This window comes from Lagenorhynchus albirostris, chromosome 6 (assembly GCF_949774975.1).
Source record: "Lagenorhynchus albirostris chromosome 6, mLagAlb1.1, whole genome shotgun sequence".
In the NCBI taxonomy this organism is placed as follows: Eukaryota; Metazoa; Chordata; class Mammalia; order Artiodactyla; family Delphinidae; genus Lagenorhynchus; species Lagenorhynchus albirostris.
The window spans coordinates 114214933-114286291 of record NC_083100.1 but is presented as its reverse complement, the minus strand read 5'-3'; the positions used below and the strand labels follow the sequence as shown (position 1 = coordinate 114286291).

The window sequence follows — 71359 nt, the reverse complement described above, 5'->3', positions numbered from 1 at the left end:
GATTCAGACATAGAGAATGGACTTGACACGGGGAGGGGGAAGGGTAAGCTGGGACGAAGTGAGAGAGTGACATGGACATATATACACTATGAAATTTAAAATAGATAACTAGTGGGAAGCAGCCACATAGCACAGGGAGATCAGCTCGGTGCTTTGTGACCACCTAGAGGGGTGGGATGGGAGGGTGGGAGGGAGGGAGATGCAAGAGGGAGGGGATATGGGGATATATGTATATGTATAGCTGATTCACTTTGTTATAAAGCAGAAAATAACACAACATTGTAAAGCAATTCTACACCAATAAAGATGTTAAAAGAAAAAAGAAAGAAAAACTAGCTGGAAAAGTCTAACAATTGGCCTCAGAAAAAGAAAACAAGATGGGAAATTCAACAATTGTTGGTTTGATAAAAAGAGAAGGCTCTGGTTTGGACCAAATAACTACCCAGTCCCACCTGAGACTCTAAAATTTCCACTCCTCACCACTGTACATGCATTAAACCATTTGTCTACTGACAAAATGATATTCTCATGAATCGATATTGGTGGGGAAACATTAACAAGGCTGCAGAAAGTACCTACTTCACTTGCCCACTTGTTTGAGGTACAACCCAGGGAAGCTTGTTCGTCCTGCTTCTGGACATTTTAAATTGGCTAGTGGACAATTTGAGGTCTAGCAAATGGATTTCATACAACTTCTTCTGTCTAATGGATATAAATATGCTATCATCATGGTCTGTATGTTTTCACATTGGACTGAAGCCTTTCCTTGCAGACAGGCTACTGCTTCTTCTGTGGATAAAGTCCTTTTGGAAAAGATTATCCTCCTCTCAAACTTCACAGTGATTGAGGAACTCATTTACTGGCCAGGTGCTTTGACAAGTCTGTGCTGTTTGGCTTGTTTTACTGCACTTTCACTGTGCTTACCACCCTCAATCCTCTGGTTTAGTTGAATGCACTAATAGCATTATTAAGACTCAATTAGTAAAATTTGTAGTGGCCCTCCAAATACCTTGACCAAAAACACTGCAATTGGTCCTTTTAAATCTCAGCTCCACCCCTTTTGGAACTCATAATCTCTCTCCCTTTGAGATAATCACAGGATGTTCAATTCACTTGGCTCCTTCTCTTTTGTCCCACAACTGATAAAAAAAGAGAATCCAATTTTGCAAAGGTCTAATTGCTTCTACTAAAAATAACCATGTTTTGGTAGACCAATCTTTTCACAGTGTGCTCTCAAAAGACAAAGACCTTAAGCATCATATCTTGCAATCTGGAGATTTTGTGTATTGGAAAAAGACACCTCCAGAAGAACTCTCTTCAACCTTGCTGGAAAGGCTCCCATCAGATACTGCTAATCAACCCTTGTACCACCAAACTCCAAGGCACAGACTCTTGGATTCACTTGACACACACAAGGAAACCACCAAACCCTTACTGGACCTGCATATCATCTGGTGGCCTGAAAGTAAGGAGTCCCTGGAATTGAAGCAGATAGCATCTGGTGAGACAGCTTTCCCAAGATATCTGGACCAGGACTGTTGCAAGTTTGTCAACAGCCTTTAATAGTGATATAATGCTTCTGATGATAACCAATGTCTGTGATCTTAAATATATATGGACTTTAGATTAGAAGTGCCTGAGAGTTCTCCTTCCTACCCCTCCATGTTACTTGAGTATGACCTCAATAGGTTTTTAATCTGTGTGCTGTGAGACACAACACCCAGTAAAAAAAATTTTTTTTGGTCCATTGAGGGACAAAAATGTCCTGAACCTGGAAAATCTGACTCCTGATCAGCAACATTTTCAGAGGTAGATCTCGATCAAAGTGGAAAATGTAAACAATTAACAAACAGAAACCTCTATTTAATAGAGTTGGGAGACAAGAGGGTGTGCTTTCACACCCTCTGATAATAACAAAGCACAACAGGAAGAAGAAAGACTCCTTTCCTGGCAAGGACTCAGCCAATGAAAACCATGGACTGTTTGTTTGCCCTAGTCTTCCCAACTTCCTTTTCCCTTCTATAAAATTGTTCTCCTTCCCTTGCCATGTGGAAACTTGCACATGGCTCACCACAGTTGCAGACCCCAAATTGCAATTCCCTGCTGATCCTGAATAAACCCATCTTTCCTGGAGAAATATCTGGTCGTCTACTTGTTTTAGGTCAACAGACCCATTTTGCAATGTGTAAATCACAGTTGACTTAGGTAAAATAATTTCCTTCAAAGGCACAGAGCTTATAAGTAGTACAGCAGGGATATTGACATAAAAAACTGAACATTAGTTGCCTCAAGTCACGGAGACCTTTCATATTTATTAGGGAAGTAATGGTAGCTGTTGTAACAAAAAGTCCCAAATCTCGATGGCTTAATACCTAAAACAGTATTAATTGCTCAACTCTGAGCAACAAGTCTGTGGTTGTTGGGTGGTTGCTGAATAATCTGCTCCATGCAGTCCTTCAAGGGCTGTTTTCCTTCTATTTCATGCTGCTACCATCTTCAAAATGTGGCCACCAATGTCACCCCAGAAGGAAAGAGAATAAAGTGGAGATTTATATGGGCCAGGCTAGAGGTGGTGCACACCACTTCTACCTTCATTCCCTTCATCTTAGTTCAGTCATATGGCTCAGACTAATTCCCAGGGGGCTCAAAAATATAGTTAAACTGTGTTCTCAGGGGAAAAATAAGATTTTTGGGAATACATATATGGTGAAGTTTTTCATTATTTATACTCAATAAGACACTGTGTTGCAAGTATAGCAGGCACTTTAATATGTATTTTCAGACTCAATATATGAATGGAAGAATGCATGAATGAATGATGGCTCAACCCCACAGTAACAACAAGCTAGTTATAAAAAAAAACCCAGAAAATCAAAGCTGGATTCATTGGAGACATTAAAGTTAATGTTGATTTATGTAAATCAGAGTGAAAGTGTGAGTTAATGAGAGTAGAGGGCTGGGAACAGTCATTGGCATATAGTAACTTATATGTGTTAGCTGTTTTAATGACTCACCGATGGGTTTCCCCTGGTGGTCTTCAGTGAGACACCTCCAATCTCCACTGGCTCTGGTCTGTTCTTTCTGTTCCTCCTTAACCAAATTCTGGAGTTTTTAGTAATAACTGGTATTTTCTCAGTGGAGAGGAGGTGCTCCCTTAAACATTTGGGAAGCTCTGAATCAGTGATGATATTCTTAGTCAGTCAGAAAGAGATCCTGGCTTTTTAATTGATGTTTAGCAAATTTGCAAGTAGAGATCCATTGACATGTTTATTTATGTCACTCTTCGAGGCCATGAAAATTAATAAATTTTGCTAACAATGGGACAACTTACTAAGTGCTAAAAATTTTTTTTTTCTACAAAATTCTCTATGGTTTATGGGGGAAGCCATTTTATCTTCGGAAGCACTTGTTCTTACTAGGCTGTGTCCTCATTGTGGGATGTCTTACTTACCAGTCCCTCTATTTAGCAAATTATCCCTCTCTCTTGGTGTTGATGTTTTCCAGCCAGGACAAGGGGATATGAGTTTAGGGGTCTTGGGAAAAAGGGCTGAAATGCAATTAGCTTTCCTGTGAAGATTGTATGATGAATGTGAAGCAGGGTCTGAGATGCAGAAATAGAGAAAGAACCTGAGAGAATGAGGTTTCATGGAGGGAGTAACATTTGAAATAGGAATGATGGTCATTCCTGTCAGAGGGACTCTGCTAAGTGGGCACAGTGTATCCAGCAATGAGGTCTGGGTTGGAAGAAACAGGAGATACCTCTTGGTCAGACAGATCATCTGATGGCCTTGTCAAGGTGTTTGGACTTGGCTCTGTGGACAATGGTAGCCACTGAAGATGTTTGAGCAGTAGAGTGAATGACCAGAGCTATACCCCGAGAAGCATAATCTAGCAGTTGAGGAACCTAGATTTGAGCAAAACAGTGATGCGAGTGTGGCAGTGGTCCAGTGAGACAATGGAAAGTTGCACTAGTTGGCACAGTAGGTGGAATGAGGCCAAGAAGCTAAATGCCAGACCCAGGGCCAGCTCTTTCTCTGCAGCACACCACACAACCCCAACCCCAAAGATTCTTAGTGTAGGGAAGCAGTTCTCAGTCTTGAGTGTGTACCTGAACCAGTTGGAGGGCTGTTAAACTCAGATTTCTGGGTCCTACCCCAGAGTTTCTGATTCAGAAGATCTGGGGTCGGGGCTGAGAGCTTATATTTATATCAGGTTCCCAGGGAATGCTGGGTTGTTGGTCTGGGGCACATTTTGAGAACCACTGGGAAACAGATCAGCTTTACTGAGAACCTGAATAAGCTCACAGAGATGCAGTACCAAGATCAGTTCTTTGCACACATGCACATTTGTCTACTCAGGTGTGGTCACATGGCAAAGTGGCCTGAATGGAAGCCTGTAGCTCCTAAAATCGTGTCCCATTCCTCTGGGTCTCCCAGGCTTTTCAATTCGGTCTCCACAAAAAGGTAACTGACCTGCCTTTGAATTGGCTCAGAACCAGTAGGTAGCAGAGCCTCTGAGAAGGGGACATGGCCAGGGGCTGAAGAAATAGTGACTGCACGGGGAGAGAGGTTGTTAATGGGGAAAAATGGTGGTATTAAGGACTGCTTTTGCTGATTTGTTACAAGCTCCTAAGATTCAGGCCCTGTGGAGTGATGGGTGGGGTGAGGTGGAGGTGGAGGGGAGTAGGGAGGAATGAGGAAAAAGAATGGATTCAGCAAGAAGAGGAAACCAAGAAGAAGGGGAGCATGAGGATGAAGAAAGGAAAAGGAGAAAGTCAGAGAGAGATGAAAGGGAAAGAGAAAGCTGAGGTCTTGACTGGCTGTAGCCTTGTTCACACAAAGTTTGAATTTTCAAATTCTAGAGTCACTTCTCTCCATAACCACAACACTATTAAAACAAGGGTGGCTACTATTTCTTGCTAAGCGCTGGGGACTTTATATCTTTTCTTCATCAAAATCTTATACAACCCTGCAAGGTAGGTTTTATTGCCTGCATTTTAATGATGGGGAAACTGAAGCTCAGAGAGGTTAAACTCTGGATTAACTGCTCCCCGCCCTGTGCACTTTCCCTCCTGTCTCACCCTCAATTGCAGGACACTAGGTCCAGAGGGAGGGTGAGGATTGCCAAGCAGCACCATGGACAGCAGCTCTGAGCCGTGAGGTAGTGTGAGAGGTAGTTGCCTGGAAGTGGTGGGCAAGACAAGCTAATGCAGAGCTACTTGTTCACACCACACCTGGTTTGGTCAGGATTAGAGTCCTTCAGTTCAGAGCCTGGAGTTGACACCCTTGATCACTCAGCCATGCCCTCCTTGCCACTCAGCTGTTTTTGTTGTTGTAGGTTTTTTTTTGTTTTATGGTTTAGTATCATTTCTGTCTCAGCAGAGGACCCCACTTCTCGTTTCACAAGCTGTAGGCTCCCATGATATCCTTCATCTCTACCTACAAAAGAATGTTTCTTGGGTTTTTCCTTTTTTAATTTAAATTGAAGCATAGTTGATTTACAATGTTGTGTTAGTTTCAGGTGTACAGGAAAGTGATTCAGTTATACGTATATCTATATATTCTTTTCCATTATGGCTTATTACAGGATATTAAATCTAGTTCCCTGTGCTATACAATAGGACCTTGTTGTTTATCTATATTTTTTGAGGTTCTTTCTAATCTGCCTTTCTATTAACTGTTGCTATTTCCTGAGGCCCCGTCCTCTGCTGAGATGGACATGAAGATGCACTGCCCAGATCTTCCTTCAGGAAAGGATTTGTTGCCCAAACTTCTGAGTGCTTTTGGCATGAAGCCTTCAGCTGTCTTCAGGGATTCCCTCAGCGGCAGGGTCACCTTGGCTGGGGTAGCAAGAAGCCAGTGGCTGATCGAAGTAGAGGTGTCAGGGTTCACCTGTGAGTGCTCCACAGTGTTGGCTGCATGACTGCCTGACATCTCCCCTGCCCACTCCTGCTTTCATTTCTTTCCTTCCACGGGTGTGGATTCCAAAGGCAACCCCCTGGTGAACATCCTGCCCAGACTCCATCTCAGAGTTGGCTTCCTGGGGAACCCAAACTGCCATGTCCATCAATTACTTGGACCTCCCTCACTCCTTTATCTCAATCCTGTTTATTTTAGAGAATCTGAACACAAGTGCAATCTTGTTTTCTTGCCATTTATCTTACCTTCTCTGATGACACTTATATTTTATTTTTTCTGCTATTAGGAAAAGGTGCTGGCAAGTCTCTTGGGTGGTTTCTGAGAGATGGTAACACAAAGCCAGTCCTTTTGCTTCTAGGGTGTTATCTGACAGATTTTTTTACATGTGTGAGATGACATCGGAGCATGGTGATTGCCAGAACACAGTTGGAAATAGCAAAGCAAGGGATACAGGCTGAACGGTCACCAAAAGGGACATGTCTACACAAACCATATTAATACATGATCACAGCACACCTCTAAAAAGAATGAGAATGCTCTCTCCTTCTGATTTGAAGTGATCTCCAATATATATTGTTAAACAAAAAAGCCAAGGTACAGACCAGAGTGTGCAGTCTACTGCCATTTATGTGAGAATATGTTTAAGTATATGCTGTGTAGCTAGAAAATGTGTCTAGGCCTGTGAACGAGAAACTGACAACTGGCTACCTGTGGGGCAGGGAGCTGGGAAACCTGGAGGACAGTGGTGGGAAGCAAGAGTTTTTCATGGTTTCCTCTTTATATTATGTGGATTTTGAATTACGTGGATTTTGTACTATGTGGTTTAACAGCTTGTTCAAGAAATAAGTTTAACACATCCGTAATAAGCCATAGAGGCAATTATACTTTTTTTTGGAGAATGGCAGGGAATGAATGCTTTTAGTTGCTTGGGGCTGCTAGGAGGGATGCTGGCATGCATTTTGTGGATGGCGGATATCTGAGTGAGCTCTGACACAGTGGAGCTTTGGAGGAGAATGGCTGGGAGAGTAGGTGAGGGGTCTAGACCCAGATTTGCTGGGGCTGAACTTGGCATGGAAGCAAGGGATTGTCAGGTGCACGCCCCTCCCTCAGAGGATCGTGCTGACCTAGACACACAGCTTTGTTGTCATGCAGCTGCTATGCTAGCTCAACATCCCAGAACTGAGTCTGCCCAGTGCACCTCAGGGGGACCCGTCCTCTCTGCAGCAGACCCTGCCCGCAGGGCTCCTCCTGCCTTGCCCAGGAAGTGGACTGTCTCCCTTTTGGTCTGAGTGAGCCATTTGGGCTTCTGGATGATTGAGGAAGTGTGGGCGAAGGTGGCCAAGGGTGTGAAACTGGACCTCTTGCTGATTTGGCTGTTAGTGGTTTGGAACAACATGTACACACTTCATGCCAGTGGCTGCCAGAGCTGTATTTGCAACCACAGCCCTCTCTTCTGAGCTTTATAGTGTACATCCAATTGTGTTTATGACGCCTCTGTGTGGACGCCTCACAAAAGCCACGTCATCAACGTGCCCTGAACTAAACTTATCCTCTCCCCACTTCACCCTCCCCCATCCCCTCAGCTCACAGTCTGTCTTGGTAACGGCCAGAAACCGAACTGTCATTCCTGACACCTTTTTCCATCACCTCTCCTATATTTTTCTAAACTGCAAGTCACACCTCTGCCTTGAGCTATTCTGGAGCTGTATTGCCTGTGGGACAAATTCCAAGCCCCTTAGCATGTTTTGCAAGTCCCTGCGGCCTGGCCTCACCTGTCTCTCTCACCCCATCTCCAACACCTGCCCCTCCATGCTTCCCTTCACTTCTGCTTTTTTTCTTTAAACTTTTATTTTTTCTATCTTTTTAAAAATTAATTTTTATTGGAGTCTAGCTGTTTTACAATGTTGTGTTACTTTCTGCTGTACAGCAAGTGAATCAGCTATATGTATACGTATATCCCCTCTTTTTAAAATTTCCTTCCCATTTAGGTCACCACAGAGCATTGAGTAGAGTTTGCTGTGCTGTACAGTAGGTTCTAGTCAGTTATCTACATTATACATAGTAGTGTATCTATGCCAATCCCAATCTGCCAGTTCATCCCACCCCTCCTTCTTCCCCAGTATCCTTATGCCTGTTTTCTATGTCTGTTTGAGTTCCCATCCACTCCCAACCTGGGCGGCTCCGGCTTGCCTTTAAACACTCAGCTCAGGGGCCACACCTCTGTGGGTCCTTCCCGACTTCCATTCTGGGGTTTGTGCCCCCTTTCATGTGCCCCTACAGGGCCCCCTGCCACATGCCTCTGCATAGCACTGGTCACTCCGTGGGTCACTGTCAGCTCGCCACCCCTGGGAAGCTCTGGAGTGCAGGATACACGGTTGGGTCATCTCTGAGTCTTCAGAGCCCAACACTGTGCTGGACACCAGATGGGACTCAGGCAATGTCAAATGAATGAAGCAAGTGACTCCTAACCTCCCATGCTGTTGGGGAGGAGCCCAAGACCACGCAGCTGGCTGGTGATGAGCCTGAGTTAGACCCTCCCTCGTGAGAGCCCAGGGCTCTGCACCCTGCAGGGTGGGCCTTGCTGTTGACTCACAGCTCACGAGGAAGAGGAAATACCCAGTAAAAGTACTTTATCAGGTTTCTGTGGTCTATTTTTTTCCATTTCAAGTGGCTTTCTCTGAATTTCCCAAGCTTCAACTGCTATGAAATTGAGGAAGAAAGTAATATGAATTTACTGGGGTCCTTACCTTGAGACAGTTTCTTCTCTCGACTTCACATTAAAAATAACAAACCTCTAGTGTGGGGACCTAGAAGCCCATTTCCTGGCATGATAAATCCCATCATATTTCTGGAACTGATTTCACCACTAATTAAGGACGTATTATAGCTGCCCTGCTCCCACCCACCTCTCTCGTACTGACGGGACTGGCCCTGGGAGAAAGCAAGTGAGAAACTGTCTAAAAATAAAGCAGATCTGCAAGCCCGTCCTCAAGAAAGTTGTAGGTTTCCCTTTGGACTTGAGTGGGACAGAAGGAATGCAGAGGCAGAAGCTTCTGAGGGATGCAGAGGGGAGTAGAGCTCCCGCGACTGTCCTTCTCCAAAGCCATCTGGCTTCTCCACTTGACTCTAGGCTCCTATCTTCAAGGGTCACAGACCCAAGCCCAAAAGCGAAGAGACAATCTGAAGAGATACCACATCTCTGCCATTTCCTCCACCTCATCAGCTAAGGCCACATCTCCTCATGGGTGGGGAGGGTCCCAACCAGCCTATGGTAATTGATGTCAGGATAGAGGTTCTGTCTTAGTTTGGGATGCCATCATAAAATACTATAGCCTGAGTAGTTTAAACAACAGAAATTTATTTCTCACAGTTCTGGAGGCTGGAAGCCTGAGATCAGGTTGCCAATATGGTCAGGTTCTGATGAAGACTTTCTTCCTGGCTTGTGGATGGTTGCTTTCTTACTGTGTCCTCACGTGGCAAAGACAGAAAGGGAGAGAGTGAGTAAGGCCTCTGGTGTCTCTTATAAGGGCAATAAACTCTCATAAGGTCCCACCCTGATGTGAAATAAAATTCACATTTTATGGCAAGACAAGAAAAATCTAAACATAAACTGTTTTGGTCTGTTGGCCTCCTCTCGCCCCCACTACTGTGCATTGTGTATCTGCATTTTGCATCGACCAAATGTCCTCCATCGACAAAAATACCTGCTCAACCGTAAAGAGCAGCATTCTCCTAGCATCAACAGGACAACTCCTTAAAAGATAACATTCCTTCTTCATCTTGTAAGGGGCCACGATGACACTTAGATTTGGATTGTGTAAACTGTCAATAATGAGTCATTTAATGTACAGCCCTCTGTCTCAAAAAACTAATATAACTGACTTCTAAAGGGTGGAACAGTATCCAGGGTGTATACAGTATAAAAAGCCTAAGGGGTTTCCCTGGTGGCGTAGTTGTTGAGAGTCTGCCTGCCGATGCAGGGGACACGGGTTCGTGCCCCGGTCCGGGAAGATCCCACGTGCCGCGGAGCGGCTGGGCCCGTGAGCCATGGCCGCTGAGCCTGCGTGTTCAGAGCCTATGCTCCGCAAGGGGAGAGGCCACAACAGTGAGAGGCCCGCGTACCGCAAAAACAAAACAAAACAAAACAAAACAAACAAACAAACAAAAGCGTAAGGTTTGTGCTCTTCCTTGTATGGAAATCACACCTTGATTAAAACAAAAACATGTGAGAAAAAAGTCTTAAGTTACCTTCCAAATACAAATAATTCATTACCGGAATGTCTTGTAGACTTTGGAAGATCTCTGGATGTCCAAAAGCCAAATGTGTATCTTAGGTTTCGCTGATGCTGAACGGTCTTATGCCTGACAAAAGACAATTAATTATTTGCTCATAATCACAATGTTTAGTGATGAGGAAGCAATACCTTAAGCATTTCACACCCTAACATATTATTTTGGCTACATTACTGGTTCTGATATGTTTTAGGAAATGGGGTTTGGGTTGACATGTAACACATAATGTCCAGTTTAAGTCTCATGTTTACTTCACAGGTTTCTTGTGTGTCCTGGAATTCAACAATGTATGTGAAGAATCCAGCCCTGGGCTGGCACAGGGCAGGTGCTCAGTAAATAACAGGGTTAATTTGTAACAGAAACCCACCGTCAGATGAGGGACCCTGAGGCTGGCTGGGAATTGGGAGAGTTAGAGGTGAGAGCAGGCAGAGCAGGACGTGCCTGGGGGTGGTCATCGGGGCCACGCTGGGCCGCAGTTGGGGCCTAGATGTCAGTTCTGGGGGAAGCACCCGTGTGGGACCAGTTGTGGGCCTGGTGGTGCCCAGCATGATCCAAATACAGGCTAGAGGGACCTGAGCCGGCAGTGAGTGTGAGCTCTGAGCCTGCTTGGGGCAGCCTTCCCAGCTGGATGGCTTGGTCAGTCATTTATTCATTTCTTCTAGTTTTAGTATATGTATTGGATGCCTGGGGTAGCTAGGCATCATTCTTGCAATTATGAGTGGGGGGGATACAAAGAGGATAAGACTATTTGCCTCCAGGTTTGAGTGCTACTTACAGAAACAACAACTACGGAGCACTTCTGTACCCCAGGCCCTGGGCTGAGGGCTTGAAGTGGATCTCATTGTAGCTTTATGACATCATAGAGGCTGTTATAGCTTCATTTGCAGAGGAGGAAACCAAAGCTCAGGGTGCCAACCACCTCCCCAAATCAGAAAGTTTGACTGTAGAGTCTGCATTTTTATGGTCACTGTAGAAAAAAACATGCACAGGCAGAAAGAAAATTACGTGAAATTCTAATCTATAATGATGGTGCCTGTTAGCATTATGAAATTTTAGAGAATTTTCTCATATAAATACACACAAATTCCAGGCATATGTCATGCAAGGGGTCAACTTTGCCTATCCCAGAGAGGGGAGGGGCCAGATTTCCAGTCAATTGTCTTTCTGCAGACTCCTCCTCCAAGGTGTTTCTCCCCAGGGATCATTCCTCTTTGCCCTCCCTTTTCTGGGACAAATCCACATTTTCTGTTATAGGTGGAATTGTGTCCCCAAATTCCTATGTTGAAGTCCTAACCCCCAGTGCCTCAGAGTATGACTTTGTTTGGAGATAAAGCCTTTAAGGTGTTTATTAGGTTAAAATGGGTCCTCATCCAATCTGATTGGTGTCCTCATAAGAAGAGGAAACTGGGACACACAGAGACACCAGGGACCTGCACCCATAGTGGAAAGACCAAGTGAGGACACAGTGAGAAGGTGGCTGTCTGCAAGCCAAGGAGAGAAACCAAACCTCCGGGACACCTTGATCTTGGACCTCCAGCTTCCAGAACTGTGAGTAATGACTTCCTGTTGTTTAAGCCTCCCCATCTGTGGTGTTTTGTGAGGGCAGCCACAGCTGACTAAGACCCTCTGCCTGGGCATATTTGGCACTCCTCACAGGGCTGATGGGTGGACCTGGAGGATTTAAGAAACCTGGCTGATTTTCCATCAGCAGGAAATTTCAGAGATTGTACATCCCACAGAGTGGATCCAGGCATGCGGAGTTACCCAGTTTTCTCCATCATCCACCTCCAGAGAACTCAGTTGGAACAAAGCAAGTATAAGAAGGAAGGTCAGATTGGGAAGCCGGAGCTGGTGGTGTGGTTCTGTTTCTCTGGAGAAGCCGGACGGATGCAGAGGCCTTTGTGCTGCATTTGGGACAAGAGAAGAGTCTGAGCAACACTGGACGGCCAGGAGGGGTCAAATGCAGCGCCAGTGTCTCTCCAGCTCCAGCCGTCTCTGACGCCAGGACAGTGGGAGCACAGACAGAAGGGCTCATGGGAGCAGAGGAAATTCTGATTCAGACACTTTCCTCAGTCTGGGAGACTGAGGACAGGAGAAGGTAAGACTGCCCTGGAGCCCCAACCTGCTATCCACCTGTTCCATCTCTACCACCACCAACACCATGCACAGCATTTCAGATTTGAAACAATTTCAAAGGACCTTTTCAGGGACGATGCAGATGCCATCCAGCTACAAAGAGGGTGGGAGAAGGACATCCTCTCCTTTTTCATTTCACAAAGACAATGTGGGGGAGGGGAATATACATTCTTTGGGCTGGTTGCATAATTAAAATGACATAAGGCAGATTAACAAGAGAAACTCAAATTTAATTCATACGCATGGGAAATTCACATGAGCATGAGAAATTCCAAGGAGAGTAAGGCTAGATAGGGTATATACTTTACATGGGCTTATATAATTTTGGGAATGGGCAAGTCCGAAATCCATTGGACAGGATGGCAGGCTGAAAACTCATGCAGGATCTGCTCTTGCAGTTTTGATTCTGAGGCGCACTTTCTTCTTTGAGAAGTTTTGTCTCAGGAAGGTGACATTTATCAGGCAGCTGTTGGTGTCACTTGACCCAGTTTCACACGGTTCCAGGGCTCTTTGGAAGCACATCACAAGGTCCTTGGAGAACGAACCTCCATCAGAATCATGAAGAGGGCCTGTTAAAAGCAGGTGGCTGGGTCCCACCCTTAGGGTTTCTTACTCAAGTCTGGGTGCAGTAGTGTGGCTAGTCATGTGGCTAGTTGAGGACCACAGCTTAGGATGCTTCTGGCTGCCAGAAAACAGAAGCCTAAGCCAAATGGGCTTCGAAGTAAAGAGGATTTGTGATCCTTACAAGAAGGGAGCCTGGAGGTAGGGCAGGTTCAGGGTTGAGTGAGCCTCCAGGTCATCTGGGACCCAATTCCTTTCAATCTCTCCTTGCCAGCTCTTTGTGGCCTTGGCTTCATGGTAGCAATATGGCTGCATCTGCTTCAGACATCGCACCCTAACTCCAAAAAGTCACTGAGGAGAGAGCACTGCCATCCCAGTATTCCAGGCCTGAGTCCTCATTCCCTCCACTCACATCACTTGAACCTGATTAGACCCCATGTCCACCTCTGAACTAATGACTGAAGCCCAACAGGGCACAACACAGGAACTACGTGTGGGAGAGGCGGGTACCCAGTGAACTCTGGGTGCTGTTGGGAAGGGCAAAGGGGGAGCAGATGCTGGTAGGGGGACCAACCTCTCCCAATTTGCCTGGCACCTTCCTGGTTTTAGCACTGAAAGTCCTGCATCCTGGGAACCCCCTCAGTCTTGGGCAAACCTGGACCGATTCCATGAAATTGGCCATTGTGAAACTCCATCAGAACAGATCAGCAGTATGTATGTATTCCTCTACAGCAGGGCGGTAGGGAGTGACAGAGGGGGGTGGGGAGAGCAGACAGATGTGCTTTGGAATCCCAACTGGTTACATTGGGTAACCTTCTTGTGAAGGTTAGTCTCTGTGAACTTGGTAACTTGTCTACAAAAGTAGATGAAATCTTCAGTAGTTTTATTGTGGGGATTCAGTGAGGTTGGGGATGAGGGCCTGGAGCACATAGTCAGGAACCCAGTAAATCCTTTACCTTCTCAGGGCCTCAGCCCAATGCCAGACCAGAGCTCCCTAAACCTAGGTCCATCAGTCCTGGTGAAGTGTATTCAGGATGGTACAGGAAGGAGAGTATTTATTTGTCTAAATGTTCATCAGTGTGTTAGTGAGGGTGGCTGGGACCGGATGGAAAATGTATGTGCTGCTTCATTAAGAGCTTTTCACATTAATGATTTTCTTTCTTCCTTGCACTAAAGCTCAGAGTGAAGTCTGTTCCACTTGTTAGAGGGCTCCTCACTGTAATAGGCATTAAGGATACCCACTGTGATCTGCGCCCCAGAGAGTAAAGGAGAAGGGCCAATAAATCCAGTGTGTGTGTGTGTGTGTGTGTGTGTGTGTGTGGTGGTCCTATCAAGACAGCTGCTCGTGTGTCAGATGAGCTATTCTGAGCTCTGAAAAATCTGCTTTCCTCCTGGATCGATGAGGCCAGGACCCCTTCTCTCCATCGAGCCGACATGGTGGGTGGAGGACACCTGGATGCCTAGGGTGAGAGGCCAGGCCTTCCAGGGCAGGACTGCCCCAGCCCAAGGATCTCACCAACATATTTAGAAGACAGAGCTGGTAAAAAAGGAGAATGATAATGGGGCCATGGGTTCACATAAATATCCTAACAGGATCATTTTCCTGAAATGAAGAAGGACTGCGAGTTGTTCTCTTCAATTACAGGAATAATAAACACTCTCTACTATTGATCAGTTTTCTTTCTTTCTTTTTTTTTTTTTGTGGTACATGGGGCTCTCACTGTGTGGCCTCTCCCATTGCAGAGCACAGGCTCCGGACGCGCAGGCTCAGTGGCCATGGCTCACGGGCCCAGCCGCTCCGCGGCACGTGGGATCTTCCTGGACCGGGGCACGAACCCGTGTCCCCTGCATCGGCAGGTGGACTCTCAACCACTGCGCCACCAGGGAAGCCCTTGATCAGTTTTCTTAACTACAGTCAGTGTTGTTAACTATAAAATGCCTCACACGGACTCGGTGTACTGTCCCCATTACTGTACCATAAAAGCTGCAATCAGACGGTTATTGCCAGTGTTAGCTTTTAGTGACTGAAGGGATATTAGATTTATTTAAAAAAAAATCACACACACACACACACACACACACACACTGGATTTATTGGACCTCAACAAATGTTCTTTTAAGAAAAATCATAATTTTAAATACTCTTCAAAAAGTTGCCTCATTAACTCTTATACCAGATCCTGTATTTAAAGAAAATTCCAGTTAAGTGGGCTCATTGTCTTCTCTTTTCATGAAAGCTGATCTGTAAAATGGAGATTGCCTTGGAAAACACATATTCCATATTGCCTTGGAAAACACATACCAATTGCCTTGGAAAACACATATTCTTCATTCTTTTTTTCAGATCTGTCTGTCCCTCTGTGCCTGTGGTTTCTTGATGAGGTCATCATAGTAAAGAGTTTGCTCAGATAAACTTAGTTTTAGAAGTGAGACCTTTTATGCTGCCATTGATCACGTTGCGGTGTAATTTGTTCTCAAGTTGTGTCCCCTCTGAACTGTGAGCTCTTCCATGTATGAATGTCATAGTGTCTGTGTCCCTAGAGCCTCAGATGATGTTCAGAATGATAGGCACTCGATGGTTGCTGAGTAGAATTGAATCGCAGTGGTCAATCTACGAATGAAGCCTGATGAACGATTCAATTACATGTGTGCAAATTCAGGGGCAATTATTATTGATTCTCATTTGCTGCAGTCAAGGGTGAGCATGAGAGTAAAACAAATTCGTGGTAAACCCTGGCAATAGAAATGCAAGCAAAGCCCTAGCTCATGAACTTGGATAGTTTCCCTGCTGTGGTTAATACTTTACCTGACTGGTGAAGATCAGAACCATGGACAGAAAGACCACTCTGTTAGGGCTACAACACCAGGGTAGGGATGGACAGTAAGAAGATGCTTTTCCTGCCTCCAGAATGCCCTCATGCTATCCACTGGCCTGGTTACTTTTCCACCCTTTGCCACCCAACTCAGTTCTCAGGCTCCCTTGAAGTGGTTCATGATTATGTTGGGGCCCAGGGTAGGCTACCCCAAAATGGGCCTCAATGGCATATTGATTATTTTGAATTAAAGTTACTTAAGAAACGGCTGGTGCAAGAGAGACACTCTGACCCCCCTTTCTGTCTTCCTGAAAACAGGAAATATGTCTCTTGTGTGAAAGGTGTCCCCCCCCCCACGAGATATGGAGGTAGAAGGACACCCTTATCACCAGAGATGGGGAATTCTGGCTGAGAAGCCTGCATTAACAAAGCTTGTTATTTCTTTAATTTATTACCTCAAGCCCAAACTCTGTTTAGATTCTTCACTAATTGGGCACCCAAAAACTTAGTTTCTTTGTCCTGTCAATTGCTCACAAATTTATTGTTTCTTTGTCTACAGTGTATTGTTGTTTAATGCTGTTTTAGGAGAGTTTTGGGAGACAGCAGAGCTAAATGCTTTTTTCAGTCTTCCATTTTTAACCAGAAGTTTTGGCTGTGAAAAAACAAACATGATTTTCAACTGAGAAAACTGAGATGAAACTGGTTAAATTGGCTGGGTTTTGTTTTGTTTGTTTTTTAAGACAATAGAAATAGTCGTTGAATGGAAAATGTTTTGTGGGGAAGTGAGATTTGAGATATACTTTGAAGGATACAGAACTGGGCCTCTCAGAGCATAGTATAGACTATCAGGGTGAGGAAAATCTCAGGGTTTTTCCTCACTTTGACATTTCCTAATCATAAACGACTCACTGCTAGAAACTCAGAAGCTAAGTAGTTGGTGGCCTTGTTTTTCAGATGGTGTCCTCAGATCGAAGCCCGCTCTCCTTCCTGCCCACAGAAGCTCAAGCCCAAGTGTCACCCCCACCCCCTTACCCCACGCCCCAGGACCTCCCCCAGCCTCTGCTGCAGCAGCCCCAGGCAGCCCCATCGCTGCCCCAGTCAGACTTCCAGCTCCTCGCGGCCCAGGTGAGTCCCACCGGGAACACCAGGAGGAGGGAACGCTTAGGTCGCCCCGAGTTCCAAGCTAAGTGGTCCCCTCCTTCTTTCCTGAAGGGCTCATCTTTGACCAGCTTCTTCCCAGATGTGAGCTTTGAGCAGCAGTCCGTGAGGCCGGGCCCAGCCTTTACTCAGCAGGTGAGCGGTCGCTGGGGCCTGCCTCTTCCTCGGAGCAGGAACTGCCACAGTCAGGCCTCTTCCGTGTGCGGAACCCACACCAAACAGACTCGGTACTGCACTTCTCTGACCTCAGGTGTGCTCAGCGGCTAGGACAGCCTGGCACTGCCCCAGGCCCTAGAGGCTGGTGCTGGCTGCCTTAGCTAATTGTCAGGCCTCAGCAGAGGACCTGTTTGAACAAGTAGAACAAAGTAGAAGACTTTGTGATGACACTCTAGCCATAGAATTGTAGAGTCATAGATGCTGGACGGAACCGTAGCAATTCACAGATCTATCTATCGTGTTGAGGAGACTCAGACCCAGGGAGGGGCTTTGCCTCGGCCTGAGTTGCTGTGACCTGCACAGTGTGTGGCCTCCTGGGAGCTCGTCCTGGCTGGGGTCAATCCCGAAGGTACTTTCATTCAGACTTTCTCATTTTCTTTTTAGTTTCTCCCTAACACAGACCATTTTTTAATATCCCTAGATTTTATAGTATTCACTAATTATGGTTTGGGCTCCAGGATATATTATGGAGAGAAGGAAGAGCACTTTCCAGAACTTAATAATAATAATAATAACAGTAAAATAAATAAAGACAGATGTTTCCTGAATAGGCCATGGGGAAGCCTCGTGGTAAGAACCAATAGTCCCTGCCTCCCCAATTTCTAAAGAAGCCATTTGAGTCTAGGTGAGTCAGTGTGTTTCTGAAAAAATGATGAAAACTCCTACTTTTGAAAGATGTTTTTAAATGGTTTAAAAATTAATTTCAGGAACGGCACCTAAAGTAGGCCCCAGAAACTGGGAACTTCGTGGTGATCTGTACATATTGAAGTTTCTCTGGTAGTCAAAGGTTATATAGTTAATAAATTTTCATTAACAAAAAAATAAAAGTAAAAAAGATAAATAAAGTAGGCGCCAGTTCTAACCCATCCTCATAGAGGCTTTCTCGCAGAGAGGGGCTTGCCTGTGGTTGCTCCCTCTGAGTGAGAGAAGGAGAAGGTTCTGCTTTCTCGTTTTTCTAGAAACCAAAGAGGAAAAGAGCCCATCACTTCCTTGGTTACAGACAGGGCCTTTGAAGGGCTCCACAGGTGGTAGTTTCCAGACGTCTTTGTGTGCTGAACAGGGGAGGTGGCGGAGACCAGAGGGCCCGCAGAAACCATGGCCAGTGGTGGCTCCTGGGGTGGCATAGAGGGCCAGGCAGCGCGCAAACAGGGACAAGTGTGGCCCTCAGGGACCCCTCCTCTACCGCAGCATCCCCCTGCCTGAGAAGAATGTTCTGTGTAGGCTGTTGCAGCGGCTGGGCACTCTGGGATCCTAGAGAGAAGGGACCGTAAGAGACCGTTCACGTCTGGTTTTGCTCCGGGAGCACACCACACTATTCTGTTCTTGGAAACAGAGACCGTCCCTTACAATGTGACCTGTGATGCTTCCAGCTGTCCCTGGTGCAACAGGGTCCCCGAGAACCACAGGACTCCTTTCATTTGAGACCAAACCTGTATTCCAACTGTGGGAATTTCCCAAACACCATCCTGACAGGTGAGGGCTGCTTCTTTTATTTCACTGTTTTACAGATACCACTGTAAGATAGTTTAAACAACATAATATTATATAAAGAAGAAAATGAAAGGCCTGTAGCTCAACTTTACCTTTCTGAGATGCAGGTGTCCAGCCCCAGAGCCTGTGAGGCAGTGGGGAAGGGGCCTGGTGACCCAAGCCTTTTCCGAACTACTTAATTTCCCGTGGTTGACAACTGTTCCAAGGGAGAAAACCAGCAAAACTGGGAGTTGTGGGACTGACTGAAAAGAACATAGATTCCAGAGCAAAACCGTAGGCCCAGGAGTGGTTGGGACACAGGTGACGACTGTCCTGGTTGGGAAGATGACAGGAACGGCGTTTTGGGGGTTGTCATCAGTTGTGTCCTCTTAGTGACCTGGTCCTCACGCCTCCTAATCTGCATTGCTTTCCCCTCCCGCTGCTCTTTCCAGAAGACTCGAGCACCAGCCTGTTCATAGACCTCGGCAGTGCTCTGGCAGGCATGCCCGAGGTCAGCCTAAACGTGGACACTCCGTTTCCATTGCAAGAAGAGCTCCAGATCGAACCCCTGAGCCTGGACGGACTCAGCATGTTAAGTGATTCCAGCCCGGGCCTGCTCGACCTCTCTACTGAAGAGACGTTTCGAGCTGACCGACTGTGCAGAAGGGAACGGAACAGGAGGACTTATTTCTGAAACAGCTAAAACAGAACGGAATAGAACGGAGCCAGCTGCAGCCCTGGGCGTTAGTTATCCCAGGCTTCTGACACGGAAGGAACCAATTCCTTGGCTCCCAGCACTCAGACGAGCTCCTATCTCAGACCCCGTGGCTCATTCTAGACCGCAGAGCTGGGCGCCGCCCCTCAGGCCTGCGGCACAGGTCCTGTTGCTGCGGGCAGGCTGCTCTGGGGCTTCCGCTGAATTGGTCGTCACCGCAAACGTTACATCTTTTACCGGCCATCTGATCGGTCAATGTGTAAAAATATAACGAGAGGCCTCAGGAGACGTGTGTAGTGCTCAGAACCACTGATGTCAATCAACACTGAAGAAAGGCCCCGGAGTGCGGGGCGGTTAGGGGCCACAGGCCTTCGGAAGTTGGCTCAGCAACGGTACCACAGCCCCACGATGCCCTCTCTGATCCGGCCATCGTGCCTCAGCGGCGGCAGGATGTTCCAGGGCAGAGCGGAGGGCCAGGGCTCTCTCAGAGGCCTCAGTTCTAACAGGAAGAAGGCTGTTTACTACAAGTCCAAGAACAGACTTGAGTTAAGCAAACTGAATTCTAATTTGTTCGCCCCCACCGCCCCCAGTTTGTAATCTCTTTTCTGCTGCTTCAGAACCCCTTTTCCTATGGACAAGAGGAAAAGGAAGACTATTTTATTCAGTCACTGAAAAAAAAAAATCCCCTGGTAATAGATGAGGCTGAAGAGAACGGTGCTTCTTCTTGGAGGCTGGGGAAGAGAGAAAGGGGGCTGCAGGTATCTCAGAGACACACGAAGTCCTCCAGACAAGGTCCGGACCATACAAGCCTCCCTCTCATACAGACCGGCTGGAGGGAGTGGCTGGAGGTCTGGACCGGGCCCACCCAGCAGCTGCCCAGCAGCAAAGGGCAGCTATTTCTCTGTGGAATGGGGGTGGTTCATGCAACCCCATTAGACCGTAAGCTCCTTGAGGGCAGGGACTGTGCCTTAGTCATCATCGAACCCCTAGCACCTAACAAGTGCCTGGCGCTGGGCAGGTGCTGCAGAAACGTGTCGAATGCACACATGAACGAGTGAACGAATGCACGAATGAATGAATCTGCTTTGCTGTGAGGCAGTCTAATCTTTCACTGTCACTGTTCCTTACAAAATCTTCTCAGAGCTTCCCCTCTTCTAACACTTGTGCCTGTGGTTAAGTTAAGCATGCACTTTAATGTGCTTTTAACACTAGGTGACCAAATCCACAGTTAGACTGCACGCCCTGTTCTCCTCCAGGGTATGCAGGTAGGTGGAAACTGTCTTCTGAGTACATCCAGAATGGCTCAGCAAACTGAGACCTCCCACCTGCCTGGACCTCAGGGGTCCTGGCCACCTCATAAGATCTTCCCTCTCAGACCCAGGTTTTGCTCTCGACTGCATTAGGAAGAGATTCATTCTCTGAGGTTGAAGAAATAGTCTACAGTAAAATGAAGGCCTAATTTATGAAACCATCATTAGTCATCCGTACCTTAGCACAAAACGGTATTACTATATTTCCACCACCACCTGCCCCTTCTCACTTAGTCCAGGCCAGCCCCTGACCAGAAACCTGACAGGTGGGTTTGGAAGCTGTCTGGGGAGGAGGGTGGGCGACGGGGCCGAATGTGGGCATGGGTAGACAGCACAGAGAGGACAGACACACTGAAGGAAGGATGAAGATGCCGGAGCCTTTGCCCAGACAGTCCTTCCAGGAGACACCAGGGGTGTTGCTGAAGGGTCCAGACGGCTTCTTCTCCCAAAGAAGCAAGGCTGCACCTTGTGGGTCTGAATCTGACACGTGTGCCTGGTGGCCGGAGGGGTCTGTCACAGGGTCCTGGGCTGTTAACCTCTCCAGACCTTGTCCCATTTCCTTCTGTCTTCAGGGGGGTCCCTTCCCTCCAGTCTTTCCAGTAACCTCGATCGTGCACTGCTCCACCTTCACCGTGGAGCCCAAGTCTTCCCGCCTCACGTTCACCCTGAACCCCCGCTACTGAATTAGGAAGTCAAACCAGAGTCCTCTCTGCCTGAGCTCTGGCTCAGGCAGTTGGCCTCCCCTTCGAAGCCATATTCCCAGTTAAACTGCCCAATCTCAGAGGGCAGTGACGTTTTGTTAAAGTAAAAAAGCCTTTCACTGTACAGAGCACCCCAGTGTGCTAAAAGAAGGCAGATCCTGGCTGCCTTTCCCGTGTCAGAGCCCCCCACATCTGATCCGGCCTTTCAGACAGTAGTTGTGGCGCACGGGCTTAGTTGCTCCGCTGCATGTGGGATCTTCCTGGACCAGGGCTTGAACCCATGTCCCCTGCATTGGCAGGTAGATTCTTAACGACTGGGCCACCAGGGAAGTCCCAGTTCCCTCTTATTTCTGCTGTCCATCTCCCCAAGTGTAACTGCTACTGTCTTCTCTCCTATTCACCCCAATCCCACAGGTTTATGATTAAAAAAAATTCTTCAGGAGGGAGCCAGGTTAGATGAAGGTATTCAATCCTCCATCAGAAACCGGAAGCACCTTTAGGACTTATTTTTTGTAAATACCCCCATGCGTCTAATTCTTCTCTGGAGCACTCTGGAGCCATGGAACCTAAGTCACAAGGAAGGCAGTACATGAATATCTTTAATTTATAGCAACTGAAATTGTTCAGGGCCCAAGAGTGGGCCCTTGTCTAACACTCAGAAATGAACTGTCCGAGGAGACACACGTGCTGACAGAGCAAGAGACTTTACTGGAAAGGGGCCCCGGGCGGAGAGCAGCAGGGTAAGGGGACCCGGGAGAACTGCTCTGCCACGTGGCTCGCAGGCTTGGGTTTTATGGTGAGGGGGTTAGTTTTGGGTTGTCTCTGGACAGTCGTCTTGCTTGGCCCATAGTCTGACTCAGGGTCCTTCCTGGTGGTGTGCGCGTTGCTCAGCCAAGGTGGATTCCAGTGTGAGTGTTTCTGGGAGGTTGGTGGGACATATTATGGGCTGGTGTCTCCCCCCTCTTTTGGCCCCTCCCGAATTCTCCAGGTTAGTTTTCGGTGGCTGCGCCGTGTTCCTTACTGGGACCTCCTGTCATGCGACAGCTCAGGCAAGTGGTTATCGTTGTGCCCGGCCAGGGCGGGTGGTTTCACTCAATGGTTCCCTAACAAAGCCCCATCCATGGCTTTGCTCCTGAGGGACTTGCTCGCTAGACAACCTGAGAGGTGGTGAGCCGGCTTGCGTGAGAGAGGGATGTCCTGGGACACAGGCCGTGTGCTCAGAACATTTTCATTGCATGTCTGGGAGAAAGGGGTGGTGGCCCGTCTTTCCTGGGAGCCCCACCACGCTTAGCCCTGTTTCCGTTCTCTACCACCAACCATCTAAGGCATAAGTCAGAGCATATTGTCCCCTGTTAAAATGCTCCAGTACCTTCTCATCTCACCCAAACAATCCAGTGTTCCCCCATGAACCCCACAGCTTTGCATGACTTGGGCTCTGGCTCTCCGGTCCTCCCTCTTCTCACCCAGGATGCACCTGCTGTACCTGTTCCTCCCGCAGGCCAAGGTCCCTCCTGTCTCGGGGCTCCTGCTCTGCTGCGCCCCTGGCCTGGCGGGCTCTGCTCCGGCGCCTTCTTTCTGCTGGCATCCCCCCCTCTGTCTCAGGTTGAAGGCCTTCCCTGACCACTTCTCTGTCCCTCTGGGGGCTCCACATGAGGCCAAGCCTGGTCTGCGTGATGCTATCCCAGGTAACAGCTGCTCGACTGGGAAAGGAAGCTACATCCGGATTGCAGACATTCCCGTCGAGTGTGAGGGGATGCTAACGAGCTCCTCACAAAGGATCCATGTATGGGCCTAGAAATATGAGGCTGGAAACACTGGGGAGACCAGTCAAAGGCCTGGGCGTAGCTCCAGAAGGGTGTCTAGTGAAGTTGTTCAGGAGGGCAGACGGTCCTGGGCTAGAACCCAAGATCTGCCGCTTCCTTGTCCTGTGCCAGGGATCGAGTCACTTAACTTCTCTCAGCCTCAGTTTCCTCACCTGTGAAATGGGGGTAAAAAGAGCAAGCATCTCATTGGGTCATTGCAGCAGGGATTAGGTGCCGATGCTGGTGAAGACTCTGGCTGCTCCTGGTACGTCTAATCCCAATACACCAGGGGTCTTTTCCCACCCCCGGCCACAAAGGTTCCAGGCGGGCGCAGCGGGTCAGCACAGATGTGTGGAGTTCTGATGTGGGGATGGGGCTGGGGGGCAGGTACGGAACGTCTGAGGGGTGAGAGCTAGGAGACAGAGTTGAGCTCTGGTTTCCCGAGAAGATGGGCTCAGGAGGCCACCGGCCATTGGGACACCCAAACAGCCCCCTTGTCCTGCCCACAGCCTGTGAACACTTGTGGCCAGACAGGTTTGTTTTGTGTGTCTGTCAGTAGGACTCGATCAGAGCAGTTGTGTGTCCATCAGAACTGCTGTTTGTCAGAGCGTCAGTGGCTGTGGGAGCTGGCTGGGGACCACCTGGGAGGCCCTCCCAAGGCTCTGATGCTGGAAGCAACGTGCTCAGGGTGGGCTTGGGGAAGGGCAGAAGGATGTGAGGTGGGGGAGCTCACGTGGACAGGCTGGAACCTGTGTGGATTCCACTGTCTCAAGCCTGGTGATGCCAGTGTCCTGCCAGAGAAGCTGGTGGCCTCAGGCACTCCTGGATGGGAGGGAGATCCAGAGAGGTGGAGCTGCCCAGGCCCGGCCACTGATGCCCACCACATGAGTCAGCGAATCGGGGACAACACGGGTGACCTGCCAGAGTGCCTGCCCCACCTTTCTGAGTGTGAGCGACAGAAAGGGCTCAGCGGCTGGGATTCTGCCCTCCTAATCTCTAGTCTCAGCCAGAGCATCTCCTGCAGCCTCTCCTAACCAGAAGCCCTGGGGTGGGAGCTCTAGGGGCGCAGAGGTCAGCCCAGCCAAGCTGACGGTCACCACGCTCAGTGTGAAGCGGCCCTTCAGGTGCACGTTGATACAGTGGTATGTTGCAACCTGTCGAGGTGGGGGTCAGGTGTGAAGACCGCGTGAGGCACAGGAAGCTGTCCTCCGTGAGTATGCTGGTAGTCAGCTCCCAGCGCCCAGTGCTTGGCCAGTGAGGGCTTGAACCACCGCAGTGACCAGGAGCACAGGAGAGATGCCATGGGGCAGGGAGGGGCCAACGCCACTCTGACTTTCAGAGGGTGAATGTTAAGGACTGGATATTTGTATCCTCCCCCACCAAATCCATGTGCTGCCGAAATCCTAATGCCCAATGTAATGGTCTTAGGAAGTGGGGCTTTTGGGAGGTGATTAGTGCCCTTCTGAGAAGAGACAGGAGAGAACTGGCTTTCTCTCTGCTGGGTGAGGATACAAGGAGAAGACAACCGTCTGCGACCCAGGACGACACCTCTCACCAGACACAGGATCCGTCAGTGTCTTCATCTTGGATTTCCAGCCTCTAGAACTGGAGACATAAGTGTTTTTCGTTTAAGCCACCCAGACTAGGGTAATTTGTTGTAGCCACCTGAGCTGACTACGGCAGTTTGAAAGCAAACTGACACATGCAAAGTGTGAGCCTGAGTTCATCCTGCGTGAGGCTCAGATGTGGGCAGCTCAAGCATTTTGGTGCATTTAGGGGGCCTGGGCAGGAAGAGGAAGTGAACAGAGATGGGTGTGAAGCCAGGGTGGAGGAGGGACTGGCTCTCTCCACGGAGCCACCTTCAGGGCAGTCAAGTTTACCCGACCCAGGTTAATTGCATCCCAGGAGCTGAGCTGGAGGGAGGAACTGACACTTCATGCAATGAGCACTGGCTCTGTTTCCTTAGGGGTCTGGGGTCGGGGGAGGGGCAGAGGAACTGATGGGAGGACTCAAGGTCATGCCGCTGCCATGCTGGAAGCCGGGTAGAGAGCAGGAAAAAGGACAAAATGTCTGTGATGCACCGAAAGAGCAAAGCCATGCGTTAACGAGGTCTGAGGCTGAGGGCCAATTTGCACAGGAAAGGATGGGTGTCTTTCCCAGGCTTCACCCCCACTTGACCATGAGCTATAGGCTTGGCGCCTAACAACCAGACTTTGCTCACAGCTGACACCCCGTCCACCCCAGGAAGGCACTGATGTGCAGGAGCTCCTGACCCACCTAAAACCAGGGTTTCAAGTTTCTGCATCAGGTATCTTCCCCGCTGTTCCTCTTCTGACCCGTCTGGATGAATTGAACAAGGAATCAACTCGTCAGTGAAAAACAGTCAGTGAGATTTATTCATGTTATTCATTTGCTCAAAAAGTATTATTTGAGCATCTGTCAGGCATGGTGCTGGGGGCTGGGACATAAAGGGGAGATGGGCAGGAAGGTCCCACTGCACAGAGCCTGTCTGGCAGACAGACGACACCCAGGAGACCTATACCTATCGCATTTCAGTGGTGGCAGACGCTGAAGCAGAAGGGGGCTGAGGAAGGCTGTGTAGAGCACGGGTCCTCCCTGGTCTGGGGTTCCTAGAGAAAAGAAGGGTTGAGGGGAGATATCCACACTGAGTAGGAATTACCCAACTGGGGGAGGCAGAGAGGAAACATGTGGTGAGGCAAATGGCACATCTGAGGTGTTAAAGATAGCCCAGCAGAGCCAGAGCTTAGTCTAGCTCTTTGGAAACATGATAGCTGAGGTATCGAGTAACGATAATGATACTATTACCAAATTCTTACTCTTACGGGCTGAATCCAGTCCCCTCCCCCAACCTATTTGTTGAAGCCCTCGTTCCCCAGTATCTCAGAATGCAACTGTATTCAGAGATAGGGTCTTAAAAATGTAATTCAGCAAAATGAGATCACTAGCATGGACCCTAATCGAATATGACTGGTACCCTTATAAAAAGAGATGAGGACACAGACCCACACAGAGGGAAGACCATGTGAAGACACAGGGAGAATGGCCATCTACAAATCAAGGAGAAAGACCTCAGAAGGAACCAACTATGTTGACACCTTGCTCTTGGACATCTAAGTTCCAGAACTGTGAGAAAATAAATGTCTGTGTTTTAAGACCCCCAATCTGTGGTTCTGTGTTACGTCAGCCAGAGCAGACTAATACACTTGCTAAGTGCCATGTGTTCTAACTAAGCCCTTTATACCTATGACCTTATTTCTCATGTCAACCCTAAGAAGTGGGCGCCACCACTCTCTCCATTTTGCTGCTGAGGACATCGAGGGACAGGGGTGAGAAGTGAAACCACACACACCCAGAATTTACTGTCTGCATTCAAGTGACTTTACCATTGGACGGTCAGCACGAGCATGACTCCTACTGCAGGACATTCTTGCCCAAGAAGACAAAGTTGCAAATAACTTTAGGGTTTATTTCAGAAACTTCCTAAAAATCCATTTATCTGGGTAAGGGACTACTCAACTTTCTCTCAAAAGGGTAAGTAGTCCTTTCTAAGAAAAACGGATTGATCAACTGGACTCGTCGAGGGACCACATACACTGCAAAGACTTGTTTCACATCCCCCCTCTAAAACCGCATTCCTTTGGATAGGACTCCAACCCAGCTGCACCTCAGATTTGGACTTGAACCCACAATCCCTGACTTGGGAGGGGACTCGAATTCACTGTCTTTTAATTGAAACTGCTCACCTGGACTCAGGACTTACTGAAACTCATGTTCTTTTGTCTTGACACAGAAATAATTTGGTGTGAGGCAAAGTGATATACAAAGAGTGAGTTTATTAGCATAGATCACTTGTAAGAGATACATGTGGGCAGGCAGGGGAGCGCAGCCCTGGGAACAAAGAGGGCTACGTTTTTATAACCAAAGAAAAAGTGGGGAAGAGAGAAGACCACCTTCTTCCTCGTTCTTGGGTAGACAGCAAGGCTTACATCATTAGTTCCTCTTTTGACCCTATATGGTTTAACTGGGACTGTCATGGTGCTATATAAATCATATGTATGTTAGAAAAAGGGTGGTAATATGTATTAAAAATGGTAATTCATCTCAGGTTTCTGTATAATGTCCCCTTTCACCTAGTTTATTTCCCCTTTCAGCTATAATCCTGTCTTGGTTGTATGCAAAAATGCTACTCTTCAAGGACCGTTAACTCCCCGACTTCATGTAACAAGATTCAGACCCCATATCTATTGTCTTGTACTTTAACAAGACATATGTAGATTGTTGCTTGGTTACTGGATTCTTTTCTTGAGTGGTCGTTAGCCTACAACTGTCTCCCAAACACTTTAAGAATTATTTTTCTATCTTTAATCCCCTAGTGGGATTTCTAAACTAACTCTTTGATTATCTTACTCTATCCCTATCACCTCCTTGCTGTGTCCACCGATCCTATTGCATTGTGAATGTTGCCCAAGGCCAATTAGGCCACCAGCATTGAAAGATCTACCTTAAATCAGACCACCCTAACCTTATAAATATCCCACCTTTGCTTTTCCCCTTCTGACAGGAGTCTACAGAGGCTGTAGCCCTCCTCACCACAGGGAGCAGTAGGATCTGGTTTTGCCTGATTAGCTGGTTATTTTGGTTGTCTTTGTGGGGAGCTGGCAGTCAGCAGAGATTAAGCAGCTTGTCCTGGATCATGCAGCTAGTGAGTGATGGAGCCAGGATGGGACCCACATAATCTGGCTGCAGCTTCTGTGCTTCAAACTGTGGTGTCTGAGGGTCAGAATCAGAGGGAACTTACAGTCTCCAAGTCCATCCCATGTCTGCCTGACTCTTCCCAAGTGGGCAGCTCCCATTGCTGGGGAGCCATTGGAGGCAATGCGGTACAGAAGAAGGAACAAGGGCTCTGTGTTGACACAGACCAAGCTCATTCATTGACCAGCTGTGTGACTTTCAGCAGGTGACGCAATCTCTCTGAACTTTGAATTTCCCGTCATCAAAATGGTATGGGCCACAGCTCACATGATCATGGTGAAGATGAAAAAGAGCTAATTTTTTTTTTTTTTTTTTTTTTTTTTTTTTGCGGTACGTGGGCCTCTCACTGTTGTGGCCTCTCCCGTTGCGGAACACAGGCTCTGGACGCGCAGGCTCAGCGGCCATGGCTCACGGGCCCAGCTGCTCCGCGGCATGTGGGATCTTCCTGGACGGGGGCACGAACCCGGTCCCCTGCATCGGCAGGCGGACTCCCAACCACTGCGCCACCAGGGAAACCCCAAAAGAGCTAATGTTGATCAAGTGCCTGGCACATGGTAGTTGCCCAATAAATGATATAGTCAATCCCGCTTGCTTGGATGGAATGAACATGTTTCCCTGATTGCCTCTTCCCTCCCCCATCATTCAACTTGCTGTTGCAACAATCATGGACTATTCACCAGCAGTTAGAAGGTTCTAGAACTTTAAGTAAGTCCCTCTTCTCAGAGCCATTTAACTCCTTTCACTTTTGTCTTCATATCAGTGGAGTTGGAGCAGTAACTCCAGAGAGACATCCCCCCACCACCACCCTGGGCTCTTCCAGACCTAGGGTTCTTTGTTTCTATAGCTTGGGGATGGAAATGGACACTCCATCACTCTTGAAGGAGGGCTCATGGCTCAGTGAGAAGGGCACTGGACAAAGATCCAGGGGCCTTATCCTGTTTGTTACCAATCATCTGTGTCTTGACCTCCCCACATTTCTTTTGGGGGGATATTGGGAACAGAATCAACTTGCTCTTGGAGAGACTCTCCTATTGCTTCTAGCCACCCACCCAGGCTCAACCCCCACACACAGAGGTCTTATTCTCTTTGTCCAGCAAGAAGGAGTTTTGACGCATCACACTGAACCCAAGAAACCAGGGGTCCCGGGAAGAAGGCAGAGCTGGGATGTAAATGGGAGGGGGTGATGCACATTCTCACATAAAATATGGTTGTGAGGATGTTTATGATGTAAGGCAGGTGGGCAGCATGCAGATGCCATTCTTGTGGCCAGCAGCAGGGCTGGGAGGAAGTACACGACCTCTCCTGTGCTCCGTAGCCACTCCTACTGGGGAGCTACCCAGTCGGCTCACTTCCTTTGACAGGAGACGTTATGTGTTTGCCGAGCACGGGCTCAGCCTCCAGGAGTACCTGGTGGCACCTCCACGTGGGTATTTTGACAGAGCTAGTGCTCCATTCCCCAACCCCAAACGAAGTGAAAGACTTCTGTATTTCCTGAGGCAGAGAAAAATACTGATCCTTAACTGCAAACAAATGTGAGGATATGCCCCTTTCTCTGTTTAGATGTCTCTTTCATCAAGGAGACGGGGTCCTAGTCAAACAACTTCCATCAGTTAACGCCATAGATTGAGAGTGGCTTTCCTCTGACAGGATGGGCTTTACCTTTTCATCTCAATGATCTGGCTCATTTCTGCTAAGGTTCTATTCCCTCAAATTGCCTCTGTGCCTTTATGGTGCCCCTTCCTGACCTCCCTGCATGTAGCAGTTGTGCCAGGAAGTCAGGATAGAAAGAGGAAAGTGTGTTATAGATTCTTTGGAGGCAGATGGTTCTGGGTTCAAATCTTGTTTCATGAACCAGCTGGGGGAAGCCTTTGACTCTCTGAACATTGGCTTGAGATATGACATCTATGAATCTTGTGTATTCTGAGTGTGTATGCCAGTGCACACCACCCACACATGCCCACCTGTTATACAGTGCTAGCTGATGGGAGCAAAACTGGGGTCTGGCATCTAAGGGGAAAATAAGCTTCTTCATGGGGTTGAAGACCAGGGATGATTTATATAATGTAGCCAGCACAGTGCCTGGCAATTGAAGGTGCTCAATAAATGAGAGATTACAAAGAGAAATGGGGGACTTCCCTGGTGGTCCAGTGGCTAAGACTCCACGCTCCCAATGCAGGGGGCCCAGGTTCGATCCCTGGTCAGGGAACTAGATCCTGCATGCCACAAATAAGATCCCACATGCCACAAGGAAGATCAAACCTATCACGTGCTACAACTAAGACCTGGCTCAGCCAAATTAAATAATAATAAAAAAAAGAGAATTGGAAAAATTGATTTAGAAGAACAATGGACACACTCAAGTGGCATTGTCCTTGCAGAACAGGCAAAGGCAGAAGAAAGGAAGCAAATGGGATAGAGATAGATTTCATCCTTTCCGTCGATAAAAATGACCACCTGCAGACAATACAGTATGACTGCTGGGTTGGGAATGTGGGAGAGGAGGGTAAGATTCTGCCTCAGTTCCCAGGTTCCAGATCTATTTTGCAGCTTCCAGACTCCATAGAAAACTCTGGAATGCTCTTTGAAAAGAAATGTACCAAGTAACAGCCTCATTAGGTCTCAATATTTTCATTTGCAAAAATATTATAATGCTTATTTCATGTTGTTACCGTTAAATGAGATAAAGTGAAAAGCATATGCGTATAATAGAAATTAGAAAAATGTCAGATGCTTCCCTCTTACCTAGCAGAGTCTCTGGTGGGAGTGTGGTAGAGCCAGGATGAGTAAATGAGATGTGTTTCTTTGAGGGAGAGTCTTGCTGTGACCACAGATAGAAGGTGGGGGGGCATATGGCAGATTTGGAGAATAAAGACTGGGAGATTCAGCCAGGGCTGTGGCAGCAGATGCTGCTGATGACTGGGAGGGAAGGGTGGAGGGCAGCCATGCTGGGAGCTTTGGGACTCTTGTCTAGGTTGCTCCATACTGACCAGTCAGGCTTGGAAGTACATAAGAACACTGTCAGATCCTGAAAAAGGGCCATTACCACGGCTCCCGTACTCATCAGCAGGAATGTTTTTGGCCTTTGTCTATTGGCCAAAAGGAGGGCCACCCTGGAGTCCTGCCAGTGAAACTGCTCAGAAACTGGTGAATTCTGGGGGTGTGTGTGTGTACACACCCTGACCCCTCACACCCCACATGGAGTGGCTTTTCACCTTACCTTTTCTCCAGCACCAAATGAGATCAGCTATTGATGTTACAGTGCTGATAGGTGTGTGCTGGTATCTCACTGTGGCTTTCGCTGGAATTTTCCTAATGCCAAATGATGTTGATTATCTTTTCATGTGCTTATTTGCCACTTGTATATTTCCTCTGTGAAACGTCTCTTCATGTCTTTTGGCCATTTTCTAATTGGACTATTTGACTTTTATTGCTGAGTTTTGAGAATTCATTATATATTCTAGATACTAGCCCTTTGTCAGATATGTGGTTTGCACACCTCTTTTCTGTAGCCTGTATTTTCATCCTCTTAACAGGATCTTTCACAGGGCAAACATTTTCCTTGGAATAAAACTTAATTTTTCTTTTCATGAATCGTGCTTTTGGTGTCATCTAAGTATCCTTTGCCTCATCCTAGATTCTGAAGCTTTTCTCTCATGTTTTACACGAAAGATTTTATAGTTTTATGTTTTACATTTAATCCCATGACCCATTGAGTTAATTTTTAAAATAATGTGTGAGACTTAAGTCAAGGTCGTAAGCCTATGGATGACCAACTGCTCCAGTGTCATTTGTTGAAAAGGCATCTTAAGTCGTTTTTAATGGGTAAAATCACCTAGACCTGGAGGTGCTGGATGTGGAGGTGCTGCTAAGCACCCCAGCAGCCCTTGCAGCCTCTTTGAACTCCCCCACTGAGCTTTCTAAGAACCACGCAGTTGTTGATGTTGTGGATCTCAATGGCCTGAGCCAATGAGTCATCACACCTACCTCCCCACCCCTGGACTCAGTCCTACTACTCTGCCCCCAAGCGAGGTGCCCTGAACCATTATACTTGGGTCACAGCACACTCCAGCATGCCCCCATCTGCAGGTGAAGGTTTTTCCTTACTGAAGTCAGTCTGTAAGTCTGGAAAAGGTAACTGCCTTCTTCAAATGAGCAGATACATGTGCAAGTTTACCGGGATCGTGAAGAATCAGGGAAACATGATACCACTAAAGGAACAAGGTAAACTTCCAGTAACTGACCCCAAAGAAATGGCTATCCATGAATTACCTGACAGAATTCAAAATAATTCTTCTAAAGATGCTCAGAGATCTACAAGAGAACATAGGTAAATAATTTAATGGAATCAAGAAAACAATACAAGAGCAAAATGAGAAGTTAACAAGGAGAGAGAAGAAAAAAAAACAAAACAAAAAAATCAAAACAAACAAAAAACCACCAAACAGAAATTTTGGAACTGAAGAGTAAAATGACTGAGCTGAAAAATTCAATAGAGAGCTCCAACAGCAGACTTGACCAAGCAGAAAAATCAGTGAGCTTGAAGACAGATCAATTAAAATTACCCAATCAGAAGGGTAAAAAAAAATTTTAGAATTAAGAAAGAAATAAGGCCTAGGAAAAACGTTTAAGAGAAAAATTCACACACCATTGGAGTACTGAAGAAGAGGGGTAGAAAGTTTATTTGAAGAGATAGTGGTTGAGAACTTCCCAAACCTGGGGAGAGATTTGGACATCCAAGTTCATGAAGCTAACAGGTCACCCCAAAATTTCAATCCAAAACAATCTTCCCTGAGACACATTGTAATAAAACCATCAAAGATCAAATATAAAGAGATAATTTTAAAAGCAGCAAGAGAAAAATTTTCTTTTATACAAGGGAACTGACATAAGGCTATAACAGATTTCTCAGCAGAAACCCTGCAGGATGGAATAGAATGTATTATTTCAAAAAAAGCTGCCAAACAGAATACTTTACCCAGCAAAGTTGTCCTTCATAAATGAAGGCAAGATAAAGACTTGCCCTAACAAACAAAAGTTGATGGAGATCATCACCACTATTCCTGCCTTACAAAAATGCTGAAAGGAGTTCTTCAACCTGAAATGAAAGGATGCTATTAAGTAATACAAAAACATTTGAAAATATACAACACACTGGTAAAGGTAAATATATAGTCAGGTTCAGAATACTCTAATTTAATATGATGATGGGTTAACCATAGCTCTAGTGTAAAGATTAAAGGTCAAAATTATTTAAAATAGTTTTAGCTACAATAATTTGATAATGAATACATAATATAAAATATGTAAATTGTTACATCAAAAACATAAATGAGGGTGGAGTGAAAAGGTAGAGTTTTTGTATGTGATTAAAGTTAAATTGTTATCAGTGTTAAATGGATTGTTATATCTATAAGATGTTTTATGTAATATGGTAACTACAAAGGAAGAACTTACAGTAAATTCACAAAAGGTGAAGAGAAGGGAATCAAAGCATATCACTACACAATATCAATTCCCAAAGAAGGCAGCATGCAAGGTATAAAGGAACAAGGGTACTACAAAACATCCAGAAAATAATAAGATGGCATTAGTACATTCTTACCTATCAATAATTACTCTAAGTGTAAATCAGTTGAATTCTCCAATCAAAAGACATAGAGTGTCTGGATAGGTTAAAAAACAAGATCCAAATATATGCTGACTACAGGAGACTCACTTCAGCTTTAAGGATACACACACACAGGTTCAAAGTGACAGGGTGGAAAATATATTCCATGAAAGTGGAAACCCAAAGAGAAAATGGATAGCTATACTAATATCAGACAAAATAGACTTTAAGCCAAAAATGGTAACAATGGACAAAGAAGGTCATTATATATAATAAAGAGATCAATTCATCAAGAATTAACCATTGTAAATATATACGCACTCAATATAGGACATCTAAGTATATTGGATTTGAACCAAACTTTAGAGCAATGGACCTAGCAGACATATACAGAACATTTCACCCAACAGCAGCAGAATACATTCTTCTCAAGTACACTTTCTCCAGGATAGATCTTATGACAGTCACAAAACAAATCTTAGCAAATTTAGGAAGACTGAAATCTTACCAAATATCTTTTCTGAACACAGTGGAATGAAAGTAGAAATCAACAACAGGAGGAAAGTTGGAAAATTCACAAATACATGGAAATTAAACAACACACTCTTGAACAACTAATAGATCAAAGGAGAAATTAAAAGGCAAGGGAAAAATATCTTGAAATAAATGAAAGTGGAAACAGGACATACCGAAACAGGTGGGAAACTGGAAGAACAGTTCTAAGGGGGAAATTTATAACAGTAAATGCATATATTGAGAAAAAAGAAAGATCTCAAAGAAACAACCTAATTTTACACCTCAAAGAACTAGAAAAAGAACAAATGAAGCCCAAAGTTAGCAGAAGGAAGGAAATGACAAAGACCAGAGCAGAAATAAATAGAATAGGGAGGAGAAAAATAGAACAAAATTGACAAACTTTTAGCTAGATTTACCAAGAAAAAAAGGGAAAGAACTCAAATAAATAAAATCAGAAATTAAAGAGAAGATATTCCAACTGATATCACAGAAATACAAAGAATTATAAGTGACAGCTATGAACAATTATATGCCAACAAGTTGGATAACCTAGAAGAAATGGATACATTTCTAGAAACACAGTACCTATCAAGACTGAATCAAGAAGAAATAGAAAATCTGAACAGACCAATCATGAAAAAGGAGATTGAATCAGTAATCAAAAACATTGTAACAAAGAAAAGCTCAGGGAAAGATAGTTTCATTGGTGAATTCTACCAAACATTTAAAGGAGAATTAACACTAATCCATATAAAAATTTTCTAAAAAATTGAAGAGGAGGGAACAGTCCTAAACTCATTTTATGAGGCCAGCATCACCCTAATACAAAGCCAGATAAGGACACTACAAGAAAAGAAAACTACAGGCCAATATCTCTCAACAAAAATTCTCAACAAAATATTAGCAAGTCAAATTCAACATCACATCAAAAGGATCATACACCATGATCAAGTGGGATTTATCTCTGCGATGCAAAGACGGTTCAACATATGAAAATCAATCAATGTGTACACCACACTAATAGAATGAAAGATACAAATCATAAGATTATCTCAATAGATGCAGAATAAGCATTTGACAAAATATTACATCCTTCCATTATAAAAAACATTTAACAAATTGTGTAGAGAAGAAACATATCCTAATGAAATAAAGACCATATATGACAAACCCACAGATAACACTGTACTCAAAGGTGAAAGACTGAAAACTTTTCCTTTAAGATCAGTACAAGATAAGGATGTCCACCCACCACTTTTATTCAGCATAGTACTGGAGGTCCTAGCCAGAGAAATCTGGCAGAAAAGAAATAAAAGTTATCCATATCAGGAAGGAAAAAGTAAAATTGTTTTTGCTTGCAGATGATATGATCTTATACATAGAAAATCCCAAGATTCCACCAAAAACTTTTAGAATTAATCAATGAATTCAGTAAAGTTGCAGGATACAAATTTAACATACAGAAATATTTCATTTCTATACACTAACAACATTATATATGAAAAATATATGAAAAAATCCCATTCACAATAGCATCCAAAACAATAAAATACTTAGGAATAAATTTAACTAAGGAGGTGAAAGATCTGTACACTGAGTACTAAAATACTTTAATGACAGAGATTGAAGAAGACACAAACAAATGCAAAGAAATCTCATGTTTATGAATTGGAAGAATTAATATCATTAAAATGTCCGTACTACTCAAAGCCATCTATAGAATCAATTCCAATGACATTTTTCACAGAAATAGAATGGACAATCCTAAAGTTTGTATGGAACCACAATTACCTGGAATAGTCAAAGCAATCTTGAGAAAAAAACAAAGCTGGAGGCATCACACTTCTTGATTTCAAACTGTGCTACAAAGCTATAGTAATCAAAACAGTATGGTGCTGGCATAAAAACACACGTACTGATGGAGCAGATTGACAGCCCAGAAATAAGCCTTTGCATATATGGTCAATTAATATTTGACAAGGAAGCCAAGCATACTCAATGGGAAAATATAGTCTCTTCAATAAATGATGTTGGGAAAACTAGATAACTGCATGCAGAAGAATGATAGTGTCCCCAGTCTTACACTACTCACAAAAATTAACTTGAAATGGATTAAAGACTTAAAAATAAGACCTGAAACTCTAAAACTCCTAGAAAAGAAAACAGGAAAAAAAACCCTTGATGTTGGTCTTAGCAATGAATGTTTTTTTTGGATTTGACACCAAAAGCAAAGGCAACAAAAACAGAAATAAACAAGTGGCACTGTATCAAACTAAAAAGCTTCTCCACAGCAAAAGAAACCATCAACAAAATGAAAAGGCAACCTATGCAATGGGAGAAAATACTTGTAAGACATATATCCAATAAGGGGTTAATATCCAAAATATATTTAAAAAAACTCATACAACTCAATAGAAAAAAAAACCCAAACAATTCAATTAAAAAATGGGCAGGGGATATGAATTGACATTTTCTAAAGAAGACATACAAATGGCCAGTAAGTTCATGGAAAAGGTGCTCAACATCACTAACCATTAGGGAAATGCAAATCCAAGCAATGAGATATCACCTCACACCTGTTAGAATGGCTGCTATCAAAAAGACAAGAAATAACAGGTGCTGGTGAGGATGTGGAAAAAAGGGAACTCTTGTGCACTTTTAGTGGAAATGTGAATTTGTGTAACCACTGTGGAAAACAGCGTGGAGTCTCCTAAAAAATGAAAACTATCAATAGAACTACCATATAATCCATCAATCCCACTTCTGGTTACATTTCCAAAGGAAGTGAAAACAGCTTCTTGAAGACATATCTGCACTCACATGTTCATTGCAGCATTATTCACAATAGCCAGGATAAGGAACCAACCCACAGGTCTGTCAACAGATGAATGGATAATGGAATATTATTGAGTCACGAGAAAGAAGGAAATCCTGCCATTTGCAACAACGTGGATGGATCATGAAAGCTTTATGCTAAGTGAAATAAGTCAAAGGCAAATACTACATGATATCACTTATATGTGGAATCTTAAAAAACCAAAATCATAGAGTAGAATGGTGGTTGCGAGGGGCTAGGGTGTGGGAGAAATGGGCAGACTTTAAACTTCTAGTTTAAAGATGAATCATTTCTGGAGATCTAATGTGCAGCAGTACAGCATGGTTATTATAGTTCATAATGCTGTATTATATACTTGAAACTTGCTAAGAGAGTAGATCTTAAATGTTCTCACCACACAAAAAAGTAGTTGTGTGACTCGGTGGAGATGATTGCTAATGCTATGGTGGTAACCACTTTGCAATATACAAGTATATAAAATTGACATGCTATTCTCCTTAAACTAACACAATGTCATATGTCAGTTTTATCTGGAAAGTTGGAAAGAATATTTTTAGATGCATTCATCACAGTTATTTTAAAATTTATATCAGCTCTGACATCTGGGTACCTTGTAGATTGGTTTCTGTTGTCTGCTTTTTCTCTTGATCTTGTTTTTGTGTGCCTGATAATATTTGTTTGAATACTGGACACTGTAAATGAAACATAGTAGTGGCTCTAGATGGTATTCTTTTCCTTCTGACTGTATTTACTCTCTCCTTCAGCAGCGATATGGAGTGAGAACAGGGCTCTTCAATTTTGTCCGCGACGGTGGGGCCTTCAGTCTGAGCTCCATCCTCTGTAAGGATCAGTCTGCTGCTGGTACACCCTCTCTTTTAAGCTATAACCTTTCCAACCAATACCCTGGGGGTATTTATCAAAGTTTATCTTCCTATGTGGGTCGTGGAGGCCAACTTTTAGTTCCCTAGTATACAAATCTCTGATAAATTGCACTTCAGATCCTTTCTGTTTGATTTCTGTCTTTGGAAATCTGAAGCCTATGCTGCTTAAGTATAGGTGGGCACCTTGGAGGAGGGGGAGGAAACAGATACAGTGCGTTTGTTTCCTTTTTCTGCACCTCCCTGCTTTCAGGGACCTGGACCCCTCACGTTCAGTGTGGGCACCTAGAACTCCAACTTCTCAATCCGCAGTTCCATGATATTGCCAAAGCTCTCTTGGCTTTTCCAAACTTGGCGGCCATCCTTGGCACAGCCCCCCACGCCTGCCTCTCAACCTCATCTGCTGAGCTGGTCAAGCTTGGGGAAGCGCATGGCAGGACCGGGGTTCGCTGCAGAGAGCTCTCTTTACTTGGAGACCTTGGGCGCAGAGGACCTATTCGTCTGGTGCCCTAAACAGACTTCCTGTCTTGTCTTGCTCTTTTGATGTGCTTTATTTTTAGCTGCCCTAGGTGGGAGTGTTGGTCTGCTCTGAGCTGCCTGTCACGGCCAGAAGTCCTTCAGAGCCAATGCTTTGCCTGACTCAAAAATCCTTAATCTTTCTTCTCTAGCAGAATGCAATATCTAGTTTTCATGCAAATATGCCCACAAATAATGAAAAATCTGTTGATAAGAGATGCATGCATACAAACACACAAACATACTTCATATAAATTATACTCAGGGTCTTTTGCTTTTACTGTAGACACCAGAAAATTGTTGCCTTGGATACATTTGAGGGAGTGGTCTAAGTCCCAATTTGAATAAAAATAGGAAAACAGCATCACGGCCAAAGGAGCTTGACTTTTTCTATGTCCTGGGTGGTAACCAGCTTTCACAGACATGCAGAGAATCACAGTCCCCTGCAAGGCCAAGACCGCTGCCTAGGGGCTTTTCCCACTCATTCAGAAAGGCTGTAGGTCCTCACCAGGTGCTGTCCCCAAACACCTTATATCTATGGACTCCTCGCCTTGGGACATGGCCTGCTGCTGACAAAACCCTCCACTGCCTCTCCCCCAGCCTGCCCTGCCCACCTGCTTTCCCTGGAGTCTGTTGGTGGGTTCTTTTCTCAGGTTTGCTTTGGACCCACATGGGCTTGGGAGCCTCTCATTGGCCTCTTATCTGGGCCTCTCCCTCCAGCCATATTTCTTGCAGTTCCTGACCCTATCAAAGTCTCTTGCCCCTCCTCTGCAATGCTGAATCCTCGATGAAAACACTCCTCCCTCCCTTCCGCCTTCCCTGGACTCTCACAGTTGAAGACACCACCTCTGGGAGGCCTTCCTGGATTCTTGGCTGGGTGAGCTGGAGATGCCTGCAGCTGGGTACCCACAGCTGCCCTTGGCGTGGTACTCTCTGCCCAGGCTGCTGTTTATGTTCTGTTATGTCTTGCCCTGGTCTCTGTAGCCCCACCCCCACCCCAGGGAGTGGCCCTCACTGCTGGATAGTGATGCTGAAGTCAGCCTGCTTCCAGCCTGGCCGCCAGCTCCAAGGAGGGAGCACCGGCAGGGCCAAAGGAGACAGGAAACCCTGTTTTAGGAGCTGGGCCATGGGCCCCAGCAGGATTTCAGTGGACTGCAGGAGGCGAAGGGAACAAGGCACTGAATTTGGACCCACAGCATGAACAAATATAGGATGGCAAATATGAACCCAGTGGGCATACCAACCTGGCTAGAACATCTCATCCCATACTCTGTGCTCAGATGGGGAAACAAATGCAGAGGAGGGAACCTAGAACCTCAATGTCAGAGCCAGGATTCGAGTCCAGGGTCTGGGCTGCCCGTCCACAGCTCTGGCCTCAGACCTGCTTCCTTTCAGCCCCCAGGAGCTGACCTGCAGACCAGGGCCCTGGATCTGGGCGTGGCCTCCCATTCAGTCTCTGGGCGTGGCCTCCCATTCAGTCTCTGGGGAGAGCCTGGGCCAAAGCTGAGAGCCTGGGGAATCAGTGAGGAGGGGCACAGGGTTGAGGCAAAAGGGCAGAGCCATGCCTGGGGGTCCCAGGGGTTCCATTTAACTCGGCAGCCTTGGGGGCTGAGAAGGAAAGGGCTCTGGAGGGAGATGGAGCAGGGCAAGGCGACATTCTCCCGCAGGCAGAGCCGGTATATTTCTTTCTTTCTTTTTTTTTTTTTTTGCGGTACGCGTGCCTCTCACTGTTGTGGCCTCTCCCGTTGCGGAGCGCAGGCCCAGCGGCCATGACTCACGGGCCCAGCTGCTCCGCAGCATGTGGGATCTTCCCGGACCGGGGCGCGAACCTGTGTCCCCTGCATCGGCAGGCGGACTCTCAACCACTGCGCCACCAGGGAAGTCCTGAGCCGGTACATTTCATTGTCAGCAGTACCAGTGATCCACCGGCGACCTGGGAGGCGCCAGGGTGGACATCCTGGCCAGGACGTGAGTGAGGTCTGCTACTGATGTGACTTGGAGCCTGTTTTCTGGTTTCTTCTGCTAGTCCCTGCTCTTGCTGGGGCCTCCGGCTGGCCCCTTACCATCTCTGTTCCACACCTAGACATGGGGACGCCTCGAGGGAGCCAGGCCGTTGCTGCCCTCATCTCTGGTGTTGGAACCAGCTGAGGCTAGTGTGATCCTGCAGAGCTGCCACTGCTGGGACCAGGAAAGGGGTCTTTCTGGAAGGAAAGGGTGGTGGCCTGGCAGGAAGAGGGTGAGGACATGAGACAGTCCTCGCGGGCCCGCATGGGGAGGATCGCAGTGTCGACGGCCACTGTGCAGGACCCCGCAGGAAGCGGATGGCACAGTCCATCAGAACATGAGGAGGGTGTTTTAATAGAGGCAATTTACAAAGCATGGGCGTAGGGAAACCCCAAGAGAGAGTGCGGTCTCCCGGGCCTCAGAACTTCGGAACTGTTACCACCCCAGGTTAGAAGGGTCGGGGGAGGGAGAGTTACCAGAACCCGGAGATAAGAGAGCTTCCTGACAGCACCTGAGACCTTTGTTCAGTTGAAGGTGACAAGCGGCCTGCTGGGTCCCTGCTGAGAAAGGAGAAGCAGGCCTGCTTCTGCCTCTGACCTCCTGCTGGCCAAACCCAACCAGGAGCAGAGGGCAAGGGGCACATGTTCGTAGTCTGTGCAGTCAGGGAGCAGGGTGGCAAAGGGTGGAGGGGTCGCTGCAGAGGGATGATGACAGCTATGGGTAGGGGAAACTTTGTGGATCAGGTGGAGACTTGGGGCATGGCTGCAGCTCTGTCCCGGGTGCCTGGCCCTGGGTGGGTCTGCTCACACTGGGGGCTGGTGGTGGCCCTCCTGAGTCCCGGCCCTTGATCCTATACTCCTTTGGATGTGAGGCCCCGGGAGCCAGACTTGGAGTCGCTAGCCTTGCTGCCCCCAGGCCGACACAGCTTCCCCTCCGTGGGAGTTCTGGATGCCCCAGGACCTCCTTTTCTGCCTCCTTCTCCTTCTTCTTCTTCTCGAGCCAGAAAATGTAACATCTGGGCCAGGAATCAGGGTGGAGATGGGTCAGTCTAGGAGTAGGCGTGTCTTCCTTGGGGATGCTGGGGCTTGGAGCAGGCACTCAGCCACCTCCAGCTAGGGTCGCCAGGAGCAGAGCAATGCCGAGGCTCACAGCCCACACGAAGTTCCTCCTGGTCCCTGTGGGGGGTGGAAAGGGGGAGCCTGTGTTTGGGCAGCAGGCAGGGCCATCTCAGCTCTGAGAGGAGACTGCATTCTCTCCTTCTTTAATTCACCCACTCAGTCACTTGTTTGCAGACACTGAGCACCTACTGTGTGCCCACCTACATCTAAGGATGAGTGAGACAGGATCCTTGCTCTCTAGGAGGGAGACAAGCAAACGATTCTGCTGTGGTGTCCCAGGGAAGCGGGGCAGGGCAGGAAGGAGGAGAGATCTGGGGGAGCGCCCATGAGCCTGGGGAGAGGGAGCTGGTCAGAGGAAGCTTCTCGGGAAACAGGACTTCTGAGCTGGACTTTGAAAGACCAGTAGGAGTTTAGATCAGATGGTCAAGGGGCCAAACTGTGTTCCAGGCAGAGGACACAGAGTGTTCAAGGACAGAAGCATGAAGCCGTTTGTCCAGCGTGTCAGCAGCTCCATGTGGCTGGGGAGGGGGGAGGTGAGCAGGGCCTCCCAAGGAGGAGGGTGGACTTTATCTGGGGCCCCTGGGAAAGTTATAACAGGAAGGGTCGGAGGTAGACTGGCTCCTTGGGAAAGGGTTCTTTGATTGCTGAGTAAGATGGGGCCAACAGGGTCTCGGAGGCCAGTTAGGAGAAGCTGCCATAATCCAGGTGAGAGGTGAGGCTGCCTGAGGAGTGGTAGATGCTGGAAGGACCATATGGCAACACACTGAAGAATTGTTTAGCAAGACCTGGTGACTACAGGCACTGAGTGAGGGGGAGGGGACTCCTGGTTTTGGAGGTCAAGAGCTTGAATGGGACATTTGCTGAGAGGGGTCCTGAGGGAAGAGCAGATTTGGGGGTGGAGATGGGTTTGGACATGTCCCCAGGCATGCTGGTTTTGAGGACCTGACGGACCCCCAGGGGGCATGTCCTAGATGCAGGTGGCTCTGAAGCTGGACACGTGGAATCCAGACATCTTGGGAGATGTTACCTTCCCCAGGGAGGATGGAGAGCAAGGAGTGGTATCGGTATAGACAAGAAAGACAGTCCAGACAGAGACAACAATGGACTTGGAGGTGGAGGTGGGGAGGCTGCAGGCCAAGATGGCTGGCTGGCCACTGACCTGGGCAGAGAGTGGGGTCTTGGCAGGTGAGGAAGTGTGTCTTGCAGTTGGCACAGCTGATGACCTCCAGTGTGGAGTGGATGTCTGAGAGAGAGAAGGGGCAGGAGCCTTAGCGAGAGCCAGGTGCCCCTCAGCCCTCACCCAGACCTGGTCCCCAAAATACTCACCACAGGACTTGTTGCAGGCTGCCCGGGAGGGTAAGATGGTAGAGAGACTGAGGTTCTGGGCAGACAGAGCTGGGAGAGGTCGGGGTGTGAGCAGGAAACGAAGCTGGGAGAAGGTGTGGTCAGGCGCCCTGAACGAGGGAAGGGTGAGGTCTCCTGGGGAGGGGCCTGGGGGCGGGGATCTGCAGATTGGACTCTGCCTCCTTAGGTCTCCGGGAGGTGAAGGGCTGGGGGGCAGGCAGGGGCCAGCCCCACCTCTCACCCTTCTCCTTCAGCTCTTCATATAGGTCCTCCAGATGCTTGGAAAACTGCTGCTTCAGGACATGAACCTCTTCCAGAAGTGATGGTTTATCTGGGTGGAGCAGGAAGGAAGAAGCCATCTACATTTCATAGGTGGAATCAATCACTTTCTCAAGGTCGGGAATTCAAACCAGGTTTTTCAGACAGAAACTCTGTAGTGCACACAGATAGTTGCTGTCTCTGACCCCACCCTTCACAACACCTCCGCACCCCCCCCCCCAGTGGTCTTCTGGGAATGCCTTGGAGGGCCAGGTTTTGTCAACCCAAGCCCTGGGGCCCTAAGACACTAGGCTTCCTCACCATCTCAGAAACTTCTTAATGGCTTTATCTATGTGAGTGAATAATGTTCCTGCTGTTTCCTCCAAATGGTCTTGACCTGAGAATGGGATTTGGGACAAAGGGAAGTCAGGGGACTAAGGTCCTGGGCCAGGTAAAGGGGTCAGCCCTGACCCCTGGTCTCCTGGCTGAGCCCCACCAAGATACCAGGATTCGAGGAAAGCATGACTGTCCAGAAATAGGGAGTGGAGGCTGTGGGAGAGCTCCACAGGTGGCCCTGGGGTGCCCCATAGAATCTGCAGGTCATAGTCTATCAGTGCAGGCAGCTCTGGCCAGCAGTGGAGGCAGCTCTTCCCATTGGCGGTGGACAAGAGACAGCTGAGCAGGAGAAGCAGCATCTTCTGGGGTCTTCCCTCAATGCCCTTACCACACTGCCTGGCAGTTCTACATGGAACACTGGCACCCTGTCGCCCTGGGAGCCACATTCTCTTTGCAGAACAAAAGTAAATTCCACAGGGTAAGGTGAAGGCCAGCCATGGCACAAACCTGGGCTTTGACATCAGAGCCAAGTGAGGACCTTGATATCCTCCTCTGAAGGTGGGGTCACCGATCCTCATTGAGGACGGTTCTTGTGAGGATCAGAGAGATGGTTGTGCTGCCTGTGGCTGGTCCTCAGCCCCCCTGATGGCATTTACTATGTATGGAATAGTTCACAGGCTGAAATTTGGAAGGCCAGGAGAGAGCAGCATAGAGAGAAGGTTAGTTGTTTAAAGAGTCTGCATCACTTTTCCACATAGAAGTGGTCAGCCATGGGAAGCTTATGGAGCATATGTCTTTTTCATGGCGCATATAAACTGGCTGCTGTCTTGTGCCTGGTCAAGCCAGAGGGACTTCAATAGCTATTCCCATCACAGTGTAGGCAGACACTGTAGACAGAATGTAGACAGAGCGTGCATGGGAGTACAGAGAGAGAAGCCGTCTCTGGGACAGCAGTTCTTATGTGCAGTGGGCCTTGAAGAAAAGCAAAATTCCTTACTCTTCAGTAAAGAAAAAGCCAGTGGGATCCTTGTCACTCCTCAGCTGATAAGCTTTCCCCTTCCATGCCATGCTTTCAGAACCAGCTTGAGTTCCTCAGGCTGAACTATGGGTAGCTGAAAGCCACCAGACATCTGAAGAATGCTTTTAGTGTGAACAAGAGGCAAAACGATGTCAAGAATTCAAAACAGAAGCAAACAAAAACCACAGGAAAAAAGAAGGGTACAAAAGATATGGTGGGAAGCAGAAGAAAACTTAGAACCCCACCATAATTAAATAGACAAAATATTGCCTTCCCCAGATGAGAAGAAGCTGCCATGTAAAAGAAAAAGTCTGAAAAAAGAGTTATTAGAGATTAAAAATATAATAGCAGGAATTTACGAATTCCATAGATACGTTGGGAGATAAACTTTCAGAGGTCTCTCAGACAGAAGTACAAAAAAAATAGAGATAAGAAACAGGGAAGAAAAGATAAAATTAGATAATCCATGAACTCCAGGTCTAACATTGAGCTAATGTAAGTTTTAGAAGGAAAGGACAGAGAAACTGGAGGGGAGAAAGTTATTTGCAATAGAAGTTGGGTGGAAGGGATTAACATATACACACTACCACATATAGAACAGGTAATCAACAAGGACCTATTGTACTCTACTCAGTATTCTGTAATAACCTATATGGGGAAAGAATCTGAAAAAGAATGGATATATATATATATATATATATATATATATATACACACACACACACACATACATATATATATATATATATATATACATCTGAATCACTTTGCTGTACACCTGAAATGAACACAATATTGTAAATCAACTATACTCCAATATAACATAAAAATTAAATTAAAAAAAAGTAGTGTGGGAAGTATATACAGGGAGGAATTCTGTCTTACAGGGAGAGAGATGCAGAGGGCAGGCATCAATGTTCGCTAGAACAAATAGCAGCTGAATTGGTAAATTTAGGCCACACTAGTTAGATGGGCTCTGAGATGACAGGGTGATTCTGAGTACTGCAGTACTGGTGGGAATGTAAATCGGGGCAGCCACTATGGAAAACACAATGGAATACTACTCAGCCATAAAAAAGAATGAAATATTGCCATTTGTAGCAACATGGATGGACCTAGAGATTATCATGCTAAGTGAAGTAAGTCAGACAGAGAAAGACAAATATTGTATACTATCACTTGGAATCTAAAATATAATACCAATGAACTTATTTACAAAACAGAAACAGACTCACAGACATAGAAAACAAACTTATGGTTACCAAATGGAATTGGGGGGAATAAATTAGGAGTATGGGATTAACAGATACACACTATTATATATAAAATATCAATAGTTAAATGACAAGGATCTACTGTATAGCACAGGGAATTATATGCAATATCTTGTAATAACCTATAATGGAAAAGAATCTGAAAAAGATATATATGTATTTATATATATAGAACTGAGTCACTTTGCTGTAAACTTGAAACTAACATGGTATTGTAAATGAACTATAATTTAATTAAAGAAAAAAAGAAAAAACACACCAAAGCACAGAGAAAAAACAGACCATGTACAATGGGCTAATAATCAGAATGTTTTCAGGCTTCTCAAGAGCAATGTAGGAAAGAGGTAGAGAATGGAGCAATGCTTTCACAGTCTGAGAAAAATATTTGCATCTTAGAATTCTATGCTCAATAAAACAACAGTCAAGGAGAAGAAAGACTAATGGTATTTCAGCCAGGCAAGGGTTAAAATTGACCTCTAATACCTTTTCTTAGAAAGCTGTTGGAGGATGTGCTCCAACTAAACAAACACATCAAGCAAGAAAGATGACATGGAATTCAGAAAATGGAGACTGTAGTCCTACAGAGGGGTGAAGAGAATGTCTATGGTAACAGTCAAGACACCCCAGGATGACAAACAGTCCAAACTGTTTGGCTCTCCCTGGGTAGAGAAAGGTCTGGAGTGGGTGACCAGCTCAGCTCCCTCTGAGCACTGGGTTCCTTTCCTGGCTTGCTTTGGTCTCCTTTACTCTCTTCTGCTTTTCTCTGGCAGGAATTGTCTTTTCTCAAGTTAGAAGTGGTAAGGTCCAAGACTCAGGCTTTTGTTTTGGAGGTGAAATGATAGGGTAGGCATTTAGAGTGCTTTGGCATTAGGCCATCAGAAAACCTTCACAAAAATCAAAGGAGTATTCTACAAGATGCTGTCACACTTGGTAGAATTCTACACTGATGTTTGGGTTAAAGCTCCACAGTGTTCAAGAGCCTGCCTTTTCCTTGCTTTATGCTCTTCCTTTGGGCAGCTTTCGAGCAGGGCAGGATTCAGGAGTCACTCTGTCCCTGACACAATATCATTTCCATTCCCCCCCCCCCCATTCTTAGCTTCAATCTGTGAAAGTGGTACCGACCCTTTGAAGGGGCATTTAAACATAGAATCATAGAGACTGTGGGCTGGAAGAGCTTTTAACGCAACTCATGACTATGGTTCATTTTCTAGTCTCCATTTGTTTACCCTGATTTCTCTCCTAGTTTCCCATTTAATTCAATTGTATGTTGTGTACTTGGAATTAATTAAGAATTTGGAATGAATTAGAAGTCTAAATAATAAATGCAGTCCTTTCCATTTCTAGGCATCTTGGGTGTTAGAACTTTCTTCCTTTTTAAAATTTTTTTAACATCTTCATTGGAGTATAATTGCTTTACAATGTTGTGTTAGTTTCTGCTGTATAACAAAGTGAGCCAGCTATATGTATGCATATATGCCATATCCCCTTCTTCTTGCGTCTCCTTCCCATGCCCCCATCCCACCCCTCTGTGGTCACAAAGCACCGAGCTGATCTCCCTGTGCGTTTCAGCTGCTTCCCACTAGCTATCTATTTTACATTTGGTAGTGTATATATGTCAAGGTTACTCTAGAACTTTCTTGCTTATGTTGAGATCCCATCCATCTTGTGCTTCTGGTCATTTGGGGATGTCTAATACCTCTGACATAGGACAGCTCATTCAGTGTTTGAAGACAGAAATTAAGCCTCTTCTTTTGAGACCAAACATCTTTTCTCCAGCCCAAGAGCTCCTTGAGCCCATCTTAAAATCTGGTTTCTTGCCTTCCCCCATTCTGATTGCTTTCCTTTTGAACCACCTGCATTTGCCTTTGGCTGGACAGAATGTGCAACTGAATATTCTTTGACCTTGGGGAGGTTTGTGTTTGTGTCCTCCTACTTTCCCTACTGGTACAGATTTTCCCACATGTTCATTTTGTATTGCATACTAATGACGCCAAACTTAGTGGCCTAAAACAACAATCATCTATCATCTCATGGTAGAAGTTTGGGCTCAGTTAAGCCAGTTGCTCTACTCAGGGTTTTACAAGGCTGAAATCGTGATGTTATATATCATTACCTAATCACAGGAGTGAAATCCTCCATATTCACAGTGCTGCGCCCTGCTCAAGTGGGGAGGATTATTATTGGGTGTGGACACCAGGGGACAGAAATCTTGGAAACCATCTCAGAATTCTTTCTACTAAAGTGGAGCAGGACCCTGTGGGGCTCCTGGGCATGGAAGCCTTTCTGTGTCCCTTATTTCTTGTTTGTAGGGATTAGACTCCAGCCTCCATAAACTTCCCTGAGTTCCAAAAGGCAGGTTCAAACAGTTGGTAATCTGGAATGGGAGGGGTGCATAGACAAGGGAAGGGCAGTAAAGAAACAGTAGTGCAGCCTCAGGGCAGGGCCCTGGTTCCTTCTCAAGGGACACACATAGCAATATCTTTGAGCTCTTCTACAGGACTAAAATTCCCAACAAATGGAAGATGTTAGCATTCTTCATTCTAGAGAAGATCACAGTTTGATAACATTGAGAAGCTCATCAGGAGACCACCTGAGGACAGATTAAAGGACACCCTGATTTTTATCAGCAACCCCACCCTTGAGCCATTGCTATAAAACTCCTCACCAAATCTCCTCTGGTTGGGACACAGTTTTTGAGGCACAAACCCACTGTATCCCCCTTTGCCTGGCAAAGCAGTAAAGATATTCTTTTCTACTTCACCCAAAACTCTGGCTCTGAGATTTGATTCAGCACCAGTGCACAGAGGCCCAGTTTTCAACATCACTACCACACCCCCAAACCCAACAATCTACACTTTGGACCTGTAATGGTGTCACCAGCACCTCTCTCTGTGCAATTAGTCACCAATTTGGATTAGGAAACTGTGTCTCCCCAGAGCCCCTTAGTATGAATATAAGTTAGTTGGAGGCACAGCTGCAATGCAATCCTGACACTAACGACTCAGAGTTAGTTCACACCCCGCAGGTTAGGGCACCGTCCTTCACGAGGCTGCCCTTGCTTCAGATGGGGGAGGGGGGCTGCCAGGTCACCTTCACGTCTGACCAATTAGCTACAAATATGGGGTTTCCACTACCTCCTCAGCTTTGATAACTCACTAGAAAAGCTCACAAAACTCAAAGTACTATACTTATGATTACAGTTTTATTATAAAGGATACAAGTCAAGAGCAGCCAAATGGAGAGACACATAAGGAAAAGTCTGGGAGGGTCCCTAACCTCAAATCTTTCATGTCCTCAGGTGGGTCCTCCTCCTGGTACATTGATTGATATGAATCACTAAGCAGGAAGCTCACCCCAGCTTCAGGAGCTAGGATTTTTATTGGGGTTTCCTTATGTGGGCATGATTAATTGAGTCATTGGCCGTATGATTGAACTCAAACTCCATCTCCCTCCCCTCCCCAGAGGTTGGGCTGATCTCACGTGCCTCAAAGTCTCAAGCCTCTAACCACATGGTTGGTCTCTCTGGCTGGCCAGCCCCCATCCTGAGTCATCTCATTAGCATAAAGCTAGCAATAAGCCCACTCTAAGTAGCAAAGACACTCCTATCTCTCAGAAATTCCAAGGATTTAAAGGTTACCTCCCAGGAACCAGGGACAAAGACCAGCCAGTTTCTTTATAGTCTAACAACAGCACATAGAGTCTTTATTACTCATTAATATTTCACTTGAATTTACCTGGATCAAGGCTTTGTGTAATGCTTCTGGGGTCTCTTGGAATCTTCTGAGAGGTTCTCAAATTCCAGACAGAAACTTTTGATTCCCAGGTGCTGAGTTGTGGGGATGTTAGGATAGTAGCAGTGAGAGATCTAGGGACAAGTAGAACATTACGAGGGCATCTATCTTTGCCATGTATATGACCGAATTAACTCACTTGGTTGGCAAAACGGTCTTAGAGGTTATTGACCTGTAAATCCTGTCCAATTGTTACAAGGAACCTTGGTTGAAAGAATGTTCAATTAATCCGAGAGGTTAGTATCTGCTTGGTCAATGACTTTACAAGAGGTTGGATTTAGTTGTTTGATTTTTTAATGAAAACATTTCTCACCAGATGACCCAACATAAATGAAATATTTATTTCATTTTCTTCCTGGTTAAAACTCTTGTCTTTAAATGCTTTCTTGTGTCTACTTAGAATGATCAATGGGGATGCCTGGGGGGATTTCTCTTGCAGAATTTGTTGGTGGAGAATATTAAAATTGCATGAAGCCACTCATGTAATTTTAATCATCATCAAAATAATTTTGACTGAAATTGGGACGAATTTAAAGTGAAATGTTTCTTCTGGGAAAGGTTGAGGCCATGTGCCTTTGGTATTCAAGGAGGCAGGGTCACACATCTCTAGGTCACTCTCCCATCCACCCCTGCTGCTGGGCAGAGACATTCTCCATTAGTCAGGGGCTATGGCCAGAAGGTCTGCAGGACAAAGAGCTCCTGGCCATCTCCTTATTGTGCTTAGAGAATCATGCAGGGCTAGCATGGGCATGACCCTAAACAGGGCTTAGTGTAATCTGTTTGTTCCTCCCAGGAGGAGTGAGATGAACCCAAGTGGGACTCAGTGAGGGTTCAAGTTTAGACCTGTGCCTTCCAGACCAGTGTCCACCACCCCACACCTCACACCCCCATCTCTTGAAGTTTTCATTTAATGGTCATTGAACTCAGCCCCTGCATCCATGAAGCCTACTCAGGTTTCTCCCTCCCACAGTGATTTCCACATCTTCTGATCCCTCTGACGGCCATGTTTGTGTTTTTCATTAGGTAAGTAGTTGCATGCCAAATCATGACATTTTTCTGTTGTTGATTTTAAATGTCATTAAAATCCAGTGTAGCCTGTGCTCCTCCTAGACCTTACCAGCCTGCTTTGAAATATAGGGTCACAATCATAATAAAATTTCTTCAGGTCATCTCTTTTTTGTAAGGTCTCAGCTCTCTTCGTTCTCCTGCTGTCAGAGGTTCAGGTGGTCCTCAAGGCATGTCCCCCACGTGTCTGTGAGCACAGTTCATGCAGCTGGCTGGGGATGTCTGCTCCCCTCTGTGGAGGTGATGCCCCCTCCTCTGCCACTCCCCGCACACCATGGTCTCAGCTTCTTCTTCCCAGTTTTGGATGCTCTAATTGCCCTTATGAGACTATGGACCCCAGTCATTGCCTTGCAGAAGAAGGGAGAATGGTTCCTCTCATTCAGCCTCAAGTCCAAAGCAGAATATTCTAAGGTTCTGGGGTGATTCTGACCACTTGCTCCCTCCTGATGGAGACGTGCAGCAGCCCTTGAAGCAAGTTTGCTCATCTCCACTCTTGGCTCCTTACAGTACTTTCCTTTTCATGATGTTCTTTGCACAAATGGATGGGGCCTTCCCAGAATTCTTGGAGACAGGTCTAAACTCTGAGGTCGATGTGACAGAGAGAGAGAATGGCTGCATTTACGCTGGCCAAAGGTTGTCTTTTTTTTTTTTCTCTTGGCTGTGCAGTGTGGCATGCGGGACCTTAGTTCCCCAACCAGGGATCGAAACTGTGCCCCCTGCAATGGAAGCGCGGAGTCTTAACCATGGACCAGCAGGGAAGACCAAAGATTGTCTTGATGAAACAAGGCTCCAGCTCCCAAATAGGGTGTTTATTTTCCCTGGAGAAGCAGGAAAAGAGATGGAAGAACTTCAGGCATGGAATGCATTCACCCTATCCTGGTATGTCCCTCAGTTTTTGGTGTTTTCTTGGGGCAGACTAGGACCCTTGGCTAGGCTGGGAACTAGAGCATCTTTCCTCTGATGAGCTGTCTACTGGGGCTGTTGTGATGTACACCTGAAGTTGGGAGCACCTGCTGCTGCTGGGAGCTTTGGACATCTTTGAAGGACAAAGGGGGCTCCCTGCCCAGATTGGCTCCCTCCCTTCTCTGCCATAATGTGTTCAGTCTCTGAATCTTACTTATCACACTTCTTCTTTTCCAGGGTACTTCTCCAAAGAAGGTAGGACCATATCTCCTACCCACAGACTCTTGGGCAATGGGAACTGGCCACCCCCTCACCAAGACCATTGGTGAGGGTCCCCCTTCCTTTGATCTGGACTGGACTTAATGACTTGCTTGTCACGAATGGAATGCAGTAGAGGTGGCTCTTTGTGACTTCCCTCACAAAGGGCCATGCTGCATTCCGTGGTTATGTTGGAAAGCTCACTCTTGCTCTTGGGATGTTCCTTCTTGGAACTCAGCCACCATGCTGGGAGAATCCCACGCCATATGAAGAAGCCACCTGTGGGGGCTCTGGTGGAAAGTCCTAGCTGCTACCAACGTGTGAGTGAGGACGTTCCTGGATGACACTGGACTCTGGCCACTCGAGCCTTCCCAGTTAAGGCTCCTGGGGCAGAGGAAAGCCATCCCCTGGCCTGTGCCCTTTTATGCAGCGAGATAGTGGGAACATGGGCTCTATACAAGAGCACAAGGCACAGACTTGTTCATCAACGGGGAGGGACTCCGCCCTATGGCCCAACGGTGCACATGGTTGAGGGCTCTGCAAAGTGGGATTAGAAGCCTCAGTCAGGGCAGGAAACTCAGGTGGTAGTGGCCTGCTCCTGCCTGTGAGATCCCAGTCCTGGGGACTTGTGCATGAAGTTTTGGGTCTCCAAGTGGGCTCTGATTACACACCCCCCATCAGCCACACAAAGGGTGACAGATTTAGGCCCCTAGGCGCATGACGCTTTGGCCACTGTCATCTACCACCTCCATCCAAGAAGCGGTGGAGATGAGACGGAGGGGCAGCCTGGATTCATTATGACACACCCTCCTTGTGGAAATGAGGTGCGGAGGAATAAATGTGCGCACAGTCTCTGCTGAGCTGGATCTGGGTTTGCAATCTTGCTCTGACATTTCTTTATTGTATGATCTCAGGCCGGTTTCCTCCTGTCTCTGAGCCTGTTTCCTCACCTTTAAAATGGTGATAATTAGAGCGCCATCATCCTGGGGGTTTTGTGACTATAAAAGTGTCAAGTGCTTAACATAATATAGGTACTCGATTTCTCTTATGTCCTTTCCCTTCTCTGCGGAAGGACCTGGATGCGGTGGTTCCCCGTTGCCAAATAATGACAGCTAAGCGTTGTGAAGTGTGTACTGGGTACGAGGCATGGTGCTCAAGGCATAGATCCCTGTAGATACTCATGATCCGTGGGAATCCTCCTGCTGGAGGCTGGTGTGCCAGGGTCTCAGGAGACGGCTCCTCGAGGGAGGGAGGAGGAGAAAATACAGAAAATATATATATAATTTTATATAAGAAAATATAAGCTACCAGACATTAGGGCTTTGGGCTTCCTTCTGTTGGGAGCTGCATAGCCATGTGGCTGGCAACCCAGAGCACAAACACACACGCCTATATACAAACGTGTGTACATACTGTGTCCACTGGTACTTCTCACCCGAGGGCCAGCCAGCACAGATCGAGAGCTGACTGCTGTTGACATGTGCATCTGGGAATCAGTCATTCAAGCACTCGTACCAGCAGGGTCAGAGCCAATGGCGACCTACTTAGCACTGCAGGCTGTGAGCGGTGGGGCTGCTGTGGGTGGGGCTGGTGGAGACTTCGCTGGTGCCCAAGGAGAGGCCTCACGACAGAGGAGAAGCCTGAGCTCCTGGCTGCTGGGTGAGCAGCTTTTCTAGCCTCCTCCTGTGTCATGAGCAGCGCGTGACCTTTCCCACACGTCTGCAAAATGTCATTTACTGTGTGCCTGTGGCTTGCTCAGGGCCATGCTAGGTGCCTCCACAGAGGTGATAGAATCAGAGCCTTCCTCCATGCCTGGGAGGGGCTGCTCAGTTCCGTGGGCCTTTTTGCATTGCTGGGGAGGTAAAGAGTGGACAGGAGCAGATGTGGAATGTGGAGCATGGGGTCTCGCCTCTAGAGGATGCTCGATAGGACAGGCTGTTTCTGTGAAGTCTGGATCATTGGCTTGGCAGCCAGGCTGAGGGCACACTAGGGGCTGCCTGGACGCCTCGGCCTGCCCTTGCTGGCTGCCGGGTGCTGGGGGATGCTGTTGGATACCTACCAGTTCCTGTCCTCCCTCTATGCTTCTGGGTCAACTCTCACTCCTCACTCTTCACCTTCTCCCTGCGGCTGCATCCCGGGATTCTGCAGAGCTCTGGGGTCTATTTTCTTTTACTTTTTTTTTTTTTTTTTTGCTGTACGCGGGCCTCTCACTGTTGTGGCCTCTCCCGTTGTGGAGCACAGGCTCCGGACGCGCAGGCTCAGCAGCCATGGCTCACGGGCCCAGCCGCTCTGCGGCATGTGGGATCCTCCTGGACCGGGGCACGAACCCGTGTAACCTGCATCGACAGGCGGACTCTCAACCACTGCGCCACCAGGGAATCCCTGGGGTCTGTTTTCTGATGCAAAGTCTTGTGAAGTGGTGAGCAAGACCGCAGTGCTCTGGGTGTCCCATGGTGGGCGCTGTGACACTGCACAATCTCTCTGACTCTTCCATCCCCCTCTGCTCTGCACCTGCAGCCTGCATGTTCTCACAGCCCTCCTAGCCACAGAGGCTTTCTTGGGGAAATATCTGCTCCACCTCATTTTTATCTCAGTAGCATGAGTGTGTGTCCTTTCTGCTGGGGACATCTGACTTTCCTGCCATGGAAGGAGGGACCTAGTCCTTTGAATTTTAAGCTTCAAAGAGACACATCTATCATTTCAGAATCTGCTGTGAGCCAGGTGCTTTAGGCAAAAGATCACATTTAATTCTTACAGTAATTATATGAGTCCAGGTAGGCAAGGTCAGGCCTTGGTCATATAACGCCCTAAAAAAGCCCCAAAGACTTATTTGTCCTTTAAGTTACGTATCCAGATGGGCTGGCCACAGTCTCTGCTCATCAGAGCCACTCAGAGGCCTGGGCAACTGGGGAGCCGCTCTCCTGGACTTTGTGGACCTGGGCACCAAAGGCAGAGGAGAGTGTTGGGAGGGTCTTTGGTGGGCACTTAAAGGCTCCAGCAGGGGGACTTCCCTGGTGGCACAGTGGTTAAGAATCTGCCTACTAATGCAGGGGACACGGGTGCCGCGGAGGAACTAAGCCCGTGCGCCATAAATACTGAGCCTGTGCTCTAGAGCCCGCGAGCCAAAACTACTGAGCCCATGTGCCACAACTACTGAAGCCCACGTGCCTAGAGCCTGTGCTCCGCAACAAGAGAAGCCACCGCAATGAGAGGCCCTCACAATGCAAGGAAGAGTAGCCCCTGCTCGCCGCAACTAGAGAAAGCCCTCGTGTAGCAATGAAGACCCAACGCAGCCAAAAATAAATAAATTTATTAAAAAAAAAAAAAAGAAGGCTCCAGCAGGGAAGCAGTAGACATCACCTCCACTCATGAATCATGGGCACATCTAGTCATATGGCCTCTCTCAACCTCAAAAATGTGGTCACCTTACAAAGATGTGACTTTATAAAGTGGCCGGAAAGAGTGCTCCTGCCAGAGACTGGCTCAGGGGAGGAGTGGCAATGCTTGGAGATGGGCGAGGGTGCTCATCACGCTGGTCGGTGAGGCGGCGTGAGCATCCCAGGTGCCGAGCGCTGGCTCTGAGTCACACCTGTGGACAGAGCGATGGAACAGCAGGTGAAAACCCAGCTCTCTCTGACTCAGGTCCATGCTCTGGGTGAGCACTTTTATCTTTCCATGTTGTTGGTCTTTATTATCCAAAGTGATTTACAGGATTGAAAGAGGATTTTAAACCCATCCAAAGCTCCAGACTAATAAAGACACAGACCTACTAGAGAATGGACTTGAGGATATGGGGAGGGGGAGGGGTAAGCTGAGACAAAGTGAGAGAGTGGCATGGACATATATACACTACCAAACGTAAAATAGATAGCTAGTGGGAAGCAGCCGCATAGCACAGGGAGATCAGCTCGGTGTTCTGTGACCGCCTGGAGGGATGGGATAGGGAGGGCGGGAGGGAGGGAGATGCAAGAGGGAAGAGATATGGGAACATATGTATATGTATAACTGATTCACTTTGTTATAAAGCAGAAACTAACACACCATTGTAAAGCAATTATACTGCAATAAAGATGTTAAAAAAAAAAAAAGAAAATTGTCCTGTCCTCAGGAAACCAAAAGAGGAGACGTTTGGGAGCAACCAGTGATATTGGTCACTGTCCTGTCCCCTGTCATCCATCCTGAAGGGGTCTCTGGCTCAGGTGGAGGGCAGCTGAGACAGAAGGAAGAAGGGGGTCTGGGCACAGAGCCCGCTGCACTGGCAAGGATGTACCAGGGGCTGTGACTGTCCTGATTTCATATGTGCAGAAGGCAGGGCTCAGAGAGGGTGAGAAACCTGTCGGGGCCACAGCGAGCATCTATGAGGCGAGGCTGTCTGAGCCCCACCCCGAGCCAGGCTCTGCACATAGCCCGGCACTATCCTTTAAGAGACCCTACTTGCCCAGAGTGTCAGGCTCAGCAGGAGACTTTGGCTGGGGACATTTCAGGGTATGTAAGGACTGCTGGCTGTGTCTGGAAGTTTCTGGTCCATGCACCGTGGGGTGAGTTCAGCTGGCCTGCATCTTGATGTGTCCTGGTGTTGCTGAAATCTAGGCTTCTGTACACCCGTGCCAAGTAGAAATACAGAGACAGAATCTAGGAGGAAAGAGAAAGAGTAGCTTTATTTCTTTGCCAGGCCACAAGGGAACACAGCAGGCTAGTGCCTCCAAAAACTGTGCCTCTCTTCAAGAGGGTAGTGAGAAGTTTTATAGTAACTGTTCAAAGAGGGAGTGATCAGCTCTTGGACATTTTTCTGATTGGTTGGTGGTGAGGTAATTGGGAGGTAACATCATCAACCTTCTGGTTCCAACTGGTCTGGGGTCTACATGCTTGTGGGCAGCCTACCATCATGAATCGTTCATTTCTCCCACCTGTTTTGCATCTGAAAAACAGCTCCAAGATATTGTTGTGTGTATCCATTGATGGGACACCAGGGCCTTGTCCTAAGGCTGAACTATTGTTTCTCTTGACTTTGTTTCTCCCTTGTCTCACATCCCCTCCCTTCCCTAGTTAACAACTGCTTGAATCTGCCCGTTGGAACTCAGGGAAGGTCATGGAGGCTGAATGAAGGCTGTTTCCTATAATCAAAGAAATGGGAGACACAGAAAGGCTTTGTGTCCAGGAGCCCAACGGGCCCTGCTCAGTATCACTGGGGTCCTGTGGCACAGAGGTCAGGACCAAGAGGAAGACTCTGTAGGTTCCCTGAGGCGCTGTGGGGGTCACCAGGGAGGGGGTAGGAGGTGGCATGGGAGCCTGGACCCTCCCCATGGGCTGCGCCATGTCCCTGGAGCTGGGGGCTCCGACCTCCAGACCCCATTTGGGACACAGCAGCCATCCTCGAAGGCTCCTTCTGCAGCCAGGAGGCCCCATCGATCCAATCAGGCTCTAAGGGATGAAACATCGGCAGCTTACGTTTTCTTTCCTTCCTGTTTTTTCCCTCCTCTGGCCTTTCATCTAAGTCTGCAGCCCCAGGTGAGCTTTGTAGGGGCAAAGAGCACAGCTCCTTGGAGCAAGGACCTTTCCTCACGCACTCCCCCCTCCTCAGCCTCTCGCACACCCTGCAAGGGGGAGGCGGAGGTTGGCAGTGGGCAGCGATCAAGCTTTAGACCCTGTGGCTCTCGGTCTTCCTGGTAGGTGCACACATGGCAGGCAGGTCTATGTGCATTTTAAATGTGAAGAAACTGAGGTGTAGGGAGATAGAATGATTTGTCCAAGGTTGCCCTGTTAGTGATGGGCAGAGCAAGGCATTGACCCAGGTCTCTGACCTCAAGGTCAGTGCTGCCTGCACTGCTAAGAGAAGAGGGAAAGCCCAGAGGAAAGGGGGCTGGTGGGGTGCAGGGCAGCATCCTGCCCAGATCCTGGATGGCCCTCCTGCTGGGCAGCCTTGAAGAGAGAGAGGCCCAGTGAGGAACCAGTGACTTCTTGAGAAGGGGTGGAAGAGCTGTGAACCTACCTTTTGGAGGAGCTTGGCCCTGCAGTGGGGGTGGGGGGCCCCCAAAGTGGACAGAGTGAGGAGAGCTGCAGTGGGGAGGAGGGTGTGGTCCCTGGCCTTGAGGGAACATGGTTCTCTGATAGGATTTCACAACACTCTCAGCTCTACAAGGAGCAACTTTCTGATGCCTGGAGTCTCCTGCTCTGGATGGGCTCCAGAGTCAGAGACAGTCAGACAGGATCTCAGTACAGTCCTTAACCAGCCGTGTGGCCTTGGGCAAGTCATTTACCTCTGGGGATAGTAATAATGCCTAGCTCATAGAGTTGTAGTGGGAATTATTTAAAATAGTTAATTAAGAATTAAGCACAGTGCCTGGAACATAGTAAGCACTGCATATACCAACAATGATAATAACAGTAATGCCAGGTGCTAGCATTATTAATATTATTGCAGTGAGTACCCTAGCATCATCACTCATCAAGCTGTGATCGGTTGGGAGTCTGGCTGGGTGCTGTATAAGAGACTTCTGCACTGGAAGAAGATTAAACCTCATCATGTTTAGGTCCCTTTACCTGACTTTGATCCTGGTTTTGACAAGAGCTGGGTGACCTTGGACAGGATACGTGACCTCTTGGGACCTCAGTTTCTTCTTCTGTAAGCTTTCCTCTCTTACCAGGGGGATGGGATGACATTCCATCCAACAAAAAGTCATGTCAGTGATGAAGCACCACATCTGAGAAGGAAAATGAGAAATGGCTTCTGCAAAGGTAAAGGGTGCGGATGACTTCGCGGGACAGATATCCTTTGGGGCTTTGCGCTAAGGCCCCTCCGCTGGCTTCAGTGCAGGGCAGTTGGCTTGAGGACCCCGTCTTCCACGCATTCCTTTAATGGGCCCCAGTGGTCACTGAAGCAAAGTGCACAAAAACTCCCTGTAAATGCCTGATAATGTGGCCCGGAATTGGGCCCTGCAGGATTATTAGAGCCATCCATCTTAATTATGCTGAAAATCACTTATGTGCTTTACATAATAACACTGCATTTACAATTTCCAGGCCCTGAGGAGAGCCCGGCAGGCCCTCTCACTCTCTGGTGGAGCGTTTCCCTCAGGTCACATTTCTTGTTCCACCCCCCCGGGTGGGAAGATGGTGGGGTGTCTCTTTAACTCCCCCTTTCCTAGTGGGCTATGGGCTCAGGGTACTTCCCAGATGATTCACACCCAGTATCTTATTAGTCCTCAGCATCACCCTGTGAGGTCTGTGTGCTTATCACATTTTACAGATGAGAAGAGGCTCAGAGAGGCTAGGTGACTTGCCCAAAGAAACACAGCTAAGACATGGTGGCTCCAAGAAGAAAAGCTCCTCCTGCCATTCACAGGTGTGTCTGCAGATGCCGTCTTGCTCCCCTTTAACCCCTCCTTCCCAGTTTCGATTCTGTGGTTTCCAGGAAGCAGTGATGAGAAGAAATTATCTCCTCATCTAAGGCAGCCCACCCTATATAGCCCCAGAAAGCATACACACACATACACAACCCCCCCACAGCACACACCCCACACATGCATATGCACACACACACTCTCCTACACATGCATATGCATATACCCACACACATGCATATGCACACACACACCCAACACACACATGCATATGCATACACACACCCAACACACACATGCACATGCACACACACATGCATATGCACACACCCACACCCACACCCACACACATGCATATGCACACACCCACACCCACACACATGCATATGCACACACCACCACCCACACACATGCATATGCACACACACATGCATATGCACAAACACACACCCACACACATGCATATGCATACACCCACACCCACACACATGCATAGGCACACACACACCCAACACACACATGCATATGCACACACACATGCATATGCATAAACACACACCCACACCCACACACATGCATATGCACACACACATGCTCCTACACGTGCATATGCACACACATACCACCACACACATGCATATGCACACACACACAACATACACATGCATATGCACACACCACCACCCACCCACATGCATATGCATACACCCACACACATGCACATGCATACACATGCATACACACACCCAACACACATGCATATGCATAAACACACACCCACACCCACACACATGCATATGCACACACACATGCATAGGCATAAACACACACCCACACCCACACACATGCATATGCACACACATGTATAACACACACATGCATATGTGCACACAATGCGCCCCACATGCATGTGCACACACCACACATGCACCACACACATGTAGCCCCTCTGCATCTCGTACAGGCCTGGCTCTCTCCATTGGAGCCTCAGCGTGCAGGGTAAAGCTGGGCCCCCCACTCCTTGTGCACATGGCAGGGACCCTGAAGATAACACTCAGTTGGACTGTGTGCTAATCGGGAAGAAAACGTGCTTGGGAGGTGGGCCTCCCACATGAGAAGGAGCTGGAGGCCTCCTCCGGCACATGTGTGAGTGCTCAGGTCTAGAGGGCGGTGCGTGGCCGCTGAGTGTTCCGGCCTGAGGGGGCCTCTCCTACAGACCTGGGGACTACTAGGAGCCTAAAGTAGAAGCCAAGGGCCAAATACCAAGAGTCAGGAAATAATACCCTTTTGGTGTCCGCCAGCTGTGCCCGGGGCGCTGAGCCCTGGAGGACTTCGGCAATGGAGGGAGGGAGGGGGAGGGAGGAGGAATGGGGCCTGCCTGCAGGGATCAGCCCAGGCTGGGTGTTCTTGAGGGTAAGCGGGGCAGGGGGGGAGGTGACCCCAGCCGGGGTCAGACATCGGAGCTCAGGTACCATCTACTGCCCGTGAGAGTGTCCCCCGAAGGGGAGCTCAGGGGAGAGGCATGGGCAGGACCCGATCTCTGCTGTGACGGGGTCAGCGGGAGACCGCTGCACCCTGGGGTCCAGACCCATCCAGGCAGGTGCCTGGGGGAGCTGGGTGCAGTCTGCCAGCTCAGGACCATCAGGCTGACGAGTTGGGAGGGGCCCGAGGGAATCTGGTTCATGGGCCGGGCAGCCCATGGGATGGGGGCCTGGGAGGGTCAGAGACTCATGCAGGACCCAGCCTGTGGAGCCTGGCTGTGTAAGCCCTTTGCTGGTGCCCAGTCAACTACTGTGGAGCCAGGGGCAGGGCAGCCTGGTCGTCAGTGGGCTAAGACAGGGCAGGTTACTCTGCGGCATCGGAGGTCACTCAGCCTCTCTGGACCTGGCCTGGCTCCTTGGTCCAGTGCAAGGGGTGCGCCAATGCCAAGGCACAGACGTCCCTTCCGGCACAGACCCTGACGTCCCTGCTTGCCCGCTGCATCCAGACACTCAGCAGGAGAAGCATCACTTCCTCTCCCACCCCCCAAACACCCTTGGAAGAACACCGGGAACAGTGGGCTGATGAATGAGCTTCTGCTCGGAGCCCAGGCAGCCCCTTCCCTGCTGACTCAGCACAGGGAGAACTGCCCGGGAAGAAACTCTTCTAAGAGTAGAAAAATAACGTGTGAGTCTCACGGTCCAAACTGAGAGTACGGGACATGGTTAAGGAGCCAGATATAAGGGAGGCCCTGAACCCCACACCCCACCTGGCACAAGGACCCAGGAGGGGCCTGGCGCTTATAAGCCAACCCTGTCCCAGCCCAGAGCTGGCTGGAAAATCAGCAACTGGGCAAGCCTGTGCTTCATGGGAAGTTGCAATCACTCATAGAGGGCCCTCCAGGCATCTGGAACTCAGCCCCTGTCAGCTCTGGATTTTAACATCCTGGCTCCCAAATCAGGAATCCGAGACTCAACGGAAACCCATGACAACCCTCAGAGGTGGGATGGGCCTGCCAGCCCGGGTCTGCCCTTTTTTCGGTGCCCACTGTCTCCTCAGCCCCTTCCCACCTCCTCTTTTCAGCCTCTTCCCAATTTGGAAGCTGGAGGTGTGTGGTCTGGGGGCTTCCTAGAGAGACAGTGTATTAGGGCCCATTAAGGTTTTCTCTAGAGGAAAAGAACCCATAGGACATATATACACATATACCTTTCTGTTGTTGTTGTTTGTTTTGTTTTTACTGCAAAGAATTGGCTCCTGTGATTATGGAGGCTGGCAAGTCCAAAATCTGCAGCTGAAGTCCCAGTTCAGGTCTGAAGGCTGGAAGCTGCTGTAGAACTGCAGCTTCTACAGAAGCTGCTGAAGAGCTGATGTTGCAGTTGAAAATCCTCAGGCGGGAAGGCCTCTCTCCTACCTGTGGGGAGGCCAGCCTTTTGTTTTACTTATGTCTTCAACTGATCAGATGCGGCCCACCCACATCAGGGAGGGCAATCTTTTACTCAGTCTATTGATTAAATGTTAATCTCATCCAGAAACACCCTGAAAGAAACACCCAGAGTAATGTTTGACCAACTATCCAGGCACCTCGTGGCCCAGCCAAGTTGACATATCAAATTAACCATCACAGGTAGCGTGTGGAGGGGTTGGTTGTATAACCCCTGTAGGTGCCTGGGCGTGAAGCCCTGCCTCTCTGAGCCTCAGTTTTCTCATCTGTAAAGGGGGTGTTGTGAGCAGGAGAGCAGTTAACAGATTGGTGCCCCTGAAGCCCTGGTGAGGTGCTTAGCCTGTGACATCTCCTTTCAGACTCATGCTGGTTGGTCTCAGCCGTCCTCCCAGAAGGAACCCATACAGGTTGTGGGATTAATATTTTTAATCACTCACCCTCTCCTCCTTGGCCACAGTTACTGCACAGCCCACTAGCTGGTGTCTGTGGGACCACAGAGCCATGATTCTGTGGATGCTGTGAGGTCACCATGACTGCCAGCGTCAGTCCCCCAGAGGACAGGGGAGCCAGTGAGAGTGACCAGCAGGGCTTGAAACACCACCACATCTGCTTCATGGAGAGAGGGCTGGGAGGCGCTTCCCTCCCCTTTATTTTGATGTGTCCCAGGCTGGGCTCAGGGTCTGGCTCCCAGGCCTCTGAGCTGTAGGGGAGGGTGATTACTGTGGGATGCTAGCCCTGCAACTCCTGCCCTGATGTGCTCCTCAAACCAAATCAAGTGGGAGAACACCGGGCCTCTCCTTAATTACGTGGCAAGATTTAAAGTGATTGGAAAATCACTACATGAAGCTGTCAGAGGGGAACAGATGTCAAATTAGCGAAAGAAACAACTAATTGGGAGCAGATTTCATCTGTATCCCTGTACCATCAAGAGGAATGACATGCTGGGGAATCGGTTGAGTTCCAGGGCCCAAGGGAATGTACTGGACTCTGTCATCCTGAAAAAAGAGGCGCCTTGTGCACACAGCCATCTCCAGACCGCAGTGCGCCCATCAGGTGAAGCACATACCTGTAAAAGCCACATTTCTGTCTCCAGGTGCACAGTCTGGTTGGGCAGTACTGACATGCACATAGGAGGCAATTCTGGACAGGTCCACGGGCACAGAGCACAATTCCAACCACAGGCAGCAAGAGGCCAGTTTTGTGGGCAGCTCTGGAACATCCTGTGCCGTATTTATCTACTTCAAGGCATAGTCCCCCTGCTACCTGTTGGTCTTGCTTTTTCTCTGGGCCCCCGGCACCCAGCACAGAACCTGGCACAGGATAGCTGGGAAGGAACATTTGCTGACTGATTAGATGGGATGATGGATGGATGGGTGAGTGGGTGGGTGGATAGATGGATGGATGAGTTGGCAAGTGGGTGGGTAGAGGATGGGAGGGAAAGTGATGGAGGGGAACCACGTCAGTATGGGTGGAGGAAGCTTTGCAGAGGAATTTTCCTCCTGCGGAGTGGAGGCTCTCTCCTCTAGGGCTTGTCTGTCACTGGGGATCCTTTGTTCTGTATCTCAGAAAGGCAGAGGTCAGGTAAAAGTCAGGTAGGTCTGGGCTGGGTGGGAGATGCTGAGAAATTTGGGCCAGATCCCTTTCCCGCTGTGGTGCTCAATTTACCTTCAAGTAAAATGAGAACTCCACATCCCACACCTTGGTGCCATGGCAGGGCCAGGGCAGTACAGAACTTGGGGTCCCAGGGCTTCCAGTGAGTGCAAAGCCGTGCCAGGGGAGGAAGGGTTTCAAACCTTCAAAGTGGAAGAAGCTGGAGACAACGCAGGGGAATAAACCCAGGGAGGCTATGCATTTGGACTCCGGCTCGCAGGCTGGGGAGAGCTTCCCAGACCAGTCTCCTTCCACATGAGATCTGGAGGAGGGCAACCTGCTAAGGTGGAGGGTCCCACATCTGCCCGTCCTCCAGCTGAAGGCTTCTTCAGGATGCCAACTTCCTGTGTCGAGAGAGGGGCCTCCCCTGGGAATTGAGAGGCTCTGGGGCTCCCCTGGAGGAGGGTTTGGGGTAATGCAGGCAAACCTGCCCTGATGAGTTCTGTTTCTCAGATGTAGCTATCAATCCAATAGATGCCATCCTAAGTGTCGCTGGTCAGGAATCCGGGCTGCTCTGCACTGGCCTGGGTGTCCACTCAGCGTGCTTTGCCTTCGCGTTTCCCCTGGTTGACCTGTGGCATGCAGACCATTCTGGTATTCGTTTGAACTGTTGTGACTTGCTTATTTCACTCGGCATAATGTCCTCAAAGGTCACCCATGTTGCACTGTGTGTCAGCATTTCCGTACTTTTAAGGCTGAATAATATTTCATTGTATATGTGTATCAAATTTTGTTTATTTATCTGTCAGTGAACACTCGGGTTGCTTCCCTTTGGCTGTTGTAAACAATGCTGCTATGAACATGGGTGTGCAAATATCTCTTCAAGACTGCTTTCAATTCTTTTGGATATATACCCAGAAGTGGAATTGCTGGGTCAAATGGTAATTCTATTTTTAAGTTTTTGAGGAACCTCCACACTGTTTTCCATATAGGCTGTACCATTTTACATTCCCAGTAATGGTGCACGAGGGTTCTAATTTCTCCACATCCTCACTAATAGTTGTTATTGGGCTTCCCTGATGGTGCAGTGGTTGAGAGTCCGCCTGCCGATGCAGGGGGACACGGGTTCGTGCCCCGGTCCGGGAAGATCCCACATGCCGCGGAGCAGCTGGGTCCGTGAGCCACGGCCGCTGAGCCTGCGCATCCGGAGCCTGTGCTCCGCAACGGGAGAGGCCACAACAGTGAGAGGCCTGCGTACCGAAAAAAAAAAAAAAAAAAGTTGTTATTTACTCTCTCTCTCTATTTTTTTTAGAAAAATACGAGAAAATTATTTTATTTATATAAATCATTTACAATTTAAAACAATGGCAATTATTCTTTAGAGGCATATATGCATGTTATAAAAATATAAAGATGTACACGGGAATGATAATCATTCACTTCAGGATAGAGGCTGCCTTTGGTAGAGTGAGTGAGAGGGATTAAGAATAGGGAAGAACACTCAGTGGGTTTTAATATTTTATTTCTTAAGCTGAGTAGGGGGTACATGGGTGCTCTTTATATTTGTAGCTTTATTTATGTCTGTAATATTTCATAATAAAATACTTAAAACTTCACAGTGGATTTTATTTTATTTTATTTTGTGTGCCTGTTGGCCATCAGTGTGTCTTCTCTGGAAAACTGTCTATTTAGATCTTCTGCCCATTTTTTGATGGGGTTGTTTGTTTTTTCAATATTGAGGTGTATGATCTGTTTGTATATTTTGGATATTAGCCCCTTGTCGGTTGCATCATTTGCAAATATATTCTCCCGTTTCATAGGTTGTCTTTCCATTTTGTTGATGGTTTCCTTTGCTGGGCAAATGCTTTTAAGTTTGATTAGGTTCCATTTGTTTATTTTTGCTTTTATTTCTTTTGCCTTGGGAGACTGATCTAAGAAAATATTGCTACAATTTATGTCAGCGAATGTTTTGCCATGTTCTCTTCTAGGAGTATTATGGTATCATGTCTTATATTAGGTCTTTAAACTATTTTGAGTATATCAACAGGCACATGAAAAGATTCTCAACATCGTTAATTATTAGAGAAATGCAAATCAAAACCACAGTTAGGTAGCACCTCACACTGGTCAGAATGGCCATCATCAAAAAGTCTGCAAACAATAAATGCTGGAGAGGGCTTAGAGAAAAAGCTCCCTTCTACATTGTTGATAGGAATGTAAATTGGTGAGCCACTGTGGAAAACAAAATGGAGTTTCCATAAAAAACTAAAAATAGAGCTACCATATGATCCAGCAATCCCACTCCTGGGTATACATCCAAAAACCCCAAAAAATCTAATTTGAAAAGATACATACACCCCAATGTTCATAGCAGCACTGTTTACAATAGTCAAGACATAGAAACAACCCAAACGATGTTTGGCTTAAGAAGATACGCGCACGCGCGCGCGCGCGCGCACACACACACACACACACACACACACACACACACACACACACACACACTGGAATATTACTCAGCCATGGAAAGAATGAAATATTGCCATTTGCAGCAACATGGATGGACCTAGAGAATATTATACTTAGTGAAGTAAGTCAGACAGCGAAGACAAATATTATATCACTTATATGTGGAATCTAAAAAATAATACAAATGAATCTGTATACAAAAGAGAAACAGACTCATAGACATAGAAAACAAACTTATGCTTATCAAAAGGGAGAGGGAGGGAAAGAGGGACAATTTAGGAGTATGGGACTAAGAGATACAAACTACTATATATAAAATATATAAATAACCAAGACTGTATAGCATGGGGCACTATATTCAATATCTTATAATAACCTATAATGGAATATAATCTGGAAAAATAGATAACTGAATTATTTTGCTTTATAGCTGAAACTAACACAATATTATCAATCAACTATACTTCAATTAAAAAAAGCCCCTTTCAACCTTACCTGAACTTATGCTAATAAGATGACACTTGGAGGGTGGAAGTTGATGGCCAGAGGAACCAACCATGTGATTAGAAGGTTGGAATTTTCAGTCTTACCCCCTGACTTGTAGGGAGAGGGGAGGGACTGGAGATCAAGATAGACACCAATGGCCAATGACCTAATCAATCATACCTGTGTAATGGAACCTCCATAAACCCCTAAAACAATGGGGTTTGGAGAACTTCTGGGTTGGTGAATGAATCCACATGCTGGGAGGGTGACCCACCCCAAACTCCGCAGGGGTAGAAACTCCTGTGCTTAGGACCCTTCTGGTCCTCATTCTATGTACCTCTTCATCTGGCAGTTCATTTGTACCCTTTATAATAAACAGTTAATAGTAAAGAAAATGTTTCCTTGAGTTCTATGAGAGTTTCCTATGCTATAGGAAATTATCAAACCTGAGGAGAGGGTCATGGAAACCTATGCTATGTAGCCAAGTCAGATGTGTGGGTAAACTGGGGACCCACTGCTTGTGATTGGTGCCTGGAGTGGGAGCAGTCTTGTGGGACTGAGCCCTTAACCTGTAGGGTCTGTGCTAATTCCAGGGAGTTAGTGTCAGAGGTGAATTAAATCGTAGGGCATCTAGTTGGTGTCTGCAGAGACTTAGAGAACTTATTGGTGTGGGAAACCTAGATATTTGGTGTTAAGAAGTGTTGTGAGTAAAGAAACAGATCCTAGAGTGGGTTATAGGAGTGGGTGAGGGGTTATAGGAGTGCGTGCCGGGCCTGTGTATGGTTATAGGAGTGTGTGTGGTTATAGGAGTGTGCGTGGGGGGCTTGTAGGAGTGTATGTCTATGGGGCTTGCAGGAGTGAGAGTGTGTGTCTGTGGGGTTACAGGAGTGTGTGTGGGGTAGTAGGAGTGTGTGTTGTATGTGTGTGGCTGGGTTATGCTGCATTAACAACCTCCCATCTGTCAGTGGCTTTCTTCACTCTACAGGAATTCAGTGCTTTCATGAAGGTTGACAGGGTCTCCACTCTTCATATTCACCCAGGACCCCAGTCTAATGGAGGCTCCACCTTGTCATGAGTTCCTTTATCACCGAGACATGGAGAGAAATGTGGTAAAGTATGCACTTCTACCCAGAAGGGACACCCGTGATATTATCTCACTTTTTATTCTTCAGAACGAATGATGTAGCCTCACCTAATTCAGAGGGGTTGGATAGCAGAGTCCTTTCATAGGTAGTGGGGAGCAAATACTGTGAATGGCCTGATGGATGACCGACCCCTGGGGATGTGAGTCACTGGAACCAGTTAGAGGGATCTTACTTCCTCTCAACATCTGGGAACTGGGGCAAGTCCATGAGCCAGGGATCAGGTTGGGAAGCACAGTTTGGCAAGGCTGAATATTACACTAGTCTTGTATATGCTATCTCTGTTCACTGGGTGGAAGTTTAGATATGCTTTGAGGCACCTGAATTAAAAAAATGTCAATATGAAAAATACCAATCTTTTTTGCATATTCAAAGTGGAGAGAGTCCCTTTTTCACTTTAGTTCTGTGGATGTCCGCACAGGGCAGGCGTAGGTGTGATAAGGGGGGGCAGTGTGGGTTGCGAGGGTTGGGACCCCACAGTCCTTGGGGCTCCTGGACAGGTCAGCCACCGTCTAGCCCTGTGGCTTTGGGAAGCTACGTCACCTCTCCACCTTATTGGCCCATCTGTTAACTGGGGCTGATGACCGTCCCCAGCATTCAAGGAGCTGTGAAGACTGCATGAGATTGTGCCTGGCCCGCCCTGAGCACCAGGCCTGGCCAAAGCAGATATTCACCATGACGTTAGCTGTCCTGCATCAAACTGTGCTCCAACCATCACACCATGTTAGGTCATAAACAGCCCTGCTCTGTCTTCTGCCAGCTGTGCCGGTGTGGACAGTTGCTGCGTTCTTCTTTCAGTCCTCAATTTTGTCATTGGAAAAATGGAGAGAATTATACCTTCATTCCAGAGTTGTGGTAGGTTTACAAGGCCTCTGTGGGTAGATGCTCAGTGGTCCAGGGAGGGTGCGTGGTGTATGGGAGGAACACAAGAAGGGGCGGGTGTGGGGCAGCCCCGGGGGCGTGCCAGTGCCAAGGCAAAATCGGTTTTACACTTTTTCTTAATTGGGAATTAATTCCTTAATTTCCTTTCCTTTCATTAAAAAGAAAATCCCATCGGGGAGCTGGTTGGTGCCGGCAGCAGCTTTGTGGGTGGCACACCTCTCTCCTCAGGGTCCTACCTGGGTGATGCTTTTGCTGGGACAACCTAGAGACTGTTCACAACAAAGGCTCACAATGAAGCCGTCTTCCTTTTCTGTCCCGTAGGCACAGAACTGAAGTGTGCTCACCAAAGAGGGTGGGGGAGAGAGGCCATTAATTTTAGAGTGCTGGGGAGCCAAGATGGGCGCCTTCATTAGAAAGTTCAAAATTGCATTTTATTTCCATTTTGATGAGATTTTTATGAGTTAGAAGAGATGAAGTTGAATCCCATAAGTGTAATGGACCCAGAAAGATCACAGATACTGCACTGAAGTCAATGAACCATGAGGAGTTTAGTAAATTAATTAAATTTAAGAAAATAACGAATTTTTTTGCCATTGAATTAAAATTTCTAAAATGTCTTTAAAAGGCAATGGCAATCTTCCTTTATGGGAAATCACAGTTACACGACCATCTCCCTAAGCTCTTTCTCATGTTTGTTTGACGAAGCTGTATTAGTGAAAGAATATCTGTGTTGGGGTTAGGGCAGCAGTGGGGTGGAGGGAGTTCCTTCAAAATGCTCCTACTGGGTGGGGTCCTGACCCTTTGGCTCTGGAGCCCAGAGATGCTGGATCACAGCTTTGCCTCTCATCACGGAGTAGGAACATTTGTCCAGAATTGCTCATGGGGTATGTGAAGCAAAAACCCAGTTTAGAGCAGAGAGATTTCTTCAAGAGCTGTGGTTCAGGAAGCAGCCCATTCTGCCCAGAATCCTACTTTAAATTTCTGTACTTCACATGACTTTTAGTCCCAGGAGGAGGTAGTGCTAGGGGGGGTCTGGGGTTTTCATGTTGGACAAGTACTCACTTTGTGCTGGACACTCTACATATGATCTCATTTAATTCAACCAACAACCAAATTGTGACCTAATTAGGGGCCTGATAATTGTTGCATTACAAATAAGGAAAAACATACAACTACATTGATATGTCTCATTTTACGTTCAGGACCACAGTCCTCAGGGGAGTGCTTACTTCTGCCCAGCAATCGTATTTTTTTTCTGCTATAAAGTTTCAAATAGTAAATATTATAGGCTTAGTGGGCTGTGTGGGCTCTGCTGCAATCACTCAACTCTGTATAGTCTTGTGAAAGCAGCCACAGACAATGCCTGAATGAACAAATGTGGCTGTGTTCCAATAAAACTTTATTGGAGGAAACAGAAATTTAAATTTCATATAATTTTCATGTACTACAAAATATTATTTTTCGTTTGATTTTTATCCCTAACCATTTAAAAGTGTAAAAGCCATTCTTAGTCCTGGGGCCATATAAGCACAGGCAGTGGGCAGGTTATGGCCTGAGGGCCATTGTTGACTGACTTCTGCAGTAAGAGGTGGTCTACTTTTCTCTAGACCCTGCTTCTGGTGTTTCTTGTCATTTTCTCTCTTTAAAATGATTTTTACTGTTTATCTTTAAACTGAGGCAGATTTCACATGGAGTAAAATAAACAGATCTTCAGTGTACAGTTCAGTAGTTCTGACAGATGTGTCCTCCTGCTAACATCCACCCAATCAGGATATAGACTATTTCCAACATTCCTGAAAGTTACCTTTAACCTTTATCAGCAAAGTTAAGTGTTTTGATTTCTATCGCTAGGGTAGATTAGTTTTGCATGCTCTTGAACATCCTGTTTAGAGATGTGTCTGGTTTCTTTTGCTTAAATGATGTTTTTGAGACTGGATTCAGCCGTGTGATTCATCCTTTTAGTGGTTCATCCTTTTATTTTCCTGGGAATTCCCTTCTTCAAATAAATCCAATTTATTTATCCATTCTCCTGTTGGCAAACATTTTTCTTTTCAGTTCTGGGCTATTATCAATAAAGCTGCTATGAAGATTCTTGTGAAAGTTTTCTTGTGGACCCACAACCTAATTTCTCTTGGTTAAATTTTTAGGTGTAGGTAGGTATGTGTTTATGTTCAAAAAAACTTATCAAAGTGTTTGGTGCCATTTATTCTCGTACCACAAAGTAAAGAGTTTCAGTTGCTCCACATCCTAGTCAGCACTTGGATTTGTCAGTCTTTTAAATTTTAGCCCTTTTGGCAGGTGTGTGGAGGCATCATTGCATTTCCCTAAGTATGATGTTGATTACTTGTTCATGTGCTTATTGGCTGTTTATATGTGTTCTTTTTCTCATTTAAAATAATTGTTTGTCTGAGAGAAACAAGAAAAAACTGATTACATGGAGACTAAACAACATGCTACTAAAAACCCAGTGGGTCAATGATGAAATCAAAGAGGAAATTTAAAAATACCTTGAGACAAATGACAATGGAAACACAACCATATGAAATCTATGGGATGCAGCAAAAGCAGTCCTTAGAGGGACGTTCATAGCAATAATATATTTGCTCATCTGTCTTTTTCTTATTGATTTGTATAAGTTTTAAAATACATTTTAGAGATAAACTTTTTTCTGATATAGGTAGCCCAATTAGTATCTCTCAGTCTATGGCTTACCTTTTCTTTTTATGTAATAGTGTCTTATGATGACTAGAAGATTTAACTTTTTTTTTTTGCGGTACGTGGGCCTCTCACCATTGTGGCCTCTCCTCTTGTGGAGCACAGGCTTCGGACGCACAGGCTCAGTGGCTATGGCTCACGGACCCAGCTGCTCCGTGGCATGTGGGATCTTCCCGGACCGGGGCACGAACCCGTGTCCCCTACATCAGCAGGTGGACTCTCAACC

At 47.0% G+C, this 71359-nt stretch overlaps 2 protein-coding genes across 2 annotated transcripts; one reads left to right on the top strand and one right to left on the bottom strand.

Moving 5' to 3' along the window:
• The first annotated feature begins 16675 nt into the window (after positions 1 to 16675).
• On the top strand, positions 16676 to 40368 carry LOC132521563 (CREB-regulated transcription coactivator 3-like). Its single transcript, XM_060151190.1, has 6 exons — positions 16676 to 16846; positions 16934 to 17014; positions 18466 to 18568; positions 19018 to 19222; positions 22894 to 23036; positions 40304 to 40368. The coding sequence occupies exons 1-6, from the start codon at positions 16676 to 16678 to the stop codon at positions 40366 to 40368; spliced, it is 768 nt and encodes a 255-aa protein (XP_060007173.1).
• Positions 40369 to 40727: 359 nt separating this feature from the next.
• TEX51 (testis expressed 51) lies at positions 40728 to 43639 on the bottom strand. Its single transcript, XM_060151189.1, has 6 exons — positions 43495 to 43639; positions 43266 to 43341; positions 42669 to 42796; positions 42502 to 42585; positions 41331 to 41399; positions 40728 to 41239 (listed from the first exon to the last, which is right to left on the bottom strand). Exons 1-6 carry the CDS (start codon positions 43637 to 43639, stop codon positions 41121 to 41123), a joined length of 621 nt encoding a protein of 206 aa, XP_060007172.1. The 3' UTR covers positions 40728 to 41120.
• Positions 43640 to 71359: the final 27720 nt, after the last annotated feature.

What these genes read in the sequence shown, in the direction of transcription:
- LOC132521563 (XM_060151190.1), top strand. Translation starts at nt 16,676, where the DNA reads ATGGTGTCCTCAGATCGAAGCCCGCTCTCCTTCCTGCCCACAGAAGCT. An exon ending in TCCAGCTCCTCGCGGCCCAG is followed by an intron (nt 16,847 to 16,933) that starts GTGAGTCCCACC and finishes TCTTTCCTGAAG; the next exon opens with GGCTCATCTTTGACCAGCTT. An exon ending in ACGTTTCGAGCTGACCGACT is followed by an intron (nt 19,223 to 22,893) that starts GTGCAGAAGGGA and finishes CCTCTGTCTCAG; the next exon opens with GTTGAAGGCCTTCCCTGACC.
- TEX51 (XM_060151189.1), bottom strand. Translation starts at nt 43,639, where the DNA reads ATGCTGCTTCTCCTGCTCAGCTGTCTCTTGTCCACCGCCAATGGGAAG. An exon ending in ACCTGTGGAGCTCTCCCACA is followed by an intron (nt 43,342 to 43,494) that starts GCCTCCACTCCC and finishes TCCCATTCTCAG; the next exon opens with GTCAAGACCATTTGGAGGAA. An exon ending in AGCCTGCAACAAGTCCTGTG is followed by an intron (nt 42,586 to 42,668) that starts GTGAGTATTTTG and finishes TCTCTCTCTCAG; the next exon opens with ACATCCACTCCACACTGGAG.